This window comes from Adiantum capillus-veneris, chromosome 4 (genome assembly GCF_014529385.1).
Source record: "Adiantum capillus-veneris isolate H3 chromosome 4, ASM1452938v2, whole genome shotgun sequence".
NCBI classification, from domain to species: domain Eukaryota; kingdom Viridiplantae; phylum Streptophyta; class Polypodiopsida; order Polypodiales; family Pteridaceae; genus Adiantum; species Adiantum capillus-veneris.
The window spans coordinates 173,027,871-173,099,959 of record NC_140934.1 but is presented as its reverse complement, the minus strand read 5'-3'; positions in this window follow the sequence as shown (position 1 = coordinate 173,099,959).

The window sequence follows — 72,089 nt, the reverse complement described above, 5'->3', positions numbered from 1 at the left end:
TGTAGTACAAAAAAATGGCTCCAAAGCGTGCTCGAACCCAAGGCGCTAATGATCATGAAGCTGGTACAAGTAACGGTGGAACTCCTGCGGAACATGCTATGTCTCCACTAATCGGACCAATCAGAGCTATGGTACAGGTTAGTATTGCAGTTCAAGTTATGCATCATTGCATATGCGAGACCATAGGAATATATTATTGACCTTATGAAAAGAAAACACGGACCGAAACCACGGGGCTTAACCCCAAGAAACTCGATATATGTTTGACAAGTAGGAAAGATTGTCTGGTTAAACTGGTTGCTATAGGAAAGAATGTTTGTCCAAAACCTTCGGTAGGGTTTCTCTCAAGTCTCTCTACTTATTAGCGTTGGTATTATGTGGCAGTTGCCGAGGCGTGAGATGACGCCCAGGATGATACTACTGATGTTGTGGTGGAAGTACACCCAGATTAGCCCATCTGGATACTGCAGTTTTGTTTTGCTGTGGCGTGAGGATGACGCCTAGATTGGCACCGTTGTTGCTGTGGCGAGAGTACGTCTAGATTAACACAATGAGTACTTGTCGAGTGGTATGAGACGCTCATGAGGACAAGGGTTTTTATAAATAATGTATATACCGATCGGACATAATAGCGCCAATAGAGATTCTTGAGTGAACCTAATCCAAGGGTTGTTGGTTTAAAATTGGACGACTTCTTGTTTGACAATTGTTTGTAATACTGTTTGAAGGGCTGTTTTAACGAACCAATATCATAAATAAAGTAAAGGAACATGTATGTTTAAACAGTGTGGTAGTAATTAGATAACAAAAGAAGGGTGAGTGTGGTGTGGAAAATGGGAGAATGATACCCCGACGGTATCATTCTATGGACGGGTGGACCCGATGAGTCGGGTAACTTTCCAACGCTAGAATTTTTTTTTATTAGTCATAAATCTTAAAAGAGACAAACCTTGGCGGCTGTGCTTCTGAAACATGGGGAAAAAAGCGCACAGGTTGGCCACTTTAAGATTTATACTTTTAGGTATAGTTGATTATAGATAGTTTTTATATAGGGTGATGGTGGTCACTCTCTGCCATAGCGAGATAGGACCAATCCTTCACTAACGGTTCATGCTCGTGGCTACATAGTAGCTAAGGCAATGTCCGTTGGTTTTTCTTTTTCAGGATTGGAGACTTATCAAAGGTACTCCGCTCCTCTCAAAAAGGGCCAGGGACCTCACAGCGTAATACCTTATTTGTGACTTGCAAATGGAGATGGCTCGTTATGATGCTATGGTAGAGCTTGTACAAAACTAACTCAATGCTTAGTGAATGCTAAACATTGCCAACACACACACTCTGTCTTAGGGTCTGGGAGACCTCTCACCAGAATACCCTCTTACAATGGACACAAAATTGGCAATGAAAACACACGAAAAAACTTTCTAAACCAAGATCAAACGATAGAAACATCAAAATACACAAGTCACCTTAAATTCACCAAACCGTATCGCACAAGTGGAAGGACAAAGTTTTGAACGTCGAATCACGCCTTTGATGCACCAAACCTCAATTTATTGATAATGGAGGAACATATATAATAGTGGTTTTGAGATTTTGAACTCACGCTCTCTCACTTGCAATGTATAGCTTGAAAACTTCTCCGAGTCACACCAAAAGTGAAGCTCACAAGGTGGTTGCTACGCCTAAGTCTCTCCTCACGCTGTTAACCCTCACGCACATTCCTACCACCTACGACGGATGTTGTATTATTTACTTGGTAGAGTTAAGTACTGGGCTTGTCGGTCCAATAGGAAAAGGGTAAGAGTGATCGTCGATGAGAGGCGCACTCTAACTGGAACATTCAAGGGATTAGTTGGCTAAGCATGGGCGCCCAAGTGTGAATGGGGCGAGCTCATATAAAAGTCAACTAAACCTAAAATTCACTCATTCTCTCATTTGTGCAATTGAAGAGTGCTCTTGCTCCATCTCCATCTTCTTCTTCTTCATCTCCTTGTGTGTGTGTATATGCGAGCGAGAGAGAGAGAGAGAGAGAGAGAGAGAGAGAGAGAGAGAGAGAGAGAGAGAGAGAGAGAGAGAGAGAGAGAGAGAGAGAGAGAGAGAGTGCGCGATCGAGCATTGCAGCGGCACGATGACGGCGAGGTGGTTGAGCGCGGCGTAGCGGCGTCTCCCTCTTCTTCGCAGCGAGGAATCCTCCACGAAGCAAGCGTAGAGCGGTGAGTGACACACCATCGCCATCTTTGAGCTTACTAGTTTAAGCTTGTTGTGTGCTTGGAGCCATTTGTAGCTTGCACACAGTGTATTGGCAAGTTCCTTGCATTGACATGTGCGACATACGCGCACATTTTTGGCGCCGTCGCAGGGGAATGCCATACACTAAGCTTGAATGGCTGTTAGAAGCTGGACACACCCCACGGAGACTAACCACTCGGAGGATTATCATTTTTTTTATAATTATTCATTTATTGAGGAAACTTGATTTTTCACCTTGTAAATATTGGGACTTATAGAAGTTTCCAGATTGTATCCCAGTTTTGATAGATAGATGGAGTAGTTGGTTGATTTTGAAACTTTAGGGTTTGATAATTGTAAGGTATATATACCCCTTTTTGACCTTAATGAAAGACCTTTTGTCATTTTTAAAAACAAGTTTTGAAGTCTGTGAGTGAGCGTACTGTGTACGAGAGAGAGTGTGAGCTTCATCTTGACGCTACGTGTGCACCGGTGGTCGGAATCGAGTGCGAAGAAGTGTAGCGTGTTGCCCCCGACGAGAGCTACGCGCCGATACCTACATTGCGCGCGTACGGTCCGGTTTTGCAAACTCCTTCTACGAGCTTCATTTCGTGATTGGGTGAGCATACGTTGTCCGATTTTGCATTGCAACATATCCACGCAATCACATTCAGTAGAGCTACACATTAGGCACTTTAGATTTTGGAAACAAAGACCTGCAGATTTCGGCCAGACATCCTACGTGATTTTGCACCGGGTGTTTTGGGTTGGGATTTTGGTTCATAGACCTTAGGGAGAGCGACCTATTGGTGTTAGTAGGGTCTCCTTCAAGTTCTATGGTGTTTCAAGATTGTTTGATGGGTGTTTGGGTCTAGACAGCGTTGTAGGAAGTTTCCTCTTATGCATTCTTGAAGGCTATGACTTAGACAATTGGTAGAGACCTCTGTAGGAATTAGTTAGGAGTCGGTCGAGTGTAGGTTGACACCTTATGCTTTCTTCCACACGCCTGCGGGTTGAGCTTCGTCCTTAGATGACATTATATGTTAGGTGAGTTCTCGCTGTGCTAACGTCCGTCGCGGCGTATCCGTCCAACATTGGCACCGCTGTCGGGGACGAAAACCTTAGGTAGGTGACCGAAACTAATCCTTGAGGATAGGGATTTTTGACTTGCCAAAAGTCTTGTTTTACATTTAGATAGGATCAGAGGGTGGAGGACTCTCTAGGTCTTAGAGGGAGTCTAGGAAGAGTGTGTCTGTACTAGATCCTTCGCCTTAGGTAGATTTAGGTAGACTAAGATAGTTTTAGGTAGTAGTCGAGTTCTTAAGTAAGAATTGGAGTGGTAGAAGTAGTGAGAGGAAAGCTTGAGAGTCCGGAGAGGCCAGAAAGCAACCAAAATACCATTATCACCATTTCACATGCTGAGTAGGAGTAGAGTAAGTAGGACATCATGATTCAGGATCTAGAGCATTTCATGTATGTATACTTGCTTGGTAAAGTCATCACAAGTTTGTAAAAGATGCAAAAAGACGCAAAAGTGTGTTTGAAAGCCTAAGAGAAGTCCAAAAGTTACTGTGAGTGTTTCTGATAGAGCTACAGAGCATCAAGAGCATTTTTGTCAGGAAAAAAATTAATTTCAAGCCAGGAGACATCCTACGCGTAGGATGTCTACAGGCTAATCTTGTGGGAATTTTGGGATTTGAGTTGACCAGTGTGTTCAAAAGGTGGGGTTTACCCTAATTTCAACTGGAAAGTGGAAATTTGACCATATCTTGACAGGATAAGGCCAGATAGACTGAAATTGCCACACATCCTACCCAAATTGTGCCAAAAAATTATTTTGAGACCAAAACCATAAGATGGCTGCATGAGCATGTCTTGCATGATATATTGAGTGACTGAAAGGGGTTTCACCTCATTTGGGTGAGAAAATTGGGTTCAAAGCAGACTTTAGCACTTTTTGACTGGAAAAGACAAGAACAACTAAAATTGGGGACTTTTGAAATTCAAACCAAAATCTAAGCATACCACTGGGTTACTGACATCAAGGGGAAGCTGTGGGTCAAGTCTGGGGTCAAACAGGCCAAAAAGACATCCTACGCGTAGGATGTCTTCTGTGTGATTTTGGACTCCAAACCAAATTTTGAGTATACCAAAGTGATCAGCAACTTAAGGGGAGCCCGTGTTTTGAATTTGAAGCCATTCTAATGAAAAAGACATGCTACGTGTAGGATGTCTAAAGCAAGAAATTGAACAATAGTGGTTGAGATTAACTCTCCAATTATACCAATCATTACTAAGATAACCTCTAGCAGATAAATGCTTTGATTCGATTGCCGAAATTAAATGCTTGTGTACAGGTATATTCATCAACAAAGCAAGAAGTTGTGCGGAAACTGATCCTTTGCCAGGTGAGTGGTTGGATTTGTGATAAATTGCATTGATAAGTTTGATGAATTTAAGATCAGGAAGATACATTGTTAGAGACCAGAAGGTGGCAGGTGACCAAGGTAGCTTAGTGTCCACCGAAGAGAGTGTAGCTCAGGCAAGGCTAGATCCGCTAGCACCGATTATTGAGGAAGGTAGTGATACTGACACTTCGTCAGACAAATCTTTCTTCATGATGGGTAGTAAACAGCCAGGAGGTTTCACCTGTGACGGACCAATGCCAGGAGGAAGCACCTCCCTAAATCCTTTGAATGATTCCAAGCTCACTGTGATCTTCTTAGAGGGAACAAACTCGAGGGGAGCCCTAGTCTATTCTGACTATCGAGGACGCAAGTGCATTTGTATCGAAGAGAGGTCAGCTCAGAGATTGGAGATAATCCGAGTCTATGATGATGGAGATAGATTCCGAGACGAAAGGGGGAACCACTATCTGATAGTTAGTAACCCTGAAGATTACAACAGATATGGAGATAACGTGGCGAACGGGAAAATGGTTTCAGAAGCTCAAGAACCGCCACCAAACATTGATCGGCCCGGAGCTATTTTTATGTATGATAAGAAAACAACCAGGGTTCCAACTTATAACGAGAACATGGGAATCTACAAGCATGAGAGTGAGGGTATAGTCGCTTACTTTCGCAGCAAAGAACCATACGTAAACGAATTAAGCAAAGACAAAGTTCTTTACTTATTCTCTTATGAAACTGCTATGGGAAGGGTATAGTTTTTGTTGATAAATACAGGTGAGAATACGAACGTATTCTCCCAGAGGAGGTAGAAAGGGCAACATGTCCAGGAGCATCAGTATATGCCCTTGAGGAAGTGCTAAGAGCCACCTACACCCCAAGCAAGTCTACGAATCCTTTTTCAAAAGATTATGACGCTATCTCACATTCCACCCGACCGCAGGCATTCAACAACCAAAACCAACCAGGAAACCAGCCATCATTGCAGGCATGGCTTCGACAGAGTGCAACATTGGAACAAGACCGAAACCGAGATGGTTATCAAGCCGCACGAGGGCTAAGGGATTTGCAAGAACCACCACTCTATTCAAGGTATCAAGGAGAGAGTAAGCCAAAGACTCAAGGGTCAACAGAGCCTGGAGGGCCACCCTTAGAACAAGTTCGAAGAGATGAACCATCTCTTGCAAGAACTGTTAGAAATTATGGCTTAGGAGCACCATTGGGAGAGGAACCAACCTATTACAGAAGACCTGAGGAGGTATATCGATTAGGACATGGAGATCCAATGATGAGGTTTGTAGACCATCGGAGAATCAGACCTTCTCAAGTGCAAAAATGGGTAACCAAGAAATACACAGGAAGCAGAGACCCAAGAGATCATGTAGCAGCCTTTGTGCGTGTAATTAGAGCCGAAGAGGTGTTAGACTTCCCTACCCAATTTGCAGGGTTTGGACTGACCCTAGAGGATGATGCTGCCACTTGGTTTGACTCTGTAGAGTGTAGAGACTTTGAGTCTATGGAGGAAGTGTTTGATGAATTTATCGAGGAATTCTCACAAAGGGGGATAGCTCATAATATCGTTTCACAAATCCATAAATTCAAACAGAAAGATGGGGAATCTGTACGAAAGGCAGCCCTAAGACTAAAAAGATATGTTAAGTTCTGTCCTGTTGAAGAACTGTTAACTCAGTCTAGACTTATTCTTATATTCATCCAAGGACTAAGGAATGCGGATCTCCAGAAAGACTTACATATGAAGAGGAGCACGATGTTGAATGAGTTGACCAAGGAGCCTCTTTACCTTGTGGACAATTGTGCGGTCTACAAAGAGGGGGAGTTCAAGGACCTTGACGACGAATCATCTTCACAACACAGTGGAAGCAAGTCTTCTAAGACAACACCGAAAGGAGAAGTAACTGTAAATCAAGAGCTACTTGTAGATGAAGTGATAAAAAAGATTAACTTGTACGCCAAACCCCAAGCTAAGCAACCCAAGTGGTGCGCTATTGAACAAAAATGGACAAACCATGGGACCGAGGAATGTTATTATGACAAGGGATATGTGAGAGAGAGACCTTACGCTCCCCAAGCTCAGATAGCGTCGGGCCTCAAGTTCCACCGATGCCTAGGTATCAAGCAGGCAACCTACCAGGACCTGTAGGTGTAGAAAGACCACAACCGGTGTTGGGGCAACAACCACCCCTACCGGGATTACGACCAGTTGGTATAAGATACACACCAATCGTAACCGCCAACCGTAACCGAATCAGAAGATAAGGCTTTGGTGCCTATGCATTCATATTATGAAGATCCCAATGGATATGCGGAAAACTCTGTCTATTATTCACCGGAAGAACCCTCGACACCAGAACCATGGAGCATGATAGGAAGTACAAGACCACCAACAGCTGCACAGGCAGCAGGAGAAGGGAGATATAACTTAGATGAATGAACATTGTTGTTCATAGCCAACGGAGGCATGGAAGGAAATTTGGAGTTCAAGGAGCACCTCAACAACCCAAGGGACCCTGCTACAAGTGTGGTGGAGACCATTAGCTAAGAGACTGTCCTCATGGTGAAATCATTAGAGTCAACGCGTATTGCATTGAGTGTGGAGTTACTCATTTGATTCCTGATTTCCCTAAAAGCCCGAGCAAAGGAGAAAAAACCACCTTGAACATGCTAGAAACAGTACCTTTCAGTGGAGGGTCGGAAAATGAAACAATCATACATGTTCAGGCAATAACACGAGCCCAAGCTCCAAGAATGATGAACCAACCCATAGTTGAAGAGCCAAAAACCGATGCCCAAAGTTCAGAAACGAAAAATTAGAGAAGCACTTGGAAAGCTAGAAAGGCGCGTATGAAAGCCAGGAAGGAACGAGAGCAAACATCTCTATTCGAGGAGTTGAAACATACAAAGGATAGATTAGAGAGGTTAGAGGATCTAGCTAGCCTAAGCTCACACACAACGGCAACCATAGCACCCAAGGAAATAACAGAGCCCAAAAGTGCAGAATCAGGAGGATCTGTACTGGCAGACAAGGTAAATGAGCAGTTGGATGCGCTTCTAAAAGCTTATGAAGCTAGACTCAAAAAGAACCAAACCCAGGAGCAAAGGTGGATGACTTATCCATATGAAAAATTAGAAAAACAAAGGTTGAAAATGTGTAAAAGGATGATTGAAACAACTCAATCATTGATGGAAGACCCATTGGGTAAACCTGCAAATTGGCATGAGGCACCGACTCCAACCTGTATCCAACCAACTTTAGAGGAACATGTAGAAACAAAGGAAAGACTCACTAATGCCTATGAGTCCAGAGGAGAGCCTATCATAGTGTCAAATACCACAGATGAGGCAAGTGACGGGTTCCAACATAAAATATTGACAGAAATGGGTAAGGACTGTAACGGTCTAGACGATCTGTGGAAGCAAATCCATGAGGCGAACGAGGCTAATAGGATGAGTAACCACATGAATAGCACAAGAAAAGAAAAGAATGTAACCTTACCTCCTATTGAAGAATTTGAGGCAAGGTCACAAATGTGAACTTTGAGATACATTCACAAGGGGGAGACCAAGGATCAATTAGTTCGGGGCACAAGCAACCAGACTCGCTGAGAACTTTACCCTCTTACCTAGGAGAGTATGAAGCCAAGTCGGAAGTGAGAGCAATCCCATCTCAAAGACTTTCTTCTAACAAAGTGATGGATTCGCAAGGATTGATTGAGTTATTATCCACCCCGGTGGCATGCACAATCACATTAGCAGAACTCCTAAGGTTACGGCCAAACATGTGGACCACAGTAGGTAAATGCCTAGAAAAATTTGGAGTAAGAGACCCCACCATGAGGCTATAGGACGGGATCAGAGAGTTGGACAAACCTCAATTAAACACTAGGCCAGTACCATTAAACAAGGTTGGAGAGTATTGTGATGGAGAAGATGGAAACACCACCCTACCAGTAGAATTCCAAGGAGTAGTTTCCAAAGCTATTCTTGACAGTGGAGCGAGAGTTGCTATCGCCACCAAGGAAGTCTGGAAAAAATAGGGAAGAACAGCTTTAAGGGCTACCACAATGAAATTGCAATTGGCAGGTGGGTTCATGGAGAAGCCTCTAGGACTCTTAGAAAAAGCGATTGTCACTTCGTGCGGGATCGAGTATGAGCATACATTTGCAATAGTTGATTTCGACAAAAAGAACAATTATGAGATCATCTTGGGAAGACCATTCATGTGACAATTGAAGATGGTCCAAGATTGGGGTTACGACCACATATACCTCAGACATGGCGAGACAACAACTAAAATACACCTGAAAGACCATAGTTACAAAGATGTGAACCAAACACCTATGGAAGAGTTTGATTCAGCTACAATAGCAGGATCGAAACTCCAGCATGGTTAGGGCAACAAAAAGAGCTATGGATGTGCGGAGCTTCACATTGTGGAAGCTTAAGAAGAGAGGAATGCGTCTTAGAAAGAGCAATTGAGCACAAGGAGTATATTCCGGAACCTTTCCCTGAAGATGCCTTGGAACCTCTAGAATGGGAACACATACTAGAGTGAGCGTGGAAGGGAAACCAAGAATATCAAGTTTTATGATTTTGCTAATCAACACCCTAGACGCCAGGAACGCTATAGGAGAAAATGAGCAGGAAACAAAGTGAGAGAGAACCTGATGCCCAGGATAAAAGGTAAAACTCACTATTTGATGCTTGTAAAAGCAAAGGATTGTGTAAAAGATCAAATATCAGGAAGATTCTCAAAAGATCAAAGGGAAAGAACGTGAGAGGAAATAAAACAGGAACGAAAAGCTAAAATAGAAACAAAATCACAAAAATATCAAAAATAAAAAAAAGAAACAACAAAAGACCAAGAGTGGACCAAATTGGAGCATAAACAGAAATACCAAGAACTGAAACTGTCTTTACGTGAGATATGGACTACTGAAGAAGATAGTGATGGTAAAGGGGAGTCCGAAAAGGGAAACATGAATGTACCATCACACTATCAGAAATTTACCATCCAGGACAGAAAAATCATCATGACACCACCAATCAGGGAAAGAACCAACCAAGAATCTTACGAGGCCAGAAAATGCAAAAAGGATAGACCTTGCAGAACTAGGTGAAAAGCCTCAGCCGGTCTATATAGCAAACGATTTAGAGCCTGAAGAAGAAGAACAGCTAACACAACTTCTCAAGAAGTATAAAGATGTGTTTGCATGGTCCTATAAGGACCTCAAAGGAGTTGATCCATCGATATGCCAACATACAATTCCTTTGAAATCAGATGCAAAACCTAGCAAACAACGTCCTTATACTTATAATGACACATTTGCTAAACGAATCAAAGAAGAGATTGATAAGCTGATGGAAGTTGAATTCATCTATGAAATCGAACATACAGATTTGGTGTCACCCATTGTGGTAGTTCCCAAAAAGAATGGAAAACTGCGAGTGTGTGTAAACCTCAAAAAGGTAAATGCAGCCACCATAAGGGATAATTATCCCTTGCCAATCATAGAACATGTACTTGAGCGAGTAGCCGGGAAATGGGCTTATTCCTTTCTGGATGGTTTTTTAGGATACAACCAACTGGCAATCGCAAGGGAGGATCAACACAAAACAGCGTTGAGGCGGTCCGGGGCGGGCAACAAGAAGAGCAACCTCTAGACACCCTTCAAGGCTCCCGTGCTGCTCAATGGGGCTGGGGCACAACACAACACAAACCAAAACAACAAAACCACAGCCAAATCCCAACTACACAAGGGGCACCACCTAGTTTAAGAGCGAACTAGGACGCAAAAGAGGAGAATCGTTAGAGCAACCCACAAACAAGCAAGGAATTTACACTAACCCTAACACCAATGGAACACTCTCACACACTAAAACACGAGAGAGAGAGAGAGAGAGAGAGAGAGAGAGAGAGAGAGAGAGAGAGAGAGAGAGAGAGAGAGAGTGCTCGGGCTGCTTTGAAACGTATCGGCAATGATCAAGCAAACACAACTATATATTTAAGAAGGAGAGAGAAAGGGGGAGGGGGTGCTTGTTGCATTAATACCTTCTTACAAATATGTCATGACAAATCAAAGTGAGATTAGTATTTGTTCAACATAGCTTGCGTAAATTTCACCACAACACATCACAAGAAAAGCCACCCTAATCACTGTCTTAAGGCCAGGGGAGTCCTCTCCACCCTGTCGCCCTCTTACAGTATGTGGAATTTATGGCTAGATTGATGACAACACCAGAGACAAGCTATCAAGAACTTAACAAAAAACACCAAGACACTTACGCATCATTGTTGTCCATTACTTCACGTTGGAAGGGAGACAAAGTATCCAAGCTTAGTCCAAATCCACCCTCCTTGATTCAGCAAATGTTGGGCTTACACTAGTAGGAGAAATGATAGATTTCCTACTCTCAATTGAATGATCACTCTCTCTCTTACAATGGCATAGAGTTCCCTTGCTAATCCCCTATTACAACACATGCACATGCATAAGACAATGAGCTTCCACTCAAGAGCTCTTTCTAGAGAGGTTGAGCTTGGCTTCTCAAGCTATAGCATAGTGCTCTTGCTTATGGCTCCCCTTGTTGTGCTAGCTACACCCTCCTTTTATAGCAATTTTGAAGGCTAGGGTTACTCCTCTAACCATGGTTGGGTTAGATTTTCAGCAATTTATCTAATTTCTTTTGCTTGGAATTATCAAGAAGTTGGTGGGGAAAGAGAGAGGAGAGAAATGGAGGTGATAGGACTTTTCATAGTGGGTTAGTGTTAGTAGAGTTAGTATTAATTTACAAATGGAATTGGATATTTACAATGGGAGTATCCATGTAGGATACAAATAAGGAAGAAAAACTCTTAAGAGGTAAGAAAAGGTGGATTTCTTACAAGGTTGATGCTCCAAGTGTCTTGAGTAGGGCCAATTTTGACGCTTGTTGACGGTCCACTAGCTTTGACGGTACATTTTTTCTCCACTCTTGACCTTCCTTGAGAGACAAGGTAATTTAAGCTGAGTAATCAACCACCATGATGCTGTCTTTTAAGAGAAGAGGCTGAATTTTGTGGTTTTTTTGAAAGATATGGGTAATTTGGAGGAGGAAAAATGAGACTAGGTGGTCAATTTTGGAATGGAATTGTGTGTGGGAGGTATGAGTTCACCATGGTTTCTCTTATTCTTCAAGGTTGAGGAGAAGGTGAGTAGGGTGCAGAGAGGAGTGGTGAGAGAGGTGGGGATGATGAGTGGAGAAGTGTGTGTGAAAGAGGAAAATGATAAAGTGGAAGAGAGAGTGTGGCTGCATAGCATGGGAAAAATGGGGTCCACTAATAAAATCATAGCTCACAGCTCGTAGCTCAAAAAAATATGAAAAAATTTGAGGCAAAAGTTTAGCACATGAGCTACAACTTTTGTTTGTATCACCTTTTCAAATTCGGAGAGCAAGTGAACTTTAAAAATTCAGCAAAACCGACCGTTTTTTTCACTGCACAAGGTCCTTGTGGGGTCCTTCTTTGGATGATTCTTTTGAATACCTCCAAGAGTGAGCCCTCCATAGTGCATGTATGCATGCCACCTACCCTTGACCTTATTTGGTAGGTCTATAATTGAAGATATTGTTGAGATCATGATATAAGTGAATAGTACAACTAAGAAAATCAAATATTGAGGGATCTAAAAAATATGTACATGTCAAATATAAATAATATAAGTGGAAAAAATATAAAGGGGTCAAAAGAAATCTCTCTCATTATGAGGCTACCATAAAAAGATAAATATTTTTGGTGTTCTAATTTTTTAGAAAAAAAACAAAATAGATGTAGGAAGGGAAAAATCACAATAGTGAAAAATATACACATAAATAAAACTAGTTTTTTTGGATTTTTGTTGGGGTGGAGTTACACCAAATATAAGAGAAGCTTACATGAAAATATTTCTATATGGAATAAAGAGTATGAAAAATGGTAAGAAAAATTGTGGTAATGGTGAGGCAATGTACAGAGCATAAATAACACACACCTAGGTAGAAATATTTAAATAAATACCAAATAATTATGAAAAAATCTTTTATTTAGGCCCTATATACAAAGAAATATTTACATACGCATGGGCCATAATATACTTATATTTTTTTTATTTTTTATTTTTTTGGCTCAACTAGCCCAATGACTAGCTAATTGAGGGTTTTTTATTTCAGTAAGGAGATATGGGAAAAAGTCCCCTAACTCACACTCACCTATATACAGTGAAAGGGTGAGGGTAACCACAGTGTTTGAGTGATTTGATAGGGTGAGGTAGCTTACTATGGCAATTATGGAAAGCCAAAAAACGGCTATCAGCGTTTGCCACAGAATGGGGAATTTATGCGTATCGAGTTATGCCGTTTGGCTTAACTAATGCCCCAGCTACCTTCCAAAGGTTAATGACGCACACGTTCAAAGAGTACCTAAGAATATTCTTAGAAATTTACATGGATGATCTTTGTGTACACTCTCTGCTACGAGAGGAACATATTGACCATTTGCAAAAAGTCTTTGAAAAATGCAGGACATCGAATTTGTCTTAACCCGAAAAAGTGTATATTCATGGTTAAGCAAGGCCGCATCTTAGGACACATTGTCTCAAGAAATGGCATAACCACTGACCTAGACAAAGTCAAAGTCATAGTGGACCTACCCAGGCCTACTAATGCTAAACAAGTGCAATCCTTCATGGGACACTGTGGATATTATCGAAGATTCATATACATGTATGCGGTTATCGCACAACCTCTGTATCGTTTGCTAGTTAATTTTGATTGGACCGAGGAGTGTGAAGCTTCATTCCAAAAGCTGAAGGAAAACCTTATATCAGCACTTGTACTGAAGACACCAGATTGGGAAAAGATATTCCATGTTCACATTGATGCTTCTGCATATGCAATCGGGAGTATTCTGGCTCAACCTGGAGATGGAACAATGGATTTTCTAGTGTGTTATGCAGGCCGACAGTTAAATAGTGTGGAAAAGAACTACACAACCACTGAACGAGAAGGGTTAGGAATGATTTATGATGTAAAGAAATTTCAGCATTATTTGCTCGCAAACAAATTTGTGTTCTTCACAGATCATCAAGCTCTTTTGTATCTGGTAAATAAACCATGCAATACAGGGAGAATTGTACACTGGTTTATTATATTGCTAGATTTTAACTTCACAATGGTGGTCAAAAAGGGTAAAACTCATCTACGAGCGGATCATCTTTCAAGGATACACAACGGGGAAGCTCTTGAAGGAGTAGATGATGACATACCAGATGCTTATCTTTTCAATGTTGAAATGGTACCCAAATGGTCTTAGGAAGTTGTTAGCATTCTTTCCTTTGGAAGTCAATTTGATAATACGGAGTATAGATCCAAACAACAAACAATTTGACAAACAAAAAACTTCCAGTTGATAACAGGACGGTCGTATCATCTAGGACCAAATCCTACAATTATGTATAAATCCTGAAGAATTCGAGTGCTACCTTGAAGAAGCACATGTCCAGGATTGTGCAGTTCATTGTTCAACAGTGAAAACATATCAGAGTCTGAAACAGTTAGGGGTTTATTGGCCAACTATGTATGCGGACACACATTCTTATGTTACCAATTGTACTATATGTAGTGCCAAACGACCAATGGATCACGCAACATAGTTTCAGGTAAACATTGCACCTACATGGAGTCAATATATCATTGATTTCTTAACCACCAGGACATTTCCTGAGAACATAACAAGAGCAAGGAAAAAAGTGGAGGCCTGTGACTTTCAGTTAATAGGGAACCAACTCTATAAGCGAGGAAAGGACAATCAACTTAGAATCTGTGCAAGTGAAAGCAAATACCTGCTGATTCTAGAGCATGCACATAGCAGAATAAGTGGAGGCCATTTTTTCGGCGATAAGACGACAAAAATTGTCTTAACCGCAGGAATATGGTGGCCTACATTGCACATGGATGCGGAAGCGTTTGTAAAACATTGTGATACATGTCAGCGCACCAAGGTACCGATAAAGAGAGATGAGATGCCACTACGGCCAATGATGGGAGCAAGAGCATTTGCAAAATGGGGCATTGATTTTGTGGGACCTATCTCACCCCCTGCATATCGCACCCATACCCAATATATCATTGTGGCTACGGACTATTTCACAAAATTGGCGGAACCCAAGGCAACGCAAAAAGCAGATGCACACACCACTGCACAATTTTTGTATGAGAATGTTTTTGTACGATACGGGTTACCTATAGAAATTGTCAATGACCGTGGGACACATTTTCTTAATGAAGTCATTGAATATCTACTAGAGGAATTCATGGTCATACATAGGAAATCTGCTCCATACCATCCACAGGCAAATGGACAAGCTGAGGCCACAAATAAAACTCTATGCACGGTTCTCACTAAAATAGTGTCAAAGTCAAGAACAGATTGGGATCAACAGCTACACTCAACACTATGGGCATACAGGGTAGCTTACAAAACATCAATAGGAACAACACCGTACAACATGGTGTTTGTCCTAAATGCTATACTACCCATAGAGTTTTTAATTCCAACTCTACGAGTAGCGAAACGCTTAGAATGGACAGGGCATGAGCTCTTTTCAAGAATAGATGATCTTGAAAAGCTAGATGAACTCCGCTTGAGAGCTGTAGCTTCAATCTATGCTAAAAAGAGAAGACAAAAAGAGTTTTTTGACAAGCATGTGCGCACTAAAGAGTTCAAAACATGTGATTATGTACTTGTTTATACGTTGAAGCAACATGCCAAGAAAATTAAAAAGCGAGGGATGGGACCCTTTGTGATTAGTGATCTATCACAAAGTGGAGCTGTCAAGCTTGCTACATTAGCAGATGAAGAAATGCCGAAGTGGATTAGTGGATGTCGACTGAAGAAATATCATCTACCACTCACACAGGAGATGCTCCAACAAATTCATCAAGGAAAACAACGAATGAAGGAAAAACAGAGAGTACGAGAGGGAGCTCAAGCAGAAGCAAAGGAAAGCATTGCAAAAAGAAGACTTCTGCGACAACAACAACAAAGTGGAGCACCATAGCGAATCAATGCCATTTGACTGACGAAGTTGGATGAAGACATAGTGGAGCCAATAATTGCAGTCAAAGTGGGTAGCAATCAAGTTGAATCGACGGCATTGCTTGATTCTGGAGCTCAAGCAAATTTGATCTCTTACGGATTATGCCAACAGCTCAAATCCACAGGTCAACTTCATCCTACTCCTCAAGTGCTGGAAAGTAGTACATCACAACCGTTGAAAATATTGGGATGGACTATATTGCATGTACAACTACATCAATATATTTACCCACACAAATTCTATGTGGTGGAGGTTGAAAACACACAACACCCAATGATGTTGGGACAACCTTGGCAAAAAGAGTACAATGTGCAGATAAATTGGGATGCAAAGGCAGTCAAAATTCAGCATGCACATGAGCAACAGGTGATAGCCTTTGCTCAGCAATACCGGAATAATCAGCTGCAAGCCATGCAATCATAGGAAAAAGAGAGAAAAGCAAGAATGCCACCAAAGAACAACATGATACCCAAAGCCAACAAACAGGTAACGGCAAACCATGCTGACTACATATATACGAAGTCACCAACCGCAGTGCAAAGATCTAGGCTACCAAAACAATAGAAACAAGTATGGATGCGGAAGGATAGAAATGACATGGCAGACAAACAAAAATGCAACGAAAGAATTCAACCGAAGCAGATAGTTCAACCAAAAACCAAGGGCATAAAATAGATATGGATCCCAAAGAAAATTCTCAGAACTAACTCAAATGTCACTCGCATTTGGATACCCAAACAAAAGAAAAAGGAACTCCCTTCAGTACAAGCACCAACGAAAGGCAGACAGCTGCATTTGAAAAAAGGAAACCGACTTATGTGGATGCCAATCAGCAACAAAACAGTGGAAACAAAAGAAGTAGAAAAACATCTACAAAAACCGACAAAAACAAAATACCAATGGAAAGCAAAGGCAATACAGTCCACGACCATTCCGGCCAAGCCAATCCTCTCCATAGAAACAGCTACAACTATATCAACAGTAGCGGCAAAGCAATTGCCTGTGACAAAAAAAACAATTAAACAAAGAGCAGTAGAGTTACATATGTTACTTGCAAAGAAAACAGGAAACCTCGACGACGAATGCCAATAAGCACCTTGCTTATTCCCTTCTCTTGCACAGCATTACTTTTTTCCATGCATTGACCGAGTATGCATAAAATAGGGCCACATTCATCGGCCAAGCATTAGCACAAATTTTTCAATCTATGCACGGCACATACTCCGAGGCGAGACCTTGTCGTCCAGGAGGACTCCGGCTAGGAGGGGGAGAGGCATTCTCAAATGCGGAATCAATAGCAGAAAGAGCAAAAAAGGGCATGATTTTCTACTATTTTAAGGGTTGTTGTTTGAATGCGAAATTTTCTGGACTAACCCAAGAACATATGCCCTTATACAGCATGTATCTATAGGTATATGGGGCCAAACGCCAAATCAAGCCCCTAGGTGTGTGTATTAAGTAAAAATAGCCATTTTTCGGACAAAATATTGGTTAAATGGAGAAATCCGGCCATAAAAATTGCATGTGAGTGTATATAATGTTTTGCGGTGATGTTTGTGATTTATTATGATTTTTGGGAATTTTCTGGGTTTGATTTGCTATTTTCCTTTTAATTTTGCTAATTTTTGGCAGAAAAACTTCAAAAATACAATAAGCAGGTGAAAAACGGTCGTAATGAAAAACAAAAAATATGGGGATGATCAGTGACAATAGGACAACCTATGGTACAGTGGGGGTGCAATTATGAGACTAGAGCGGAAAGCGTGTTTTGGCCAGGTTTTGACCGAAATGCCAAATTTCTCGTAAACAGAGCAAATGGAGTCCAAATCAAGAAATTTTTGAGCCTAAACCGCATCTCGCAAGAAGATAGGAGCACATGTAAAATTTCATGAAAAGTGGTTCGGGGACCTCCATTATAAGAAAATTTCACCTCATTTTTAGCTCATTTTCACTATTGACTTTGTGGAGAGAGCTTCTGCCACCTAGAGTGGACGGACCTTCCAGCAGCTTCTACGACGCGCATGACTACCCGACGAGCTTCAGACATGAGAGGTAGGCTCACCACCTTGAGCTTTTCGCGCATGTTTGTCATTATGTCGCGAAAACTAGCGTAGGGATCACACACAAAGCGAGCGGTAGAGACCTACAAGTAGAGACGGAGACCTAATGGCTAACCCAAAAGCAACAAGACTTCATCGACAGCTTACCCTAACATAGGATACCAGTCCTGGATGTCCAAAGGCAGTAGAAAACCATCGGGAAAAACCCTAATTCCTAGAATCCCGCAAGAGGCCACCAAATGGAAAATCGGCGAAAAGGCGACCAAATGCTACCAAAATTCATGGGTAGGAGCATCTCGACATGCTTGACAAGTCTATGTGACCCGCATGACCAAAAAGTGACCCGAAGCGGCACTAAACTTCAGAAACGACATCAGACACACAAAGCGTCAAATTGCTCTCACGGCAACCGCATGCCCACCATTTGCCACCAAACTTCACGAGCGGCTGTCCTAGACCATCAACAACCAAGTCCTATGGTGGTAGACCACCACTAATCATCGAAGATATGTAAACGCAACCACGGGTGATTCTAGAGCGACAAATTGCCAAATGAAGCTCTGGTGAAGCCAAAGTCGACAAAAACCATACGGCAAGGATCCCCAGGGGATCGGGAAGCTATGGAGACCAACATCAAAAAATTTCATCGCCAAAAAGCACTCCAAAAGTCAGAAAACGGCTCGGAGGCTCTGAAGTCCACACAGGGAGTTATTCTCTATCCATTGACTTTTTTGTTGAAATTAGGCTTAAAAGGGACTCAAGGGGACCAAGGGCAGCCACTAGGGGCACAATCCATGAAAAAATCATCAGGAGACATCCTACGCGTAGGATGTCTCAAGGGCATTTTTGGGCACAGATCCCAACATTTTTCATCATACACATTTTTTGAATGACTTTTACATGCTATCCACCAAGTCTCATCACATTTGGACCAAAATTGACCTCATATGCATGAAAAAAATGCAAAGTTAGGGCATAGAGGCAATAATGGGCCATAGACCTACCAATCCTTGTCCAAATCACATGAAACTTGCACAACACATTCACCAACACATCAACAACCAATCTGTGTGGTCAGAAGCAAAAATTGGTGAAGTAGAAATCCTACGCGTAGGATGTCTATTTGACTTTTTGGACCTGCAGAGGATGTTTGTTCATTACAGATCCAATCACCTCATCATCAAGAGCTCATATATCAATTTTGAAGCCATTCTAATCATTTTTGACCCCCAACACCTTCAAGATACACTTTTTGAGCCCAAAAACACTACACAGGCTCTTACAAGCATCAATCCTTGTCCAAATCCAAATCCAAGAGCATATCCATGTTCCATAGGCCAAGGAGTACCCACAAAACAAATCTCATGTCAGTTTGATGAAAAAGACATCCTACACGTAGGATGTCTCCAACATAATTTGGACCTTCTGTGCAAAGAGTGACATCATGGGAGCCAATACCATGGTGCAAAGAGCCCATATACCAATTTTCAACCCAGTTGGACATCAATTGCTACATGTTATGGACTTTCTACCCAATTGGTGACCTAAAGCCTGAATCAGCCAAAAATCCACTTTTTGATGCCCAAATCCATATCCAAGCATATAGCCATGTTCCATAAGCCATACACTACCAGCATGTCAAGTATCAACTAATTCTGATGAAAAAGACATCCTACGCGTAGGATGTCTAAATGGAAATTTTGGCCAGAATTGCACTGTGAGCACATGCACAGCTTCACAAGTTCCTTTTAAGCTTTATTTTCAATTTTCAAGTCATTTGGATAGTTAAAACTCAGTTTCTCAGCTTAATATGGAAAAAAAAACGCTAACTTCGGACTACTGAGTGCAATAGGATCTATGGCAGCCGCGAAGTCATCGGCAAAGAAGAAAAGAATGACCATCAAGGATTACCTAGAAGAAGTGGAGCCCTTCGTCATACCAGATGGAACACTAAAGCCCACCAGCACATGGATCCAAGAAGATCTGTTAGAGTCTAACGACCTAAAGATCTACCAAGGAGTTCTCAAAGACACTGAAGGGAATGTGATCAAGTTACCAATGCTGCCGTGAGAACTCAATGAGTTCGTAAGAAGCAAGATGGCTGGGTACTTGGAGAAGATTGATCTCCACAACTACTTTGAAGCAGTACCGGCAGGGGTGGACATAAGGAGAGTCTGGGAGTTTGTGACAACCATCAAAGAAGATGGAGTGGCCAAAGTAACAGGCCAGAAATAGAAATAATCATCACTGAGCAGGTTGTAGCAGATGCACTAGACCTCTCCAACAAGGGGGATAGTGTCACTAAAAGAAGGGATGATGTCAAGGTGTACAATGAGAAGAAAGGAAACTACACCTTTGAAGATATTTCCAACCCAAGAGTGGCAATCATGAGCTGGTTGTACAACCAATACTTCCATATGTGCACGAAGCGACCGCAAAAGTACATAATGCCGCCAGGTGCAATTGCCACGACATTCACTTGGGCAATGACAAAAGGCACCCCAAAGATAATCAATTATGTAGCGTATATACATGACAACCTATTAAAGATGGGTAACAAGAAGCCAACAAATATTGTGCCAGGAGAACTAATCACTAAGGTGATTTATGGGACATTGCACGCAAAAGGAAGACGGCATGACCTCCCGTCTCAGAACGACTGGCTGAGGCTAAAAGAAGACAAAGAAGACGAGCCCCAAAGAGCACCAAGGGTTGCCACAAGACTGAAAAGACGGCTAGAGCCTGTTCAAAAAGAGCAGCTAGAGAAAAAGAAAGGAAAGAAGGAATTTTCCCAAGTGCCTACAAAAGAAACAAGGTCACAAAAAGCGGTTAGACTAGAGCGGCTGATGGAGAGCTTCAGAGCAAAGAGAGCCCTTAAAGGTGATTTGAGTGAACTCTAGAAGCCATCTCTAGAGTCAATGTCGGGATCATCCCGAAGAGTGCAAAGGGATAGATTCGAGGATTATATCAAAAATTTTGAGATTCTTGATGCCGCATCAGAAAGTATCCCGCATGTACCTTTCACAGAGGAGGAAGTGGAGCAAATACGGCAGATACTGCTAGATGAGCAAGAGAGCCAAGAGAGAGAAAGAAAAACTAAGGCAAACAGAGATTTAAAGAAAAAGCCTACATTTCTATCGGCCAACCCTAAACCCAGCCCACCGCCCTCACCACCTCCTCACAGCCCTCCACAAGAAGATAAAGAGGCTGAAGACAAACCAGAAGAACGGGAAAAGGCCAAGCAAGAGCAGAGCCAGGAGCCGAAGCCAAAGGAAGAGGCTAAGCCTCGAAGTGAGCAACAAGAGTCAGATGATTCATATCACACATTTTTGGACCTGCTAGCTGCAGGATACAAAAAAGAAGAGGCTGCCACAGTCGCATTTGACTTGGCAAGCACAGGGCCTAAGCAACAAATGCAAAGCATCATGCTAGTAGAACTAAAAGAAATGGTCACAGATACAGTGGATCTGCACCCACCCTCCAGCGACTGGGATGTGGTGATGACGAAGCTAACCGGGTTGAGAGCACAGTCCATGGCTTCAGAAAGTGAGATGGTAGCTCTCAAGGCCATTGAAGTGAAGACAAAGATGGTAGTAGACACTTTGCAAGGACAAAGTCAAAGGCAGAAAGAGAGAGAAGCTCAGCTATAGACTAGCCTAGCAAGGGTATTGCAAAGATGCTAGGCAATGGAGGAAGAAAATCAAACAACAGCACAAAGAATGCAAGGAGTTGAAGAAGAATGTCAGCAACTCAGCAAATCACTGATAGATGCCGAGAGGGAAAGGGATAACCTGAACCTACAGCTGGCTGAGGAATCTAAAGAACTTAAGGCCATGAGAAACGCCAAAGAAAAGGAGGAGGTAGATCAAGAAGCCAGCCAGGATGAGGTCCTTGAGCTCAAGGACCATCTCAAAGTGAAAGATCAGACCATCCAGAGGCTGCGGGCATCCCCTGCCAGAGTCAGAGCTACTAGCTCGACTCACATCACTACGAAAAGTCAACTCTATGAAGAACAGATGCAAGAACTTCAGAAGGAGATGACTCTAGAGAAAAAGCAAAGATTGATGATGGCAGAAGGGTCTATTGTCATGCAAACAAGAATGGAAGAAGACCAAAAAGCCCTGCAAGAGGAAGTAGAAAGTATAAAAAGAAAGCTGGAGGAGGCAGAGAGGATAAACGCCGAATTAAATGACCTCCTCGTGAATATGGGCGAAGAAGCTGAATCAGAAAAACAGAAACTCCTAAAGCAGATTGAGGAGCTAAGGGGACAGCAAGCTGGAGAGCAGGAGGGCACATGGCTACGGCCAATGAAGGCATTGATTTATAAAATGTGGCAGATCCGGTGGACACACCTATGCAAGAGGAAATCCTAGAAGGATCCTTTCAAGAGCCACAGGATCTAACACAAGAAGAGGAAGAAAAGTTGCGTAAAGCAATAGAGGTGGAGATCAGAGAGACAACAAAGGAAGCCTTGGAGTGGGAGCAGAGGGTTTTCAAGTCCATGACCATCCAGAAGATCGACGCCAGCAACCTCAGGCGCGAATGGCTTCAACCCTCTCTCCCATATCCATTGCTGAAATATGAAGCAGCCACCATCAATAAGCGGATAAGACCGACCGTACCACTCTACAACGCAGATACCTCCCAACCAGAAGGGGTCAGGCTAATTGTTGACTCTCAGCCAAAATGGAGGAAGGATTGGATCACAAAGTACCCACAATACCTAATCCACTTGGTAGAGGAACCAAAAAACATCAGAGACAACCTCAGCTTTTGTCCTCTACCAAGGATCAGGACGTGGAAAGCTGTTAACCCTCACGGCTCACGGACACCCTATCACCTACGAGATGGACGTTGTAACCTACGGTGGACATTGTATTATTTATTTGGTAGAGTCAGGTACCGGGCTTGTCGGTCCAATAGGAAAAGGGTAAGAGTGATCGCCGATGAGAGGCGCCTCTAACTGGGACATTCAAGGGATTAGTTGGCTAAGCATGGGCGCCCAAGTGTGAATGGGGTGAGGTCATATAAAAGCCAACTAAACCTAAAATTCACTCATTCTCTCATTTGTGCAATAGAAGAGTGCTCTTGCTCCATCTCCATCTCCATCTTCTTCTTCTTCACCTCCTTGTGTGTGTGTGTGTGTGTGTGTGTGTGTATGTGAGTGAGCGAGAGAGAGAGAGAGAGAGAGAGAGAGAGAGAGAGAGAGAGAGAGAGAGAGAGAGAGAGAGAGAGAGAGAGCGATCGAGCATTGTGGCGGCACGACGGCGGTGAAGCGGTTGAGCGCGACGTAGTGGCGTCTCCTTCTTCTTCGCGGCGAGGAATCCTCCACGGCAGGAGCATAGAGCGGTGAGTGACACACCATTGCCCTCTTTTGAGCTTACTAGTTAAGCTAGTTGTGTGCTTGGAGTCGTCAATGGCTCGCACACAGTGTTAGGCAAGGCCCTTGCTTTGACAGTGCGGCAAGGAGCGCACATTTTTTGGCGCCGCTGCCGGGGAATCGCCCTGCACTAAGCCCAAGAGGCCCTTTGTGCTTCTCCTATGAGTTTTTTGTAGTAGGAAAGAAGAGGAAGAGGAAGAGGAATGAGTTATTTTTTTGCAAGTTGTTAATTTCTATATTGTCAGCAAGTTCTGTGATTTCTGCATAATGTTGTGTTTTCTGTTTGCACACAGTCTTTGCACGATTAGTAGTCGTTAGCTTGTTCGCAGTGAATGAATAAGTAGGAAGGCAGTTAGCAATTTCTGTTTGCACACAGTCTGTACACAGTTTTCAGTCAAGGTTTGCCTGCACACAGTCTTTGCACAATAAGGTAGTGAGAGAGGAAGTAGGTGGACAGTCAACCCACTGTCAGTAAGTAGTTAGCAGAGTGGTTAATAGATTAGTTAGTAGATTAATTAGTGGTTAGCAGCACTGTTAGTAAGTAGATAAGGTAGTGAGTTGTCTGTGAGCTGTTGACAGAGAGGTTAGGTAGGTGTTGATAGTGTGTGTGGCCAAGAAAGGGTCACCTAAACCGCGCGCGGTCATCCCCTCAAAAAAAAAAAATTGTAAAAAAAAAAAAAACCGAAAATATTTAAGCGTGAGTGACTGGGGGGCTACACTAAAATTTTGATCGGGATCGGGATCATTTGCCCAGGCCCAGGCCCAGGCCAAGGCCTCAGTCCACAGTCTAATAATATATACTAGACTCACTCTTATATATATACCCTACCCCCTCAAGAGTGAATGAGAGCATGTGGGGCATGTCCTCCACTCTCCTCCCTTCTCTTCCCACTTGCACCCTTAGACTTTCTAATTTGGGCCTAGTTCCCTACTAGAAATTGACGGTTTTAGGGATTTCTAGGGCATAAAGTGACCAAATAGAGGACTATAAAGCACGGCACGTCCCTCTGATCGAGACGCTCGTTTTGAGCTATCATACGTTCTATTCTATAGCTGGGTCAAAAAAAAAGGACCAAAAAATCAAAAAATAAATAAATAAGAAAAGACTAGGATTGCAAAACACCCAAAATTACTAGGTGAGCAGCCTTCACAGGCACTCACTGACACTTCTAGGGGATCCAAGTCATATGAACCTACGCTCTCGACGAGTGTTAGAGCACGAGCATATTGGTAGTGCCTCCATTTACGCGGGCATCCATTATTCCTCCACCCTAGGTTCTGGACCTTCGGCCGGGACTCAAGGTAGCACGACCCAAGATCCTTATATCGCGTCTAGTGATTCTTCCTCTGACTATGAAGTCATGTAGGGGTATCCTACACCAAACCCTGATAGTTCAAGTCAAGACATGCATGCCATGGGGCCACGGCCCGGGTCCAGCGTATTTAGCCGCTTAAAAGAGACCCTTAGTAGAGCTACTCGCTCCGAACATGCGGTTAATGAAATAAATGAAGGGAGTGGGGAAGTAAATTCATCATTGATGCCTAAAATAGACCCTATGATTCTTGAGAGTGTGCATGTGAATGTTCCATCCACTGCACCTCTTGATCCTTTAGGACTATCTCCCTCTGAGGTTTTACTACCCGATGGTAGGAGTCTTGCCGAAGTACAAGAGATCGAACGCTATATGCAAGCAACAAGGGAGAGGGAAATTGAGAACCTACTAAGACTAGAAAAAAGTCGAGCCCTAAAAGCAAAGGCTCCTATGACAACAATCATGCCAGCCGAGCAACCGAGTGCTCCCAAGGTAGCAATCACGGAGGGGCAAGCGATGGGGAGCAATAATGCTTCCACTTTGAGGGAAACCTCCAGCACGCCAGGCCTAGATGGGATATTCCTAAACAAAAATTGGGAGTATGACCTACAAGCCGAAGCTTTAACTGATCGGTACACATGACACACCTATCATGTGGGTTGGATAGATGTTCTACAATCCACATCGGGTGCTACTAGCATAGATGAGCAACAACACAAAGTTTGTGATGTCCTCCATAGGATTGTCGAGTTAGAAAGATAGAACAGAGGGATCAACATGCCTTCAACAGGCCTAATGAGATTCTTGGATACGGGAAAGGCCAACCAACCAACCCTATCACAAATGGAGACTCCCTCAGTGAGCCCCATTGATCCTCCATATGTTGTTTCGCCAGGAGCCTCAGTACAAACTGAGCCCACAAGTGGCAGCTTTACCTTCCCAGATCTAGCTCATCTTTCTCTTAATGACACTACGGATACCATGCATATCCCAGTGGTGAGCATGACAAGAAGTACACCATGGAGCTCATTTTTTAACACTGCGCCGATGCCTAGTAGCACAGTGCCCCCAACTATACCTACATGTATGTATCAATCATGTGCACCGGTCGTACCTCGGCCTCATGTAGCTCCTACACCTCCGATTATTCCAAGAGCTTACAATCCACAATGGAATTATCCAAGCTCTTATACAAGTGGAGCCATGCCATTTAATAATAACATGCCATATCAGGCCCCTATGCCTAGGGCCACACCTGTAAACTTTGGACCACCGTCTGGTACACCACCATACGAAATATGGGACCCAAGAGCCGCGCGTATGCCAAGGCCAAGGCCAACTCCCATCTCACATGTGGTTCCAGGAGCACATACACCCATTATACCTACTCAAATAGGAGATTTGGCAGCATTTGCTCAAACTATCGGTCGCTCTATTGGGGAAAACATGCGTAGTGCACCTGATAGAGAGCCTAGGAGCAAGGCAATTCAAGTAGCTAAGCTCACATAGAAATTCAGTGGAGAAGGAGATGCTAGAAAGCATATGGAAGTCTTTGAACATGTGTGCGATTCCTTGGAAGAGCGCAATGAGCTACATAAGTGTAAGGCTTTGAGTTTGACCCTAAGTGGAAAGGCTGGAGATTGGTATAGAACCTTAAGAGTAGAAGAGAAAACGATCTACTCTACTCTTAGGAGACTGTTCTTAAAAGAATACATATGAGAGGGAGTACTTTGGGATGTAGCCTCTCAGCTCCAGAAAGCCCAACGAGAAGAAGGTGAATCCGTGAGAGACTTCATTAGTCGCCTAAAGAATTTGAATTCTCGATGCAATCCAAACGAGTGATTCAACAACAACCAATTGCTCGATAGATTCATTAGGGGACTACGACATGAAAGTATTTATAATGGCCTAGTCATTAGAGGTATCACTACTTGGGAAGCAATCACCATGAATGCAATCCAATTGGAGGATAATTTAATGATTGCAGGAGAAAGAGTGTCTGCCGAGCCGAAGTCTAGTAGCTCGCAAGCATCAGGGCATGAGCTAATGAAGATAAACCCAATCGTGAAAGAGCAAACGATATCTGAGATGACTTTGGCAGATCTCACCAAGGCCATCCAAGAAAGCCTTAGGGGTAATCGTGCTCCACAAAACACTCATATGTATCCAAGAAGGGAGCAACAATGGTGCTCAATCTGCTTGGGCCCACATACTACGAGTGAATGCCCTACTTTCAGAGTAAAGTTTAACGGGACTTGTAACGCGTGTGGTAGGTATAGCCATCAAGCGAAGGATTTCCTAAACGCATCATGGAAAATAGACCGCCTATAGCTTGGGCAGACTCACCTCGAGTTCCTGCATTGATGCCTACCCCACCCATGGAGCAACAGTTGCCATTACAGCACATGGTCCCTAGAACCCAAAATGTGGTCCAAACCACACCGTTGCCACCTCCAGTGCTAGGACCACAACCCCCTCATCCAAGAGTTACACCTATGAACCAAATAGGTTGCGAGTCATCTAGTACTTATGTAGATTGCGAAGAGGACATAGACTCTAGTATCACCTATGGAGTCGACATGCTTGAGGAGTGTCCCATGTACTATATGGAAGACCATTGGGGACAAATCAAACCGGTATATCAAGCTACTGCGCTAGCAGCAAGAGGCCAAAACATTAATAGTTTCACCAGGAGACCACCTCTTCAGTGCTACGAATGTGGTGGACCACATCGAGTAGCTGAGTGCCCCATTAGAATGCAAAAGAATGCTGCACTAATGCAAACAAGTCAAGGGAGTGCATTGGCAATGCCAATACTCACTTGTAATCGTTGTGGCATAGATCATTTGATCGCACAGTGTCCTAACAATCCAAACGCACCGAAAATCACACCATTGAACATAATATAGATTGTTGATGGGACACCACCAACTATAAACATAGCACCAGTGAATGCACTCACACGATCGATGCTCCAAAAGCAAAATTACATCCTCGAAGAGAGAGATGCTGCATCCATTGGCCGAGCGAGAAAGAAGAAAACACGAAGAAAGAAATCCCTTAATGCTTCTAGCTCAAAACCTAGTTCAAAGACTAACATAGGGACAGGAGAGGATCCCGTGTATATGAATGACCCTGAGGATGACTCAGATTCGATAGAGACCACGGAGACCAAAACTATTACTACAAAGGAAAAAGCCAGCGAGGAGGATCACGAGAGGGAATTACGACGAACACCAAAAGAGTATTCAAAGTTAAACCACCCAGTTGCAAACCCCCAAGATAAGCCACGAGAGACAAAAAATGAGGATTGCAAGAGAAAGATTGGAACCTATCCAAACCCAACAGTGGAAATTGAACGAGTCCAACAACTGAGGGGCTTGGTGGAAGAAACTCAACGAACATTAGAACCTGAACCCAAACATATCCAGATGTCGGACACAGTGTTTCCCACACAAGTTCAACCTCACAAGAACTACAGGCCGTTAGCTATACCCAGTATCATTCGGGAAGAGAGTGAGGGTAGGACATCTGAAAGTGGACACACACCTTTCCTACTAGAGAGAATGTTTGGTGAGGGAATGCCCGAACCCCTTGAGAAAGTGGAGATTCCATCTTCACCATTCTCTTGTCAGGGTCCTACGTCCCACAAGATGCCATTAAATGTTGCCAAATTGATGGATTTCATGTCTTCAAAAGTCAGAACCACCATCATGTCCAAACTATATAAAGACCCCGAGCTAGTCTCAGCTCTTCGAGCCTTCCTCAATGGAGAATTACAGGCCGGATTACCACAGTTTGCACATATGAACAAACCTGACTCGGTAATGAATGATGAGGAACATTTAGCACCACCATCTGACCTAGCGGGACATGAATCTGTAATTAAAGTACCCGTTAACAAGTTGGGGCAATACTTTGAAGGTGATGAATCTAATGCTACTCTACCAATCACTACTAAAGGATTAACTGTAAAGGGGGTCCTTGACGGTGGTGCGGGAGTCAGCATGGTGACAAAGAGTTGTTGCGAGTCTATGGGGCGACCTCACCTTGAAGCCACAAGCGTAGTGGTAAAAATGGCTAATGGATCTATTGTTACGCCTATTGGAATGCTAAAGGATCTCAGAATCAAGGTCTTGGGACACAAGGTAGGGCAGACTTTCATTGTTATGGATTTTTCCAAGCATCCTATGTCATTTGAGATGATCTTAGGGCGTCCATTCATGAGGGAAGCAAAAATGGTGCATGACTGGTCCAAAAACCACGTCTACTTATAGTTCCAAGACTCTGTCATTCGAGTTGATCTTTTAAGTGGTCGAACGCATCCTCTAGGAAATAAATTCATCATTGATAATCGATCAGACACAACAATTCACTCAGCTCCATTACAGTATTGTTACACGTGTAACGAAGACACGGATATTGGAGAGAACTCTCCTTATATGGATATCCTACCCGGAATGACTGAGTCAGACAATGTCGATTAGGTACACCTAGCGGCAACTATAGACACATGGGGAGCTAGAGGAACAACCTGGGTAACACCAGATGGGGAAGAGATACCACACATTGCACCAGTAAACATGTTAGGTGTAGCGCATGTAACATCCGATGATAAGAAAGAGGCACGCCTACCTGAGAGTGAAACCGATGATTCCTCAAAGGCTTCAGGCCAATACACATCAGAAACGGAATCTCAGGGAGAAATGGATTCAGAACTTGAAGAAACATCGAGTGAACCAAGTATAGAAACTCAACACTCAAGGCCTAGTACGACCATCTATGGTAATTTATATGAGAGTGAAGAAGATACAAGCGAAGACCTATCAGGCGAGTCGAGTTCAAACATTTACCAAAATCAAAACCTTAACAAGAAACAAAGGTCATATAAGAGACGACGATATCGAGAAAATGTGAGAGCTAGGATAAACAAGGAAAGATCTACTGCAGAATGGCTTAGCTATCTAGAGGCATGTGATGCTCATCGAAAGCTAGTAGACAATTGGGGTGAACATCTCCAGAGTGTCATGTGGTGCAGCCCGCGACCCATTGACCTCGCTCAATTGGAGGTTACAGAGACGAAATTGAGTCGAACTATAAGAAGACGTCAAAACCGAGAGTTAGCACAACAACAAAAGGAGGCAGAACTAAAAGAAAGGTCTCCGTCAGGACAAGAGCCTGCTGACTTACATACGGCTCTTGAACATTTTAAATCTTATACCACGGGGGAGCGAAAGGTTGTGTATGCCAAAGCCCAACGAATACCTACCAATGGAAGCAGTGGAGTCTATGATGGTCCAGCGGTAGTTAAAGAGATAGAATTAGCAGAACCAGGTGAGGAGTCTAAACCAGTCTTTATTGCTCAAGACCTTACCGAAACTAAAGAGGCTGTACTTAAAGAGCTCCTCAAGGAATACAAGGATATCTTTGCTTGGACATATCATGACATGAAGGGTGTTCCACCTTCTGTGGTGCAACATATAATTCCCATGATCAACACTGCTAAACCCGTCCAGCAACGACCATATCCAATGAATCCTAAGTACGCCAAAATTGTACAAGAGGAGATTGAAAAACTTATCCAATGTGGATTCATATACCCTATTGAGCACTCCGAATGGGTTTCTCCAATAGTCATTGTGCCAAAAAGGAATGGGAAACTAAGAGTGTGCGTGGACCTCAAGAAAGTTAATGCAGCCACTAGGAGAGATCATTATCCCTTGCCATATTCAGAACATGTGCTTGAAAGAGTTGCGGGCAAGGAAGCTTATAGCTTTTTAGATGGGTACTCTGGTTACAATCAAATCACAATTGCATTAGAGGACCAAGCTAAAACTGCTTTTATCACAGAGTTTGGAGTGTTTGCATTTCGTGTTATGGCTTTTGGCTTAACAAATGCCCCTGCTACATTCCAACGATTAATAAACACTGCGTTTAAAGAATTTCTAAGGGAGTTTTGTGAAGCTTTCCTAGACGACCTTTGTGTTTATTCTTCTTGGGAGAAGCATTTGTTATATCTACGAAAAATATTTGAAAGGTGCAGTTTTTATCGCATCTCATTGAACCCTTTCAAATGCCAATTTTGGGTTAAGCATGGAGTCATTCTAGGGCATATAGTGTCCAAGAACGGGATATCCACAGATGAGAGTAAGATTAAAGCCATTGCCGATTTGCCACCACCTACTAACTATAAAGGAGTTCAAAGATTTATGGGCCATGTTGGTTATTATCGAAGGTTTATTTTAAACTTTGCCGAGATAGCGCGTCCATTGTACAAGCTTCTTATCGAGTTTCACTGGACGGAAGAATGTCATCAATCTTATGAGTTATTAAAGAAGGCCCTAACAAGTGCTCCAATCCTGCGAACACCTGATTGGAATGTACCTTTTCATGTGCATATTGATGCATCAAATTTTGCTATTGCTTGTGTTCTAACTCAACCAGGAGAACATAAATTGGACTACCCTATTAGCTTTGCAAGTTGCCAATTAAATGATGCCGAGATGAACTACACTACTACAGAGCGCGAAGGTCTAGCTATGATTTACGCAGTAAAGAAATTTCTCTATTACCTTCTTGCTACCAAGTTTGTGTTTTATGTTGATCATCAAGCATTGCTATATTTGGTAAACAAGCCATGTTCCACAGGTCGAATTACACGATGGTTGCTAATTCTTCTTGAGTTTGACTTCACCGTTGTTGTGAGGCCTGGGAGGAAACATGTCATGGCGGATCATTTATCTCGTATCCCTAATGGCGAAGCTCCTACGGGGGTTGATGATGAATTGCCTGATACTCCTTTGTTCATTGTTGAGACAATGCCTGAATGGAGTGAAAAGATTGTTAACTTCTTATTTAATGGTTTTCCACCCGAAGAACTGCGAAAAGATATAGCTCAAAAATTAATCAAGGAATGCGAACCCTATTGCTTACTGGCTGGAACTCTCTATAAGAGAGGAAAAGATGATGTTCTTAGACGCTGTGCCTGCGAGGATGAGTATTTATATATTCTACAAGAGGCACACATGGGCGTAGCTGGTGGTCAATTTTCAGGAAGGTTGACTGCCCGAAAGATCTTACAGTCAGGCTATTGGTGGCCCACTCTGTTTAAGGATGCGTCACTTTTTGCAAAGGGATGTGATGAATGCCAATGCTTCAAGAAGCCACAAAGAAGTGATAGGATGCCTCTACATCCCATCAAGGTAACCCAACCATTTGAAAAGTGGGGCTTAGACTTTGTAGGACCGATTAGTCCGGCTGCACGTAACACGCAATCACGATATATCATTGTGGCTACCGACTATGTAACCAAATGGGCTGAAGCAAAAGCAACACGAAAGGCGGATGCAAAAACAACAGCTAAGTTCCTCTTTGAGAACATTATCACACGTTTTGGATGCCCCTTTGAACTTGTGAGTGACAATGGAACTCATTTTATAAATGAAGTAATAAAATAACTCACATCAAACTTCATGATATCTCACCACAAGTCTACACCCTATTATCCCCAAGCAAATGGCCAAGCTGAGAGTACCAACAAAACTCTCATCTCCATTTTGACAAAGACAGTTGAGGCTCATCGCACTGATTGGGACCTAAAGCTTACATCAGCTTTATGGGCTTATCGTATTGCGTATAAAGTTGCTATTAATTGCACACCGTTTAAGATGGTGTATGGCCAAGAAGCAGTTATGCCATGGGAGTTTGTCATTCCTAGTCTTCGAGTAGCTTCTCAAGAAGGTTGGGATGGTAACCCCTTAGTGGAGCGATTATATATCCTGGAAAGGCTAGATGAAGAGAGGCAATTAGCTGTGCGAAATGCTCTAGTGGAGAAGAATAGGAGAAAGAAGTGGTTTGATAGACATTTAAAGGATAAAGACATCAAGGTTGGTGATAAAGTTCTTATGTACGGGGTACGTAATGAAAAGAAGAAATTGAAATACGCTGGTAAGGGACCATATCGAGTGTGTGAAATTACCCCGCAAGGTACCATTCGTGTGGAGACTCTAGATGGAGTTGAAACCATTGGATTCCTAAATGGGAGTAAATTCAAAAGATATTATGATCTTCTAAGCCAGGAAGAGTTGCAAGCCATCCATCAAAAGAAGGCTGCCAAGGAACAAGCAGAGCTTAAAAAAATCCAAGCAAGAGTTGAGGCTCAAGAACGACAACAACGTCTTAGACGCCAACGAGAGGCTAATCTGGGAATCACGCAAGCATTTTTCGAGGACACAGATGACGACTCATTAGAATCTGAGCCACCCCTACGATACTCAATTGAGCTAAATAGCCCCTATGGGAAAGTACTATACAATGCCTTATTAGATACGAGAGCTAAACACAATTTGTTATCCTATGGATTTTGGTGTCAATTAGGGAAACCGACCCTATCCCTGAGTACGATGCAAGTCAAGGGCATTAATAAAAAGAAAATTGCTATTCTTAGAATCCCTCAGACCCCTGTTGTCTATGACAATGGAAGCATAGTGCAGAGGTTTCTAGTCATGCCCGTGGGAGCTATGGAAGGCAACGTAAACCTGGGATGCACGTGGATGTTGGCAACCAAATGCACTATTGATTGGGATACTGGTAGTGTCACGATGCGACCACCGACTCTTACCCCTATCATTCAAGCAAAGTCACCTACGTTGCAAACTCTAGCAAAGTTGAAGGATAGCCAACATTCACAAGACAAGGTGGTTCACTCGTCTTTGCCGGCTACCCATGAACCTAGCACTTCAACACTTGTAGTTGCAGCAAGCAGTAATATTGCAAGTACTCAACCTGCACAACCGAAGAGTACATATCAATGGGTCCCCAAGGCCTTACTTCCAACTACCTCAACCCTCCCATCCATTCCAAGAAAAAATTTCCCCGAAAAACCAAGAGCGCGCCCTAGGAGAGTCAAGACCAAATCACGATGGATTCCAAAACAACTATTAGAAGCCCAAGGCTACTATGATGGAAATGAGCAAATTTGGGTACCTAAACGTAAAATGTGTCCTTCCCTATCAACAACAAACCCTCACGGCTCACGGCTCACGGACACCCTATCCAGTCACGGCTCACGGACACCCTATCACCTACGAGATGGACGTTGTAACCTACGGTGGACATTGTATTATTTATTTGGTAGAGTCAGGTACCGGGCTTGTCGGTCCAATAGGAAAAGGGTAAGAGTGATCGCCGATGAGAGGCGCACTCTAACTGGGACATTCAAGGGATTAGTTGGCTAAGCATGGGCGCCCAAGTGTGAATGGGGTGAGCTCATATAAAAGCCAACTAAACCTAAAATTCACTCATTCTCTCATTTGTGCAATAGAAGAGTGCTCTTGCTCCATCTCCATCTCCATCTTCTTCTTCTTCACCTCCTTGTGTGTGTGTGTATGTGTGTGTGTGTGTGTGTGTGTGTGTGTGTGTGTGTGTGTGTGTGTGTGTGTGTGTGTGTGTGTGTGTGTGTGTGTGTGTGTGTGTGTGTGTGAGAGAGCGATCGAGAATTGCGGCGGCGCGACGGCGGTGAAGTGGTTGAGCGCGACGTAGTGGCGTCTCCTTCTTCTTCGCGGCGAGGAATCCTCCACGGCAGGAGCATAGAGCGGTGAGTGACACACCATTGCCCTCTTTTGAGCTTACTAGTTAAGCTAGTTGTGTGCTTGGAGCCGTCAATGGCTCGTACACAGTGTTAGGCAAGGCCCTTGCTTTGACAGTGCGGCAAGGAGCGCACAAAAGCCCAGGAGATATTACAAAGAAGCCAACCCACTTGGATGAATTACCCTAAGCTGCCGGGCTTGAAGGCAGGTGAGAGAATAAGTGTCCAATACATGGTGAAAACCCTAACGGGCGCCATCAAATTGTTCACTGGCTCACCTGACCTTACGTGCATCATGATGAAGAAAATCTGCCAAACCCTCTTAGCAGTATTTGAGACATTCAAGCCAGGCCAGGTGACAGACAATATCTTCTTCTTCCAAGATACTTACAGATGTGCTTATGATCTGTTTGGTCAGCCTTCCAAGGAGGTGATACATGCGCTGTATCAAAGGATAATGTTTCTACCATCCTATCACCTCGAGGCCTTTGAAGAAGCGTTCTACACAGGCTTCTTCACCATAAACACTGATATTTTCAGCCCAACAATGATGAACCTGCATGCAAGATACGAATCACTAATCAAGATGCGTGAAACCATACGATGAAGAAGCGAATCAACGGACATGTCGGGGACAACATGAGCAAGGAGGGGGGGAGTGTTAGAAGCTGGACACACCCCACGGAGACTAGCTACTCACAGGATTATCATTTTTTTGTAATTATTCATTTATTAAGGAAACCTGATTTTTCACCTTGTAAATATTGGGACTTACAGAAGTTTCCAGATTGTATCCTAGTTTTGATAGATAGATGGAGTAGTTGGTTGATTTGTGAACTTTAGGGTTTGAGAATTTTAAGGTATATATACCACTTTTTGACCTTAATGAAAGACCTTTTCTCATTTTTAAAAACAAGTTTTGAAGTCTGTGAGTGAGCATACTGTGTACGAGAGAGAGTGTGAGCTTCATCTTGACGCTACGTGTGCACCGGTGGTCGGAAACGAGTGCGAAGAAGTGCAACGTGTTGCCCCCGATGAGAGCTACGCGTCGATACCTACATTGCACGCGTACAGTCTGGTTTTGCAAACTCCTTCTACGAGCTTCATCTGGTGATTGGGTGAGCATACGCGCCGATACCTACATTGCACGCGTACGGTCCGGTTTTGCAAACTCCTTCTACGAGCTTCATCTGGTGATTGGGTGAGCATACGTTGTCCGATTTTGCATTGCATCATATCCACGTGATCGCATTGAGTAGAGCTACACATTAGGCACTTTAGATTTCGGAAACGAAAAGCTGCAGATTTCGGCCAGACATCCTACGTGATTTTTCACCGGGCGTTTTGGGTTGGGATTTTGGTTCATAGACCTTAGGGAGAGCGACCTATTGGTGTTAGTAGGGTCTCCTTCAAGTTATTTGGTGTTTTGAGATTGTTTGATGGGTGTTCGGGTCTAGACAGCATTGTAGGAAGTTTCCTCGTATGCATTCTTGAAGGCTGTGACTTAGAAAATTGGTAGAGACCTCTGTAGGAATTAGTTAGAGAGTGTAGGTTGACACCTTATGCTTGCTTCCACGCGCCTGCGGGTCGAGCTTTGTCCTTAGCTGACATTATATGTTAGGTGAGTTCTCGCTGTGCTGACGTCCGTCGCGGCGTATCCGTCCAACAATGACACTCTGTGCTTCTTTTGTGGTGCAATTTCAATTGTAGGAAGGGTAGGGAAGGAGGGTGTGTGTGTTGAGAAGAAGGATTTTGTGTTGCTACTGTGTATTTCTTTGTTAATGGAGTTTTCAAAGGTACTGTGTTTTTTTCTCTGTGTAAGGTGTTAGTATTAAGGTTGTTAGTTTTGTGTAATGTAATGTATAGTAAGTAGGAAGTAGATCTATGAGAGCTAATAGAGTGTGTTAGTGTGCAACAGTAGGTATATTAGTTGTAAGTAGGTAGGTAGAGTGTGTGTGTGTGTGTTCTCGAGCAGGCCGCGGTGATCTTATCCTTATAAAAAAATAAAATAAAATAAAAAATAAAAAATATTTAAAGGTAGGAGCGGGATCGGGAATATCTCCCAGACCCAAGCCCAAGCTCACGCTCAGGCTTAGGCATCTATCGCCCTTTAAAATTACGAATTTTAACTTCACACGTAGCTAAAAATCGACCTTTTTTGAGGACCAACAGAGCTTCAGGTGACCGAACGTTGTGCTGTAAAGCAGACCGCGACCCTCTAAGTGATATGCTCATTTTGAGCTATCACACACTTTAATAAAAAAAAATCGATCATTAAAAAAACATTAAAAACGTAAAAAACACGAGTGAAAATGGACGCTTAAAAAAGTAAGCGGTTAACCTTTGAGGTTATTCGTCGACGCTTGTAGGGTGCCAAAGACACATGCATCTGCGCTTTGGTCGTGTGCTAGAGACAGAGCAAAAGAGAGAATTTTGACTTACGTGAGTTCTCAATATCCACCTACTTTAGGTTCCGAGCCCTCGGTGGGGACCCAAGGTAGTACAAACCAAGACCCGAACATAGCGGCTAGTGACTCTTCCTCTGACTACGATGTCATGGAGGGTTTCCCAATGCCTAATCCCGATACCTCAAGCCAAGACATGCATGCCATGGGCCCGCGGTCCGGGTCGAGCGTGCTTAGCCGCCTGAAGGAAACCTTTAGTAGAGCCACTCACTCCGAACATGGAGCTAATGATGTAAATGAGGGGGGTGGGGAAGTAAATTCTCCATTCGTGACCAACGTAGACCCTATACTCTTAGAGAATGTGCACGTGAATACTTCATTCACTGCACCTCCTGACTCTTCAAAGTTATTTCCCTCCGAGGTCATATTACCCGATGGTGGAAGCCTTGCCAAAGTGCAAGAGGTTGAGCGATATATCCTTGCAGCAAGGGAAAGGGAAATCGAGAGCTTACGCAAGGTGGAGCAATGAAGAGAGTTAAAAGCGAAATCCCCTATGTCAATATCTTTGCTAAGAGAGCAATCGAGTGCTCCTGACTTAGCAACCGCTAAAGGCCAACCCCTAGAAAGCAACATTGCATCTAGATCAAAGGACACCCCTAGCACCTCAATCCTAGATGGAGCGTTCTTAAATGAGAACTGGGAGTATGACCTACAAACAAAAACTCTAACAGACCTATACACAGGTCACACCTATTAGGTGGGTTGGTTAGATGTCCTACAATCCACAATGGGTGCTACTAGTGTGGAGGATCAACAACAAAGAGTTTGTGAGGTCATCCATAGGGTCATTGAGTTAGAGAGATAGAACAAGGGGATCAACATGCCTTCAACGGGTCTCATGAGATTCTTAGATACAAGAAAGGCTAAACAACCGACCTTATCGCAAATGGAGACTCCCTCGGTAAGTCCGATGGATCCTCCATATGTTGTTTCTCCAGGGGTCTCAGTGCAATCTGAGCCCACAAGTGATAGCTTTATCTTTCCAAGTCTAGCTTATCTTTCCCTTGAAAACACCACTACCATGCCTACCCCAATAATGGGCATGCCGAGAAACACGCCATGGACCTCATTTGTTAGTAAAGCACCATGTCTACTTGCAGTTCCAATATTTTGTCATTCGAGTGGATCTTGTGACTCGTCGAGCACATCCTCTAGGAAACATGTTTATAATTGATCATAGATCTGACACCACAGTTCACTCGGCCCCATTGCAGTATTGTTACACGTGTAAAGCGGACACTAATGTTGGGGAAGATTCTCCTTATATGGATGTACTACCTGGGATGACTGAGTCGGACAATGTGGATTGGGTCCGCCTAGCAGCAACCATAGACACTTGGGGAAATAGGGGAACGACCTGGGTAACACCTGAGGGGGATGAAATACCACCACTTGTACCCTTAAATATGCTAGAAGCAATGCATATAGCTTCTGATGATCTACAAGATGAAAGTTTGACTAGCATTGGAACCAGTAGCGCCTCACAAGACTATAGCCCACACAATTTGGGGTCAGAATCATTAGTCAAAATTGACTCTAAGGACGAATAATCTGAGTTAAATCTTAGTGCAAATGTGGGGACAAACCATTCAGAGCCCAATGGTACCCTAGATGACAATCTATCCAAAGGAGCATAAGACACAAGAAGGGATTCATCTAGTGACTCTTCACTAGAGATCGATCGTAATTGAGAATTAAACAAGAAGATTAAGAGATATAAGAGGCGACGATATCGAGCAAATGTGCATGCTAGAATAAATGAAAAGAAATCTACCGCAGAATGGCTTAATTATATAGGGGCATGTGATGCTCATCGGAAGTTGGTAGATAACTGGGGTGAATACCTTCAAAGCGTTATGTGGTGTAGTCCACAACCCATTGACATCACACAATTAGAGGCTACATAGAAGCCAAAGTTGAGCCGTACCGTAAGGAGATGACAAAATTGAGAGTTAGATCAACAACAAAAGGAATCGGAAGTGACATCACAGTCCACAGAACAACAGGACCCCACAAACTTACACCCTGCACGTGAACATTTCAAATCCTATACCACAGAGGAACGTAAGGTTGTGTATACAAAGGCTCAAAGAAAGCCTATCGATGGGAGCAATGGAGTCTATGACGGTCCAACAATAGTTAATGAAATAGAGTTAGCAGACCCAAGAGAAGAATCCAAACCTATTTTCATTGCTCAAGATCTGATAGAGACTAAGGAGTGTGTACTTAAAGAACTTCTCAAGGAATTCAGGGATATCATGATATGAAAGGTGTTCCACCTTCTGTGGTGCAACACACAATCCCCATGAATAGCATGGCTAAACCAGTTCAGCAAATGACCCTATTTAATGAATCCTAAATATGCAAAAATCGTTCAAGAAGAGATTGAAAATCTTGTGGAATGCGGATTCATATACCCTATTGAGCACTCAGAATGGGTGTTCCAATAGTGATTGTGCCAAAAAAGAATGGGAAACTTAGAGTGTGCGTGGATCTCAAGAAGGTCAATGCCACCACTAGGAGGGACCATTACCCCTTGCCATATTCAGAACATGTGCTTGAAAGAGTTGCAGGGAAGGAAGCTTATAGCTTTTTAGATGGGTACTCTGGCTACAATCAAATCACAATTGCGTTGGAGGACCAAGCTAAAACAACCTTTATAACCGAATTTGGAGTGTTCGCATTTCATGTTATGGCTTTTGGTTTAACCAATGCCCTTGCTACCTTTCAAAGATTAATAAACATTGCTTTTAGAGAATATTTGAGGGAGTTTTGTGAAGCTTTCTTAGATGACCTTTGTGTTTATTCCTCTTGGAAAGAACATCTATCATGCTTAAGAAAAGTGTTTGAGAAGTGTAGATTGTATCGCATCTCCTTAAACCATTTCAAATGCCAATTTTGGGTTAAACATGGAGTCATTTTAGGGCATATAGTGTCCAAAAATGGGATTTCCATAGATGAGAGCAAAATTAAAGCCATTGCTGAATAGCCACCACCTACAAACTATAAAGGAGTTTAAAGGTTCATGGGCCATGTTGGTTATTACCGACGGTTTATTTTAAACTTTGCCGAGATAGCTCGTCCTTTGTACAAGCTTCTTATTGAGTTCCAATGGAAGGCGTAGTGTGACCATGCTTATGAGTCATTGAAAAAGACCTTGACTATCGCTCCTATTCTACGAGTGCCCGATTGGAATGTAATTTTCCATGTGCATATTGATGCATCAAACTTTGCTATTGGGTGTGTTCTAGCTCAACCAGTAGAACATAGACTGGACTACCCCATTAGCTTTGCAAGTCGTCAATTGAATGATGCCGAAAGAAACTACACCACTACATAGCGAGAAGGTTTAGGTATGATTTATGCAGTGAAGAAATTTCACTATTACCTTCTCGCCAACAAGTTTGTGTTCTATGTTGATCATCAAGCCTTGTTGCATCTAGTAAATAAACCTTGTTCCACGGGAAGAATTACACAATGGTTGTTAATTCTCCTTGAGTTTGATTTTACCGTTGTGGTGAAACCTGGTAAAAGACAAGTCATGGCATATCATTTGTCTCACATACCCAATGGTGAATCCCCTACTGGAGTCGATGATGAGTTGCCCGATACTTATCTATTCCTAGTTGAAACCATACCTGAATGGAGTGAGAAGATTGTGAACTTTCTAGTTAATGGTTTTCCACCCAAAGAGCTTTGTAAAGACATAGCTCGAAAACTGTTAAAAGAATGCGAACCTTACTCTCTCATTGCAGGAACTCTCTACAGGCTAGGGAAGGATGATATTCTTAGACGTTGCGCCCTTGAGGATGAGTATTTATACATACTGCAAGAAACCCACATGGGTATAGCCAGATGACATTTCTCAGGAGAACTAACAGCTAGAAAGGTGTCGCAATCAGGTTATTGGTGGCCAACCTTATTTAAGGATGCATCACTTTTTGCAAAAGGATGTGATGAATGCCAACGTTACAAGATCACACAACGGAAGGATAGGATGCCCTTACATCCTATTAAAGTGACTCAACCATTTGAAAAATGGGGTTTGGACTTTGTAGGCCCAATTAGTCTGGCATCTCGTAGCACTCAATCTCGATATATTATCGTTGCTACTGACTATGTGACAAAGTGGGCGGAAGCCAGGGCGACACGTAAGGCTAATGCAAGGTCAACTACTGCCAAGTTTATCTTTGAGAACATTATTACAAGATTTGGTTGTCCCTTTGAGATTGTTAGTGACAATGGTACTCATTTTATAAATGGAGTAATAAAAGAACTCACTACCAACTTTATGATAGCTCACCATAAGTCCACACCTTATTATCCACAAGAAAATGGCCAAGCTGAGAGCACCAACAAGACCTTAATCTCTATCTTGACCAAAACGGTGGAAGCTCATCGCACAGATTGGGATTTAAAGCTTACATCAGCTCTATGGGCTTATCGTATTGCGTACAAAGTTGCCATTAACTGCACACCGTTTAAGATGGTGTATGGCCAAGAAGCAGTTATGCCATGGGAGTTTGTCGTTCCTAGTCTTCGAGTAGCTTCTCAAGAAGGTTGGGATGGTAACCCCTTAGTGGAGCGATTATATATCCTGGAAAGGCTAGATGAAGAGAGGCAATTAGCTGTGCGAAATGCTCTAGTGGAGAAAGATAGGAGGAAGAAATGGTTTGACTGTCATCTAAAGAACAAAGATATCAATGTTGCTGATAAAGTCCTTATGTATGGAGTGCGTAACGAAAAGAAAAAGTTGAAATATGCGGAAAAAGGACCATATAGAGTATGTGAGATCACCCCACAAGGAACCATTCGTGTGGAGACTCTTGATGGAGTTGAAACCATTGGATTCCTCAATGGGAGCAAATTTAAAAGATACTATGATCCTTTAAGCCAAGAGGAGCTATGTGCCATCCATACAAAAAAGATAGCCAAGGCACAAACAAAATTGAAGAAGATACAAGCTCAAGTTGAGGCTAAGGAGCGACAACAACGCATAAGACAAAAACGAGAGGCTAACCTTGGAGTCACACATGCATTCCACATTGAAACCGATGAGGATTGGTTGGACTCTGACACACCTCTACGATACCCTATTGAGCTAAACAGCACCTATGGAAAAGTGCTATATAACGCCTTATTGGACACGGGTGCTAAATATAATCTGCTATCATATGGGGTGTGGTGTCAATTAGGGAATCCACCTCTATCTGAGAGTATTATCCAAGTCAAGGGTGTCAACAAGAAAAAAACTTGAGTTTTTGGAATCTGACACACTTATGTCAGTTATGACAATGGGGTTGTAGCTCAAGACTTTTTGGTCATGCCTGTTGGAACTATGGAGGGTAATATAAATCTAGGACGTACATGGATGATAGCCACCAAATGCACTATTGATTGGGGGACAAGGGGTGTCACAACACAGAAACCAACTCTTAGACTTGCCACTCAAGCCATAGTCCCTGATATATTCCTCTTAAGGAAATAAAACCCAAAACATTGCATGACCAAGAGGTTGAACCATATGTCCCCATAGCCCAACTCTCTAGAGCTTCAACTGATGTAGCTAAAATAAACATTGAGACACACAAGACCCATCCCAATATAACAAAGAAAACATACAAGTGGGTCCCTAAAGCTTCTTTAGCAACCATAGCCAGTGCTAAAAGACAGGAGCTTGGTAAGAGACGTCCCATTCGCCCGAAGAAATGTAAATAAATGTTGCGTTGGATTCCTAAAAAACTATTGGAAGCCCAAGGATACTATGAAGGAAATGATCAAATCTGGGTGCCAAAACGTAAATTGTGCTCTTACTTGTCACCAGGCCCATGTGAGATCAATCCTGTGGCTCCAAAACAAATTAAAGATTGCGGAAAGGAAAAAATCACACTCCAGAGCTAGTTTGGGTACCAAAGAAAGAACGATTTGTTCCACCTAGCTCAGGAATAGGGAAATCCAATGAAGCTTCTTGCTCTTCAATTAGTTCCTATACGGAAATAGAAGCTTCAACACAACCTCCACCTACCATTGTACATATCCATACAAACAAGAAAGAGTTTGCACCTCCCGTTGTAAGTTCACCAACTACAACAAGGTTGCAAATAAAATCATGGGAGAGTACCTTACCCCCCTTGCAACTAGATGAAACGCATAGGGTGGTCGAAAACTATTGGTTAAAGCCTTCACCTATAACAACTTGGAACAACTGGCTTCAAAGGGTGACGACATCATTCCAAAAAGTATGATCTACCCAAGGAAGGGGAGAGTGTTTGCTGACATCCATCATTCACTTGCTTTCCTCTCAACCTTCCTCCCTGACCTCTTAATCTCCAATCTTAGGGAATGTATATATAAATTCTTATACTCACAAAAACAAGATAAAAAAGTAAAAGAGCAAGATCCATAGCACAAAATCATAAAAACAAATTATGCACAAGAACACGACCCTTGTAATATTTTCACTTTAACCATCATCTATTTGCATGTACAGATATGGCTAGTACGCTAGAGTCATCCACTCCTGCCTTGGGTGAGAGGTACCCTCGTTACTTTTCATAAATGTTTCACATGGTCTTTCTGGTGCTTACTTGTGAATGGGATTTGGTAGGTACGCTAGCATGTGAGAGGAGTTTCGAGGAGTTAGAATGGCTGATATGTCTCTTGACCACGATTGATCCATACTTAGTAGAGAGTGTATCTCCCATTGCACAAGCCTACCCTTTTGACCAAGATGACTATAGGCGTCTAGTGAACTTCTTAGTAAACATGGGTACCTATGATGAAGAAGAAGATTTACATGAATACACAGATGGCACATATGGTCTCATGGATGATGACTTTGTTTATCTCGATGACGAGGATAGAGATTTAGCCTTAGGGTTTTCCCCCAATCTCTACAATATCGTATTCCCTTAACTCTCTAGCGGTAGTGCAAATAATTAGGTTAGGGTTCCTTATGTTTTCTTGTTGTGTTCAATAGTTTTGGTACCTTTTCCCATTGATGTGCCTCCTAGAGGTATTCTTTGTGTTTCCTAGTGTGTACAGGAGCGTGTTGTTGTTGTTAGGATCTGGACCTTATGGAATCTTTATCTCGACTCACTCTTCAAATCAAGTGCAATTATCAACGCAAACAGGTGTTTCTTGTTCATTAGCATGGCCCCTTATCTTTTTTGCATCTATCTTTGTCTGATTTAATTGTGATTGGTAGCATAATATTCAACACATTTGCTTAGTATCAAACATTTAATTCAATGTAGTTTTTGTCATAATCACTTGTCTAGGCTTAAAAATTAAGCAGTCTGACTAAGCTAGTTTGACCAAGCTAGGCGTTAAAGATCTTCTCTTAATACCATGGGGAATACCTTCCTAATAATTAATGGTTACTTAGGTTCTTAATCCGATTTAGGCAGCATTGTGTGAAATGTACTAGGGCTTAGTCCCTATTGACCTTTAGCTTAAGTATTATAAAGGGAGTTTACTAGTGTGATGAGCCTGGGGAGGGTAACAATGTTAAATGACCCCCCAAAGTTACAAAATTAAAATGCTGAAAACGAACAAACAAAAAATCAAAGTGCCACAATGCAAAATCTTAAGTTGGAAGAGACATCTTAGCTTGACTTGGTACTTCACTCACATGTATCGGCTATGGTACTAGAGCCCTAGAGGTTCCCAGTGTGGGCGCTTTTCCTTGAAAAGCAAAAAACCCAAGCCATACAAGATAAGCACACACATCAAAATTGAATCACTGTGAAAAGACTTTGGGGGGTCAAAGAAAAGGTAATCAATCAGGCGATGATTTCATGAGAAATTATTTTTATCGTAGCTTAACTAAAAGGTCTTCTAGGTATAGCCTCTAGTCAGCCCTCGAACATGAAATACTTGGCTCTCGAGATTAAACAACTTAATTGACCAGAGAAAATTAAGAAGCTTACCCATGGTATTAATAGTCGATCTTTAGTGCCTTTCGACCGTTAAATTAGCGACCTCAGACTTGTTTAATTTTTTATCTTTACAACTGTTTATGCGTTTTAGTATATTGCAATTTAATGTTTTATTGTTGCTGACAAAAGGTTTAAAATTCTATTGCCAATCAAATTGTCTGCCTACAACTGCATATGCTTTTTAATTGCTTATGAGAATTCAATTACTGTGCCAATGTTGTTTGATTTTGCAGTTGACTGAACGAGGCTAAGGACATTCATCTCAGATGCTCTTCCACCTCGATGAACGAGGTTCAACTCAATAGCTTCCGAGGATGGAATCTATAGTGGAAAGGGGGGCATGTTAACCCTCACACACATTCCTATCACCTACGACGGACGTTGTATTATTTACTTGGTAGAGTCAGGTATCGGGCTTGTCAGTCCAATAGGAAAAGGGTAAGAGTGTTAACCCTCACACACATTCCTATCACCTACGCGATAGACATTGTATTATTTACTTGGTAGAGTCAGGTACCGGGCTTGTCTATCCAATAGGAAAAGGGTAAGAGTGATCGTCGATGAGAGGCGTACTCTAACTGGAGCATTCAAGGGATTAGTTGGCTAAGCATGGGCGTCCAAGTGTGAATGGGGTGAGCTTATATAAAAGTCAACTAAACCTAAAATTCACTCATTCTCTCATTTGTGCAATTGAAGAGTGCTCTTGCTCCATCTCCATCTTCTTCTTCTTCATCTCCTTGTGTGTGTGTATATGCGTGAGAGAGAGAGAGTGTGTGTGTGATCGAGCATTGCAGCTGCATGATGGCGGCGAGGTGGCTAAGCGCAGCGTAGCGGCGTCTCCCTCTTCTTCGCAACGAGGAATGCTCCACTAAGCAAGCGTAGAGACACACCATCGCCATCTTGAGATTACTAGTTTAGGCTTGTTGTGTGCTTGGAGCCATTTGTAGCTCGCACACAGTGTATCGGCAAGTTTCTTGCATTGACACGTGCGACATTTTTTTCTCAAAAATCATACCCGCATTTTTGGTACTCTTGTGGTACCCATCAGCTTAACCACTTTGTCATTATCATCAAAAGATAAGGCCACACAGTCTCCCCTCATTAAGAATAGTCAAGACTAGCCTCTCCTTTTCATGTGACAGTGTGTCCCACTTTGTCCCCTCCTATGTGAGTCCAGGTGAGTCCATGTGCCTTCATTTGTCATCCCTGTGTATTCTTTTGTCTTTATAATTATTTTATTTATTTCCTTAATGATAATTTACTTTACATTTTTTAATTAAACTTTACAGTCTTATATTAACTTTACAACAGTAAAAGAAAATTCTACAATCAGTAAATAAGTCTTGCAATAAGTTAGTTAGTGATTCATATAGCTAAACATGTCAGAATTTTGTAGCGTAAATTTTAAATTCTAGGTTTTCTCAACCTACGATTCATAATTTGAACTCGAATATCTTAAATAATGAGTGATGGTTAAAAAAATTCAAATGCGTAATAGAACTTGTGTGAAATTCGAAAGTAGAGACCTTACATACGCAAGATCCATTCCTTTGTCTCTTCCCCTTGCTCTAGAGCTCTCTGGTCCATTTTGTGTGTGTCTTGGTGTGAGGTTGCTTGTATGTGTTTTGTGGCGCATCTTCTTGGTTGTGAAAAAATCTCTTTTGCATCCTAGTTCGCATACCATAACTAGGTGGTGCCCCTTTCTTGTTTGGGTTTGGCTGTGGGTTTGTTGTTGTGTTTGTGCTTGTGGTTGCCCCAGCCCCAATTGAGCAGCACAGGAGCCTTGAGGGGTGTTTAGAGGTTGCCTCTCTTGTTGCCCGTCCCGGACGGCCTCAGTTAGATACAACAACCTTTCACATATGCAAGGAAATTTGAGCCATTGATGGAAGAGTAATGCTCCACAACACCTGTATAGCAAAATTGTATATTGGTTAATCACCAATCTACTAAATATATAGATGTAAGAATGCACCCAATGATGGAGAAGATGAAGGTCAAGCTCAAGAGAATACAACATAGGAAGTAGTATTATTGTGTGTTATAATACAAGATAACTAGTGGGGGTAAAATCCTCTTAATGACAGGAAAAAGTGTTCAAACATTCCTAAGTGTGCTTCCACAAATCACTAGCATAATATCGTAACAAAGCCCCCTTAAGAGGAATGGAGTGAATATGAGGGATTACTCACACATAGGGAAGTGCCAGACCCTAAGTGACCAAATCCATAAAGGGTTATAAGCCCAAATATTTGTGAAAAGCTTCAAACTTCTTAGAAGGCAAAGCCTTTCTAAAGACATCAACATGAGTGTCTTGCATATGCACAAAAGCAAAGCTGATTTCTCCTATAGAGAGCCTCCCCTTGACATAGTGATAATGCACCTCAATGTGCATTTTGCAGGCATGTAACACTGGGATCCTCACAATTCTTGTAAGACTTGGGTTATGTCATACAACTCTTCACTCATCCAACACCTATATAGCCCTTGCTATCATATGTCCCCTTGCCATGCCATGTGGGCTCATAACCCCTTTCTAGAGCCCTCTTTAGGACCCTTTTCCTCTAGTTTCCCCTTGGAGAAGAGTTTTTGTCCTCTCCTTGTCTAGGCCTTGCCTTGTCCTCACACAAGTATTCCCTTGGAGAGGAGATTTTGTCCCGAAAAACAATAGCAAAAAATCATTTCGACGAGGACTTCACCCTACTGCTCTCTGGTGTTGTTGGTTTTGAAGAAAGATGGATCTTGGAGAATGTGCATTGATTATAGAGCTCTCAATAAAATCACCATCCAGAACAGATTTCCGATTCCGAGGATCGATGATATTCTTGACAGATTACAAGGATCCTCTTGTTTCAGTAAGATCGATTTGAAAGCGGATATCATCAGATCCAAATCGCGCTGGGAGATGTCTACAAGATAGCTTTTCGGACGAGCTTCGGTCTTCAGTTTATATGAATTCTCGATGATGCCTTTTGGCCTTACCAATGCTCTAGCGACTTTAACCGAATGATGAATATGATTTTCAGAGAGTACAGATCTTTTGTTGGCACTTTCTTTGATGCCATTATAGTCTTCTCCAGGGATGAGGTAGAACCTTTACTTTTTGTTTTTATTTAAGTATAAGGCTATGTATATACAGTCCTACAATCGGAGAGTTGAGAGGCCAAGGAGGAAGGTTAAAAGGGAAGCGAGCAAATGATGGATGTCAGTAAACACCCCCCCCTTTCTTGGGTAGATCATACTATTTGGAAGGTTGTCGTCACCTTTTGAAACCAATTGTTCCAAGTTGTAATGGGTAAAGACTTTGACCAATAGTTTTCCACCCTCCTAGGCACTTCATCAAGTTTCAAGGGTGGTAAGGTACTCTCCCATGATCTTACTTGCAACGTTGCTTTAGGTGGTAAACTTACAATGGGAGGTGCTAACTCTTTCTTGTTTTTCTGGATATTTACAGCGGTAGGGGGTACCCAGCTGTAAAAAAACAAAATATGTCTCATTAGTGAAAAAATGGCAGTATTAATTTGAGAATGAAAAAAGAAGGGTTCATAGTAGAAGGAAAAGGGAGTAGGCCACGTGGAGCAGGGACTTTGTTTCTTTTTTCATCTGTGTGTGTTTGTGTGTAATGGAAATGGGCTATGAACTTTGAGAGTAGTGGAATTAGGAAATTAGGTGAAGCACTTTTGAGAGATTACTTTGTGAGCATAGCGGGTGAACTTAATTGATGGTAGCAACATAAACATGGTACTTAGTTAACTTGGCATGAACAATACTTTTGCAAGAGAGAGAGTTTAGAGAACATGACAATAGTTGAGGACCGGAATTATACAGAGCCGGTCCCCCCTCCAATAGGCATTTGTATTATAGTTTCTCCCATCAAGAGAGACTTGGTGTAATACAATCTTTGTGTTCCTTGTGACCTAGGTGATGCAATGAAGATGGAAAGCTTCATGCATCACAAGCATAACATAAACTTTGTAGAAATCATTAACTATCCCAAGCCTCAATCCCAAGGCCTCAAACACCTTCGAAGGTGGAGAGAGCTAGCGGAGAATGAGGATAGGGGATAGGAAGAAGAAACATTTTATAGGAGAAAGAAATAGTTCCTCACTTATCATCACTCTTCTTGCTAGCATACATAGTAGCATAGTAATGAAGATGGAGAAGATGGTAAGCTTAAGCATTGAAGCATGGCTCTTGGTTGGATTTGCATTCCATAGCCAAGAGTGTTGATGTAGGCTCCACTTCTCACAAGCTTGGAGAAGGAGGTGGTGTTTCTCAACTTTCACCAAGTGAGAATGAATCCATAAAATGAGTGTGTGTGTGTGTGGTGTATATCCCCCCAACACCCTTCTTGCTTGCTTGGGGCGAGTTGCAACTTTTCCCCATGCTGCAAGCTCATTGAACCCCTCCTCCCCTAGCCAATCACATGCAGCATGCAGTCAAGTACATGGGTAGTCTTTTGACAAGTGTCCTCCTTACCCCTTAGAGAGAGAGAGAGAGAGAGAGAGAGAGAGAGAGAGAGAGAGAGAGAGAGAGAGAGAGAGAGAGAGAGAGAGCTTGAAAATATCTAGATATTTGTTGGATGGAACTAGAAGCTCATTGGACCCCTCTTTAGCCCAACCAATAGCATTCAAGCACACCATGTGGTTAAGCTTAGTGAGAGTCTGATATGTGTTCCATGTGCCCTTTTAGAAAAGGGGTTGCTCTTGGGTGAGTGGAAGGTTAGGTCAAAGATTCCCCTAACTTTGGGACTTTTATGCATAGGAAACTTCTCAAGCAACTTCGTCATTAAGTGTGTAGGGTCTCTTTTTGACTCAAGCATCTTACCCCCCATGCATAGGAAGCTTCTCAAGCAACTTCCTCATTAAGTGTGACAAGTAACTCAAGTATCATAGTCATCAAGCATGACAAGCACCTTAGGTGGAGTTCCCACCTCAAGCTCAGCCCTAGCTTGCTTAAGGTCAAAGGCAAGTTTAGGTCGGGTTCCCACCTCAAGCACAGCCCTAGCTTGCTTAAGGTCAAAGACAAGTTTAGGTCGGGTTCCCACCTCAAGCTCAGCCCTAGCTTGCTTAAGGTCAAAGGACTTTTAACACTAACCATTAAAGGTCTTTAATGAAGCTAACCCTAAGGTCTTTTAAGCTCCATTAGTTAACCTTGCTCTTTGATAGACCATCTCTCATTTGGGCCCCTTTGCCATTGGCGCTGTGTTGAGATAGATCCATAAGCACATGTCTATATTCTAACCCTTGTTCTCGTTTATTATCCCACATTAAATGATTATTTTAATATGAGAAAATCATTTGGGTTGGTTAGATATAAGATATTTAATGACATTACCTCTATCTTGAAATCATAGTCATCCTTGACTATGAGGTAAAAGAGATAAAGTCATAGTCATTAGTCAATTTTTCTTAGCAAGTAGAGGATCCCCTTTTTACCCTACGACATCATTCCAAGATGGATGACTAATCCATTTGGTGCTTGGGAGACAGCCGCATGCATGTCTTCTCTTTAGTCCATATCATACTTCCAAAGTAGAGTGACAAGTTCTACTTGGTGTTTGGCAGACGTGGTCACCACAAACATGATTCTAAGCATACATGCTTCTTAAATTTGTGCACAATAAAAAGAGAACTAGTCTTAAGAGACAAAAATATCATTAAAAATGCATTTTCATATGCTTACTCTAGTGCAGCATTGTTAGCATTGACAAGGTTCATAATATTCTTAAGCTAGGTTCCTTGCATCCATTTATCATCCATTTATCATCTTTAAAAGGATAATTCTTTAACTTAATAAGATAACGTCAGATAATCTTACCATTTCTTAATACCTTGTCTTTAGGTCATAGAATGGACTCAGATTGAAGTACTTCTTCTTGATCTTTGATTTTTGGAGGGTCTACAACTATTGCTTCTTTCGGTGGCACTCCTTTGTAAGGCTTATGTAGGTTCTCATGGAAAACAATGTGCATGAGCCAATGGTTGGGCAACTTCAATTGATGAGCCATCTCATTGACTGGCTTAAGAATTTTAAGAACCATAGTATCTTTTTTCTAGTTTAGCATCATACTCTTGGTGGTCCGTAGGACTCTTGCCCGTAGTATGCCTCAGATGAGCCTTGAGAAATGTTAGCAAGACCCAATCATTTTCCTTAAAGGCTAAGGCTCTTCTGTGGAGAGGAACTTCACATGTGTCCTTGCTACTTCTTTAGACAAGGCTTGCCTTGTGTGAGGGTGTGTGTGTTCTCTCTCATGCCCCTACAATAAGGGCTTGCCCCCCCATGAGTACGGATGTTGGTTGACTTTTGGAACACCTTAAGCCCCTCAAGCACCTTAGTCATGGAGCACCTTAAGCACCTTAGTCATAAAGCACATCAAGCACCTCAAACACCTTAGTCAGCAAGCACGACAAGCACCTCAAGCACCTTAGTCAGCAAGCATGACAAGCACCTCAAACTTGGGCCGGGTTCCCACCTTAAGCACAGCCCTAGCTTGCCTAAGGTCTAAGGACTTTTACAGTAACCATTGGAGGTCTTTAATGAAGCTAACCCTAAGGTCTTTCAAGCTCTATCAGCTAGCATTTCTCTTTGACAGACCATCTCTCATTTGGACCCATTAACTTTGACCTCGTGTCGAGATAGATCCATAAGCACATGTCTATATTATAACTCTTGTTCCCATTCATTCCCCCACATTAAATGATCAGTTTATTATGAGAAAATCATTTGGGTTAGTTAGATATTAGATTTTATGACATTGCCTCTCTCTTGAAATCATAGTCATCCTCGACTATGAAGTAGAAGAGATAAAGCCTTAGTCATTATACGATGTTTCTTAGCAGGTAGAGGATCCTTTTTTAACCCTACGACATCATTCCAAGATGGATGACTAATCCATTGGGCTTGGGAGACTTAGCTGCCGCAAGCATGTCTGGCCTTTAGTCCATATCATAGTTTCAAAGTAGAATGACAATTTCTACTTGGACTTAATAAGATACCGTCATATAATCTTACCATGTTGTATTACCTTGACATGCCGAAGGATAGATTCGGGTTGTAGCACCTCTTTTTGGTCTTCAATTTTTGGGGAGTCTTCAATAATTGGTTCTGTTGGTGGCTCTCCTTTGTAGGGCTTAAGTAGGCTCACATGAAAAGCATTGTGTATGAGCCAATGGTTGGGCAACTTGAGTTGATAAGCCATGTCATTGATTGGCTTCAAGATTTTAAAAGGACCATAGTATCTTTTTGGTAGTTTTTTGATGGCCTGTAGGATTTTTTCCCGTTGTTTGCCTCAATTGAGCCTTGGGAAACTTAAGTAAGACCCAATCATTTTCTTTGAACGTTAAGGCCCTTCTGTGCTTGTCAGCAACAACTTTTTGCCTTTGTTGAGAGATGGATATAGCCTCAATATTTTGGAAAGATTCTTGTAGGTCATGACTATACTCATTGGCAACGAAGATCTTCCCATGTACTTTTAAGTAGCAACGGACTTTTAGGTCTTCCCTCTATGATCTCAAATGGTGCCTTTCCAGCAGTAGTATGGACATTATTATTGTACGCATACTCTACAAGGGGTAAGTACTCCTCCCATTGTGAGCGTTGATCTACTTCTGTAACATAAGTCTTTAGTAGATCGAGAATTGTAAGATTGGCTATCTCACTTTGACCATCCACGTGAAGGTGATAGGCCGAAGAGAAATTTAATCTTGTACCTATATTTTCAAAGAGACCTTTTCAGAAATTACTGGTCATTCTAAGATCTCTATCTGAGATGATGGATGTTGGTAGACCATGGTGTTTGAAAATCTTGGATATGAAGAGGGTTGCCATTTGGTGTGCCTTAATAGTCTTTTTGACAGGAATAAAGTGTGCTTGCTTGCTAAACTTGTCAACTATTGTCCATATTCCCGTATTCCCATGGATAGAATTAGGTAATCCAAAGATAAAATCCATGGATATACTCTCCCGTGGTGAATTAGGGATTGGCAAGGGCTGGAGTAACCCAGGTTGCTTCCCTCTATCATGCTTGGTCTTTTGGCATACCACACATTTTGAAACATACTCTTGTATCTACTTTCATGGTAGGCCAATAGAAGTACGTCTCTACTCCTCGAAGAGTAGGTTGAATGCCTCTATGCCCCGCATAGGGAGGAGCATGGAATTCATACACGACTTTCTCACGAAGGGAGTGAGTAACACATAGCCTAATGCCATGGATAAGATAACCATCCTGCAAGGTGAATTGTTGTTCTTTCTTCCCCAATGCAAGGCTGGCATTATGTCTTTAAAGTCAGGGTCTGTAGCATACTCATCTATCATAGAAGATAGATCATTATGAGTTGCTATAGATACCGCATTGACTCTTGGTCATCGTGAAAGTACATCAGCCACTTGATTGTGCTTACCAACAATGTGAGCAATATGAAAATAAAATTGTGAAAGAAAATTTTCCCACCTCATTTGTTTGTCATAGAGCTTGGTTTGCGTCATGATGTACTTGAGACTTTGGTGGTCTGTTCGCAAAATAAATGGAGTCCCCAAAAGATAGTGCTTCCATGTCTCTAGGGCATGTAGGATAGCTAAAAGCTCTTTTTCTTATATGCCCAAGACTCGCTCATCGACATTGAGCCTTCGGCTCTCATATGCTATGGCATGCCCTTCTTGAAGCAATACTGCTCAAAGGCAATCACCACAAGCATCACATTGGACCTCAAATGGATTTGAGAGATTTGGAAGCATAAGCACTGGTTGGGAGGTAAGATTCTCTTTGAGCTTTTCAAAAGCATTTTGCAGTCCATGAGTACTTAACGTTGTTCTTTGTTAAGTCATGTAATGGTCCTGCTATTTGAGAGAATTTTGCTATGAAGCATCTATAGTATGCACACATACCAATAAATGCTTTGTAGCTCATGTAGAATCCTTGGATTAGGCCATGCCTGTATTACCTCTAACTTACCTCAAGCTTCAATTTGATTGGACCCCTACAAGCTTAGCCAATCACATGCATAGTGCGCATCAAACAACCATGCTAGCCTTAGGACAAGTTTCCCCCTTTCCCCTTTTAGAGAGAGGACTTGATAAATGCATAAAAAATTAATTTAATTAGCTAAATTATCATTGGTCCCCTTGAGAGGCCAACCAATAGGCTTTAGGCACCTTATGAGGGCAACATGGAGAGGAACTTGACATGTGTCTTTGTTTCTTCTTTAGACAAGGCTTGCCTTGTGTGAGGGTGTGTGTGTTCTCTTTTATGCCCCTACAATTAGGGCTCGCCCCCCATGAGTAGGGATGTTGGTTGACTTTTGGAACACATTAAGCCCCTCAAGAACCTTAGTCATGGAGCACCTTAAGCACCTTAGTCATAAAGCACCTCAAGCACCTTAGCCAGCAAGCACGACAAGCATCTCAAGCTTGGGACGGGTTCCCACCTCAAGCACATCCCTAGATTGCTTAAGGTCTAAGGACTTTTACACTAACCATTGGAGGTCTTTAATGAAGCTAACCCTAGCGTCTTTCAAGCTCCATTAGCTAGCATTGCTCTTATAGAATATCTCTCATTTGGACCCATTAACTTTGGCCCCGTGTTGAGATAGATCCATAAGTACATGTCTATATTCTAAGTCTTGTTCCCATTCATTCTCTCACATTAAATGATCAGTTTAATATGAGAAAATCATTTGGGTTAGTTTGATATTAGATTTTATGACATCCATCCTTTTTGTTTTTGATTGTTTCCTATAGAGAATGTGGTCATGGTTCTTCCACCTTAGGAATTGGTGGCATCTCAAACAATTTAGCCTCATCCATGGTGCTCGCTGCAACCTTCACATTGAATGGTCCTTCTTCTTCTGTTAGTTCTGGTTTGATCATATTTTTTGGATTTTTAACAGAGTGTTTGAGTAGGTGTTCCCATCCACAATCATCATAGAAACCATGGACTTTGACTAGTCCTTCTGCATTGTTTCCTCGAGCGCGCTTGTTTTCATCTTTTCAAGCACATGCTTTATTTGCTCCAGACAAGGTTTTTGGCAGTGTTAGAGGTTGGTCACTCTCTATGAGCTTCTTGCACATGTCCATTTGTTTGGTTTCAATTTCAAGATGTGGATAAATCAACAATCTTTGTTCCAAAGTTTGGTTGTTCTTCAATCTAGCCTTGTAGGATTGCACCATAGCATCTAAATGCTTGTTTACCTTGTCTACTAAGACTGATCCACTTGATACAGTCTTTGACTCTTTCGACCCCCTTGATTTCCTTTGGCTCTCCTGTTACGTTTAAGTTATTCCTTGGTTTGGTTTAACTCCATTTCCAAGGCCATCTTTGCCCTTAGCCTCTTTGCTTTCATTTTGTCTTTTTTGGCTTTCAAAGACTTTTGCTGAGTCCTTATTGACCCATTTTCAAATTTAGTTTTTTCTAGAAGTTTCAACTCGTCAGCCACGGGTTGATTTTTGGCATCTTCTTGAGCTTGAACTGTAGTCACCACTTTGACTGGACCTGTTGGTTTGGACTCAGATCCGCTTGAGCACTATAACATTCCAATGATATTGATGGTTGATTTCCCCAATGCTGTCAAGATTCTTAGCACAATGTTGAAGTAAGTGATTTTTCCCGCACCCCACATAGAATCCTTTTTTTTTTTTGTTGACCTTTGTGTGGACAACCCCCTGTGCCCAATGGTTACCTCCACATTCAAAGCATTGGGCCTTGTAGCTGGGTAGCTGGTGGTGCCTCCACTGGCTATTCTGTTTGAGGTGGATATCCTCTAGGCTTATAGTTCTAGTTTGCTATGAACATAAGTGTATGTTCATCCATCGTGAATTGATTTCTAGTGGTTTGAGCCACATAAGGAGGTTCAATAGCTTTGTAAGTGCTAGCCCAAAATGGACTATCCTCAGTAGCATAAGCTACTGAGGATAGCATAAGCTACGCCCTTAGTTTCTCTCACATAGGTTTCTATAGGTTCCACATAGTAAGCTGTTGGTGACAACATTGACTGACTTATGAGTGACTCGATTGGCTATGCATACTGCACAATGGCCTTGTTGACATGAGGAAAAGGTGGCTGTTGTCCCAACACAGGTTGTAATTTGTCTCCTCCTTGTCCTACATTATTGGGTCCAATTTGGTACCTCAGAGGTGGTGGCAATTGTTGGACCACTAGAGGTCCATAAGGCCTTTCCCTCACATAATTTCGGTTATAAAGTTACTCATTAGTAGCATGATTGGTGTATTTCTTCTGAATGGCACACACTTCAATAGTCATGGAGCATTGACTGTTTGTGGCTGTTGCAACCTCAGATTGGGATTATGTCGGTATGTTTGATTCATTCTGCAAATCACCTCTTTGATGACTTGAGAGTTTTGTTTCTTAGGCACTCTAAAAATAGAACCAATAAGCGATCGTCCTATGGTAACTCTCATCATTCTAGGTTCTCCTACCATTACATCTCTCGTCTCATATCATTGATAGGTGCTCTTGATGGAGTTCAATCAGTTATCCTCTCCTTTGTCGTGCTTCTCTACCCCCAGTTCTAATATCAGGCACTCGTGTTGAAAATCGTGTCTTGAATATCACTACCTCAGTGTGTGGACATAGGAACCCTTGGACTTAAGGATCCCATCGGTGGGCTCAGAAAGATGTGGTAGGCTAAAAGAATCTTCTACTCGTGTTCTTAGAGGACTCACTGTCGTTGTTTTTGTTCGTGTTGTTTCTCAGACAGTAGGTCTATTCATGCTAAGGGTGACATAGTACTAATGGAGTGGTCCCCCAAAGTGTGTATTTTCCTCAAGCTCATTACGACTCACTGCCAAATATCTTGGACCATACTTGTCTAACATGACTATCTACCCATCTCTCTTCACTTCATACATAAATACATACAAGCATTTCTACTCCATTAACTCCTTCACATTGGGCTCCTCACACCTATAATAGAGTAGTTTCTCTTTGTTATTATACCTATACAAACCCACATGCGTATTGTCGGTGTTGATATGAGTAACCACATTTACTCGTTAAGCTTCTCCTCAGGCTTTACATCAACCTTTTCCTTCGTGACCGTTAATCCCCAGTCATCCAAAATAAAGGGATTATGCACAACTACATACAACATGTTTCCTTCCTCATCAAGGTATCGATCACCACTGTAATCTACAAGAACCATGAGCTTGAGCTCACTAAGTCTCTCTTCTATTTTATCGCAATAACAATCCATACCATCTTTGGCACACTGTCCATTTTCAAACTCATACTGTAAGTGCAAAAGTTTCATGGTTGGTAATGAATGTGATGGTCCTGCTCCCATTTTGGTTTCCTCCTTAAAACTCACATTTTTGGATCCCTCAGCCATATATGTATAAGATCTCTCCGAAGAAGTATCAGAAAGACTTTCCTCCAAATCCGGCTCTAAGGAGGTATGGTTACTTGATTGACACTTTACTCTATAGAAATATGGCTTGATTGGTCTCTAGCAGTGGAATTTTTGCTCTAATAAAACTTGCCTGATCGCAAATACATCAAGAAAGTTAAGCTTGCAAAACCCTAACCTGCTATTTTTTATGGTGCATTCAACCCTCCGATCGATAACAAATAGTGCTGCAAACTTTGATTCCCACAACTTGTATAAGAATCACTTGGTGGTTATAACTTTATAACCGTTTGGTTAGTCCAAAATCAGCTCGAATTAGAATTTTATCGCAATTTCAACACAAAATCCTATTTTGCTTGTAATATACACAAATCAACTCCAAATTGAATTTTGAAAACACCAATATGCTCCCTGACAGTCATCATTCACTCACTCCCCTCTCACCTTCCTCCCTGACCTCTCCATCTCCAAATCTTAGGGAATGTATATATAAAGCCTTATACTAAAAAAAAACAAAAATAATAAAGAGCAAGAGCAATTAGCAAATGAGTATGCACAATAAAAGTCAAAACATTGACCCAGACCTAGGGACTGGTGCTAACTCTGGTACCAATATGAGTGTACTTTGTGACAGGGGGTGATGGATCCCGATCCATGTACCCTAGTGTCAGAATCTTCTGAAACTTGGCACAAAGGTCTCCCATAGTCTCTTGATCCATATTATGTGAATTTTATGTGGTTTAATCCCTTTTGATCATCCCAAAAATCATTTTCTAGATCTGTTTATGATTTTTGGCCTTGAATGACTCTTGTCCTATTTGACCCACTACTTGAAGGTTTTTGGTACCCTTGCTTTTGTATGAGTTGTTTGTGTTGGTTTCTGCCACCACAAGGTTGTAATGTCTCTATCTTGTGGTTTTTTTGACTTACAATTCATATTCTGGGGATTGGGCAGCTTTTTGTGGTTTTTTGCTATGTCCCCTTCACAAAAGTTACCCCAAATGTTATCAGTTACTCACTACTTCAATCTCAGCTTCAGATGTCTCAGGGGGTCATGGATCGTGATCCATGCTCCACCACATTTGAACATGAAATTTGGTCAGTTGTATGCGTGTACCCAATGTAAGTTAGATCTTCACTTCATTTTTGAATTTGGACTCCAAAAAGTAAAAAAAACCCAATTTTTGTCTACTTCCAAGGTTTTTGTGCTTTTTGCCAATTTCTTGATTTGGATGAGTTTTATGTGTCACTTTTCCACCAAAAGGGTATATCTAGTGTCCTGACACCTCATAGGACCCTTTGGTACCAATTTCTACCCAAATTGCCTCAGGGGGTCATGGATCACGACGATCCCTGCTCCAATACCTATTGGCTTGAAACTTTCCAAATCAACACTCCCTTGCTTAATTTACCCCCTTTTTGCACTTATTTTTGGGTTTGCCTCTACCTTTGAGCTCTAACCATCAAATTCCCAAATTTCAGAGTTTATGGTCTCGGCTATCAAAATATGGTTTTGACAGTTTTTTCCCTGATCCTTTTTGTTCAATTTGATGGTTGTAAATGTTATCTAACCTACTCCTAAGTATTGAAATGAATCTATGACTAAAAATCAACAAACAATGCAAACCTGGAAGAAAAACGGAGTATGGAAAAATACTTTCGAAGCATTAAAAAATATGGAGAATGAAATGCTATCTTATCTCACTCACAACTCCCAATACCTCTCAAGAATAGACCTAGCAAGCCCTTGACTTCTAGCCTCTCACCAAGCACTAAACCCCGTGTCTAGCCGCCTCATTGTCAAAGTGTAAATGGAATGGAATCAAAGTCAAAGGTCTTTAAGTAAAAAACTATAAATACGTCACTCACCACCTAAGGATCGCTATCCATGGTAGTGGCACCAATGTTAGTAGGTCGCCACGACGGATGTCTGAAGCATAGTTATCTGGCACTAACATAATGTCAATACTCAAGGGAAGCGACTTGGATAGGGCACATAGACTCTTTAAGGGTGTCAATTTCAAGAAGTGAACTTACAAAAAGACATCATCTAACACACGGAGACTCTTTGAGGTGTCAACCTCAAGAAGTGAACTTACAGAACGACATCATCTAACGCATTACTAGCAAACTATCACTCCCAAACCTGGCAAACTGCCTATGTCCTATGTCACCGCACTAGGTCATCACGCCATTTTGGCACTCAAACAAAGTCCAAATTCTACGAAACTTTAGGAGGAGGTCTAAGACACCTAAGGCACAATCCTACCAAGTTTGGTTGCAATCTGATGAGGTACCAAAATCATGATCCATTATGATCAAGGTCCTAAAAATTACAACTGAACACATCAAAAAGGTCGTCTTATGGCCCCAAAACACTCTCCTATGGTTGAAACATAAAAACAACCACTAACACACTCAAATCGTCGATTTAGCTTGCTAACACATTGTCGCAAACCACAACAAAATTGACAATGATTACACTTAAGTGAAAGAGCAGTAGACAAGGAACATTTTCTAAGTTTTGAAATCGAAATGTGATTACCAAAGCTCAAGATATGATGATTACAAAGCATGTGAGAGTAGCTGCTCTTAGTCATATGCTCAAAACTCAATTCTTCAACAACAATATTGTGTCTTTTACACTTACAAAAAATAAACTTTATACCTACGGCTTTTTGGCCGATGGCCGGCTTTACAAGGTTCATACCGAATGTCAGACTTTCCAACTCAGTTTTGCATAGACAGACTCATCAAATATGTGATTAAGATCAAAGGCTTCCTCCTAATTACAAGGCTTCTCGACAAAATAATGATAAATTTTCAAAATTTTAGAGCTCATGAAGAAGGGGTTGATTAGGAGGGTACCCGTCTGGTTCGACTGCCAGAAGTGGCCCAACTATTATACATAATTTTTATATGAATTGTATATAGTAGGAGCACATGCGTATAAAGCTTCTTAGCTCATGTAAGTTCTTTGGTTGTGGCCACTTGTTTAGTACTCTAAGTTTGTCGAGATCCATATAGATTCCTTCTGTAGAGATAATATGACTCAAGTATCATATTCCATTGAGAAAGAATTCACTTTTCTTTCCATTTAGCACATTGTCCTTCAAAAATCTCCCTTAAGTGTTGTTTCTTTTCTCTCAAAGTCTTGGAGTAGATGATTATATTATCAAAGAATACTATCCTATATGCTTTATGCTTTCAAAATATTCTTTCCATCAACCTATTAAAGGTTACAAGAGCATTGGTAAGGCCAAAAGGCATTATGAGGTATTCATACAACCCAAATTGCATATGAAATGCAATATTGTATATGTCGCTAAGTTCAACCATTATCTGATGGTAGCCACTTTTAAGCTCAATTCTACTGAAGTAGGAAGAACCTTGTCGCTTATCAAATATATCCTTTATGCGAGAAATTGAAAATTGATTCTTTATTTTGCTCTTATCTATTGCACCATAGTCCCATCCTTCTTTTGTACTAAAAGCACATGTGAGCACTTTTCCTTTTCTATCAGCTCATTAACTTGGGAGAGAATCTCCTCTTGTTGTGCATGAGAAACACAATAAGGATGTCTATTAGGAGGAGTAGTTCTAGGCATTAGCTCAATCTTATGGTCATCCTCTCTTGAGGCAGGTAATTCACTTGGGATAGAGTAAGAAGCAATTACTATGCGATTGAAGGAAATACACCTGATTCATTTTATCATTAGAACATGAGTTGCTATTAGATTCAACAATGGTGGAAAAGGAATATTTGACAAAAATCGTATACAAGAACATAGAAGACTTTATTAATTTTTGTATAGATACATGTGACAAAAATGGAATTTAACACCCCTTCCCCTTAGTACTAAGACTTAGAGCTCCACCTTTATGATAATTTATGACTTTGTTTGAATACTTACGTTGATCACCCATGAAATGAAAACATGGTGCTCCTAGATTTACATCCTCATGGAGCAAAGAAGATACAAAGAATTCTTGTTGGTCTATGTAGGCCTACACATGGAGTCTTAGCTTTCCAATTAATGGTATAACTAGAATATTTTTTTGTTTAAAAGCTCCAAAAGCATCAAGCGACGATCCCAATTCTTCAGTTCTCATGGCAGTTCTCATGGCCAACTTTTGAACTAACTCAATTGAAATCAAGTTTTGAGTAGAGGTGGTGTCAAAGAGAATGCACTTTGATCCCTAACCCTGCCCCACGCATAACATAGTTGAGCAGCTTCTTGATTGACCTCTATGGAACAAGAGACATGCGTAGCATAAGGAGAGTCCTTGTCATTCTTTGTGGAACATGCACAATGGATATGCCCTTGATCTCCAAAAAAAACCAAATCTTCTTCTTATATTTATCAAGCTCTTTGGGTGAGAATTTGTGTGAGACCCAGGGACTACCACGAGGATTCACCTCCCTACAACCCTCTATATAGGCCCTTGGTCATCAATTTTAGAATCCCCTGTCCACACTTAGTAGTTGACCCTTGGCTTGGATCCGTGACCCCCTTAGGTTTGCCCTTGGAGTTACATTACTCCCCCCTTGGAGAAGCGTTTTGTCCTTGACAATACAAGTGGTGATAGCATCATAAAAGAAAACATCAATGTCTTCGACAGTGGCATCCGACATGGATCCAGCTGTCCCTATAAACAGAATACAATTCAGTAGGAGGTTCAATGAAATAAAGACAAGCGTCTTGATTTTTCACATTGTTGTCCCGTCATATAGACTCCATTAAAAACTTGCTTGAGTATGTTAAACGAATTTTCACAACTAAGATGCACCCTAAAGAGTACCTCTTTGCACTTTCCATGAAATTAATTGGCTAACGTAACTCATCACTAAAGTACACGTCCTTGACTTAATATCATTCTTCATCAGTAAACAACCCCACCATAACCGATGTTCAAGGTTGAGAACCTCTGATTTAAACCTCTGATTTAAACTTAGTCGCAACCTGCTTTGTCGCATGGTAAGAAACCTCCAAGTAGAGAGAAAATATTTCTAATTTGGTTGCTTTTTGCTAACCTACAAACTTAGCATATCATTTAGCACATGATTAACACTTGTCAACTGACTATCCACCTTTGAAAGAGTGGTAGTATTGTAGTGAGTTGTTATCTACAAGCACCCATATCGAGCCATCAACTCGTATGGTGGTTGGTAGATCCACAATAAATATCATAGAGATACTGCACTTGTGGTGCAAAATTCTTTGTAAGCATGAACTTGCATGCTGCTCCAAGTAAGCCTTTGCTAAACACTAGGGCCCATAACACCTAGTGTGCATGCCTTTAGCAAAAACATACTTGACCCTGCATTTTCATGATTTTAATTGCAAATGTGTATGGTGAATGTCCTTATAGCATTCCGATAACATGAGGAAAAACAATGGGTAATTAGCCCATTGTGATCTCTTGAAAGCCTTGCTAAATCGTTGGACCATAATAGACTGTGGAAATAATCACATCTAGGTACCAACCATGAAAAAATTTCATTAACAGAGAATAGCCTTGCTATAAGTGTAAACAATCCTTTGTCAATGTTATTTACAATACTTGTAACCTCAACAAGTCTGTACTTAGTACCCGACAATTTTTGGCCACTAAAATTGTTCCTGATAATGTGTGCTCAAAATGGTCAAATAAACGGATCTAACCAGAATCGAGGCACTCTATCACAACATATCATTAGGAAACATGCACCAGTGTCAGCCCTAGAGACTCATATTCTCCACGTGCAAAATATGTCTTATAAAATGATGTAAAAAAAAGGACATCTAGCAAGTACAATATGTACTTGTGTGTGGAGGTAACTGCAAACACTCACCGACATGAGCGAGAGGGACCCTCATATACTTTGCTCCACATGGGCTAAAGCAAACTCCATGAGTTCCTAGACCATGTTGCACATTGTGTGACTAACAACAGGTGCCAAGCAAACCCTACCATGTAGGTCTATAACAATTGCAATAGCAAACATAACCGTGACAATATCCTAATGAGCATGAAGAGAGAAAGTGACAAGTTCCCAAAGTGGTTCTTGAAACACTAGTTTCCCAAATTGCAATGCTCTTACATGACCTTGTCATGTGGTTGAGGAGAAAATTGGATGAAATCCTTTTAGCTTTTGGCATCCCTCTTGCAAAGTGTTGTCATGCCGCTCTGCTCCCATGACAAGAAAATGAGCAAAGGAATGCCGATCAAGAGTATTTGAATCTTGCATGGTTAATCAACAGTTATAAGGGCTTGCTAACAAGCCAATTTATAAGCTAAAGGTGTGCTAGATGTGGCTCTAAGGGCCAAAAGATGTCTTGGTAATGCTAAACAGTCAGTATGCTTGAAGTGGTCATAGCTAGGATTTTATTAATCAAAGATGTAGTGCTTGAAGTGCTCTACTGGCTTGTCTTTACGGCTCTCGATTGGAGCTACGATGAAGAAGTTATGGCAGTTTAAAGTTCAAAACGATTGTAGATCCGTACCAGATTGAGCAACTGCACAACTGAGGTGACAAAGATGAAATGAATGGACGGGCCTAAAGTGCTCACTTTGTGGAGCACATCGGTCTTTTCAGATCAAGGATCGAAATTACGGTTGCCAAGTTATGGGCTGTTAAAGATTCTCCGGGGACCAGTTCCGTGCCAGTCTAGTCGGCTCTCGGCCGGAGTGCCATCTGGGAATTTTTGAGTTTTATTTGGGTTTTGATATGCGAGAGCCAATGATTGCGGGGAGTGCTCAACACGGACGCGGTAAGAAGCTTCCTGCTATTTTCAGCGAGTATGAAGGTGGTGCTCTTAGGACAAAGCAATCACCTATGCTTGCATCTTGAAGGCGTACGGCACTAAGAAGCTGATATGAGCATTGAAATTCACGAAGATATTGTTAATCAAGGACTGTTGGGGAAAAATGAGGTGCCAGAGGCATTTCCTTGGTCCGCATGTATGCCAAATGTGGTGCCCTTACAAAGGCTACGGCCGCCCAAATTGATAAAAGTTTACTGGTGGGCATTGCATTGGTGGCATGTATGTGCAATGTGGTGCCCACTATGAAGTTTAAGGGCCGCCCGATGAGGAAACACGACCGCCCAAGGCAAGTGGGTAAATGACCGACCAAGGTTTAATTAGGGAAGAGCTTTAGTGTGCAAGCAAGAAAAGAAAAGCAAAGGCATGGCGGGCAGAATGCAGGCAGCGAAGGAGAAGAGAAAAAAAGCTCGCACCCACCTGTGTGGTGCTCCAATGATGACACGGAAGAAGCGTGAAATGACGAGCAAGGCAAGGCGATTGTATTTGGGCCTGAGTTTTCCGCAAACGGTGCTGTCCAAGATTCACCCTACCACATCATCAAGAGGCTAATCCCATTAGCGATATCAGTAATGGGATGGCCGAGAATAGAAAGTTTTTTTTGCCATGCAACTTATATAAAGACTTGTCGTGTGATTTTGTGGGGGATCATCTCATTGAACTCTCTCTCTGGGAGAAGAGTCCAAAGCACCTAAGCTCGCATTAAAAACTCCTCCTCATTTTGTTTAATCTCTCTATCCGGAAGCAAGAGAGAGAGAGAGCTCTGTGCACGTATGTCGCACGTGTCAATGCAAGGAACTTGCCGATACACCGTGTGCGAGCTACAAATGGCTCCAAGCACACAACAAGCCTAAACTAGGAAGCTCAAAGATGACGTTGGTGTGTCACTCACCGCTCTACGCTTCGTGTCGTGGAGGATTCATCGCCGCAAAGAAGAGATAGATGTCGCTACGCCGTGCTCAACCGCTTCGAAGTGTCATGCCGCCGCAATGCTCGATCGCACACACTCTCACACACACTCTCTCTCTCTCTCTCTCACACATACACACACACAAATTGATGAAGAAGAAGAAGATGGAGATGGAGCAAGAGCATCTTCAATTACACAAATGAGAGAATAAGTGAATTTAGGTCTAGTTGACTTTTATATGAGCTTGCCCCATTCACACTTGGGCGCCCATGCTTAGCCAAATAATTCCTTGAATGTTCCACCTAAAGTGCGCCTCTCATCGGCAATCACTCTTACCCTTTCCCTATTGGACCGACAAGCCCGATACCTGACTCTACCAAGTAAATAATACAACGTCCATCGTAGGTGATAGGGTGTCCGTGAGTCGTGAGGGTTAACATGCCCCCCTTCTTGATGTAGATTCCGTCCTCGGAAGCTATTGAGTTGAAGTTCGTTCGTCGAGGTGTAAGAGCTTTTGAGATGAATGTCCTTAGCCTCCTTCAATCATTGCAAAATCAAACAACATTGGCACAATAATTGCATTCTCATAAACAATTAAAAAGCATATGCAATTTTAGGCAGACAAATTGATTGGTAGCATAACTCTAAACCATTTGTCAGCAACAATAAACATTAAATTGCAATATAATCAAACGCATAAACAGTTGTAAAGGTAAAAAATCAAACAAGTATGGGGTCGCTAATTTAACGATCGAAAGGCACTAAAGATCGACTATTAATACCATGGGAAAGCTTCTCAATTTTCTCTGGTCAATTAAGTTGTTTAATCGCGAGAGCCAAGTATTTCATGTTCGAGGGCTGACTAGATGCTATACCTAGAAAACCTTGTAGTTAAGCTACGATAAAAGGAATTTCTCATGAAATCATCACCTGACTAATTACCTTTTCTTTGACCCCCCAAAGTCTTTTCACAGTGATTCAATTTTGATGTGTGTGCTTATTTTGTATGCCTTGGGCTTTTTGCTTTTCAAGGAAAAGCGCCCACACTGGGAACCTCTAGGGCTCTAGTACCATAGGCGATACATGTGAGTGAAGTACCACATCAAGCTGAGATTTCTCTCCCAGCTTAAGATTTTACATTGTGGCACTTTGATTTTTTTTTTTGTTTGTTTGTTTTTAGCATTTTAATTTTGTAACTTTGGGGGTCATATAACACTATTACAGCTCCCTAGGCTCATCACACTAGTAAACTCCCATTATAATACTTAAGCTAAAGGTCAATGGGGACTAAGCCCACCAGAAAGCCCTAGTACATTTCAAACAATGCTGCCTAAATCGGATTAAGAACCTAAGTAACCATTGATTATTAGGAAGGCATTCCCTATGGTATTAAGAGAAGATCTGTAACACCTAACTTGGTCAAACTAGCTTAGTCGGACTGCTTGATTTTTAAATCTAGACAAGTAATTATGACAAAAAATTACACTGAATTTAATGTTTGATACTAAACAAATGTGTTGAATATTTTGCTACCAATTATAATTAAAGCAGACAAACATGGATGCAAAAAGATAAGGAGCAATGCTAATGGACAAGAAACACCTGTTTGTGTTGATGATTGCGCTTGATTTGAAAAGTGGATGAGAGAAAGATTCCATGAAGGGACAAATCCTAACCATAGCAACACATTCCTGTACACACGAGGAAACACAAAGAATACTTCTAGGAGGCACATCAGTGGGAAGAAAGAACTTTGCTAATCACTAAACTCTAAAACAGAAACACTCCTATTGTACTAATCCTACCTACCCTCCATCACTTGAGTGATAAGGATCAAAGGTGTTTTATGACATAGGTTTCTGTTTCAGTGTACTGAATGTGAATGTGTAGGTCTGGGTCAATGTTTTGACTTTTATTGTGCATATTCGTTTACTAATTGCTCTTGCTCTTTATTATTTTTGTTTTTTGTGAGTATAAGGCTTTATATATACATTCCCTAAGATTGGAGATTGAGAGGTCAAGGAGGAACGTTGAGAGGGGAGTGAGTGAATGATGACTGTCAGCAAACACTCCCCCCTTCCTTGGGTAGATCATACCGTTTGAAATGTGCTCGTCACACAATGAAACCAATTGTTCCAGTTGGTAATAGGTGAGGATTTTTTCCAGTAGTTTTCTATTACCTTAGGTGCCTCATTGAGTTGCAAGGGTGGTAAGGTACTCTCCCAGGATTGAACTTGAAGTGGTTCATCATGTGATTCTTGAACACTGGGAGGTGTGGATTTCTTTGTAGCTTTATGGAGGTCCACTATTGTAGGTGGAGGCTGTGGAGAAGCTTTTACCTCTATGGATGCGTTACATGAGGAGCTAGAAGCTTCATGGGACTCCCCCCTTCCTGAGCTAGGTGGAACAAATCGTTCTCTTCTTCAGTACCCAAACTAGCTCTGGAGCGTTGGGTGTGTAGCATTCTATGATTTTTTTCTTTCCGTGATCATTGATTTGTTTTGGAGCTACGGGATTGGGCTCACATGGTCAGGTGACAAGTAAGAGCACAATTTACGTTTTGGCACCCAGATTTGATCATTTCCTTGATAGTAGCCTTGGGCTTGCAATAGTCGTTTAGGAATCCACCACCACGTTTCCTTACATTTCTTGGAGCGATAGACGTTTACAAGGCATATGTTTTTTGGCACTAGCTATGGTCTCTAAAGAAGTTTTAGGGACCCACTTGTATGTTTTCTTCGTTACATTAGGATGATCATGTCTTGTCAGAAGCTATATGCATTGCTTATAGCATATTTAAGGGTACGAGTGGTGGCATTTCATCCCCCTCAAGTGTTACCCAGGTCGTCCCCCTATTTCCCCAAGTGTCTATGGTTGCTGCTAGGTGGAACCAATCCACATTCTCTGACTCATTCATCCCAGGTAGTACATCCATATAAGGAGAATCTTCCCCAACATCAGTGTCCGCTTTACACGTGTAACAATACTGCAATGGGGCCGCGTGAACTGCGGTGTCACATCTATGATCAATTATAACCTATTTCCTAGAGCATGTGCTCGACCAGTTACAAGATCCACTCTAATGACAGAATCTTCGAACTACAAGTAGACATGGTTTTTAGACCAGTCATGCACCATTTTTGCTTCCCTTATGAAAGGACGTCCTAAGATCATCTCCGATGCCATAGTGTGCTTGGAGAAATCCATAACAATGAAGGTAACTCTTATTTTATGTCCAAAGACCTTGATCTTGAGATCTTCTAGCATCCCAATAGGTTTAACAATAGACCCATTGGCCATCTTCACTACTATGGTTGTGGTCGCAAGATGAGGTCTTCCCATATTTTCCCAACAATTTTTAGTCACAATGCTAACCCCAGCGCCACCATCAAGGATTCCCTTGACAGTTAATCCCTTAGTAGTGATTGGTATGGTCGCATTGGATTCATCACCCTCAAAGTATTGTCCCAACTTGCTAACAGGTATTTCTATAACAAGGTTCTCATTTAGGTTGGGTTGTGGATCTAAGTGTTCCTCCTCTATTGGAATCTCCCCAGCTCCATCCATCTGTGCAAATTGTGGTAGCCCAAACTTCTGTTCTCCATTGAGGAAGGCTCGAAGAGCTAAGACTAGCTCAGGGTCTTTATATAGTTTGGACATGATGGTGGTTCTAACTTCTGAAGACATGAAATCCATAAATTTGGAAATGTTTAACGGCACCTTTTGGGTTTCAGTCCCTTGACGTGGGGAAGATGGGATCTCCATTTCTTCGATAGGATCATGTAGTCCCTCTGTAAACATTATTTCCATCAAGAAGTGAGTACACCCACTTTCCCATGACTTTAAGTCACTTTCTTCTTGGATGACACTAGGTATGGCTAAGGGTCTACGGACTTGGTGAGGTTGTTGTTGTGTAGGGAACACTGTGTCTGTAATCTGGATCTGCCTAGGTGCTGGTTCTAGATCCCTTTGGGTATCTTCTACCAAACTCCTTAATTGCTTGAGTCGCTTGATCTCCTTTGTAGGGTTTGGATAAGTTCCTATCTTCTTCTTGGATCCTAGCCATTGTGGCTCATGAAGATCTTCCTTGTTGGTTTCTATCTTAGTGGTTGTTTTGATCTCCATGGTTTCACCTGAATCAGAATCTTCTTCTGCGTCGTTCATATACACGGGGTCGTCACCAGTCCTTATGTTGGTCTTTGAATTGGGGTCTGACTTAGTTGCTTTTTGCGATCTCTTTCTTCGTGTTTTCTTCTTTTTCTGAGATTGGTCAATTGATGCCGTGTCTCTTTCCTCAAGGATATAATTTTGTTTTTAAAGCATGGATCGTGTGAGTACGTTTACTGGTACCACAGATGTACTTTCTGATGGCTCCTTGGTAACTTCAATCAAGTTTAATGGTGTGATCTTTGGTGCATTTGGATTATTTGGACATTGGGCAATCAAATGATCTATGCCACATCGATTACACATGAGTATCGGCATTGTAGACGTGCTCGCTTGACTGGTTTGCATTAGTGTGGCGTTCTTTTGTAGCGTAATAGGACACTCGGCTACACGATGTGGACCTCCACACTCATAGCATTGAAGAGGTGGTTTCTTAGTAGTGTAATGGATATTTTGGCCTCTTGTCGCAAGAGCAGACTATATACATGTTTGGCTTGTCCCCAATAGTCCTCCATGTAGTATTGTGGACTTTCTTCAAGCACATCTAGCCCATAGGAAATATTAGGATGTATATCTTCCTCACAGCCTTCCAAACAAGCAATAGATGACTCACAACCCACTTGATTCACAGAAGTGATTCTCGGATGTGGTGGTTGCGGTCCTAGCACTGGAGGTGGTAAGGGTGTTGTTTGAACAACATTTTGGGCCCTAGGGACCATGTGTTGTGCTGTTTGTTCAAGAGGTGGGGTCGGCATCAATGCAGGCACTCGAGGTGTGTCTGTCCATGCTAAGGTTGGTCTATTGGCCATCCCGCGCTTGAATACTATGCAATCCTTAGCTTGATGACCATACCTCCTATAGGCATTGCAGTTCCCATTGAATTTTACTCTAAAAGTAGGGCATTCACTGGTACTATGAGGTCCATAGCATACTGAGCACTATTGTTGCTCCCTTCTTGGATACATATGATTGTTTTGTGGAGCACGATTGTCTCCAAGACTCTCTTGAATAGCCTTGGTGAGATTTGCTAAAGTAATCTCAGATATCTTTGGCTCCTTAGCAATAGGCTTTAAGGTCATTGGCTGATGCCCCGATGCTTGCGAGGTAATAGATTTAGACTCAACAGACACTCTTTCTCCTTGAATCATTAAATTATCCTCCAATTGGATCGCATTGGTGGAGACTGCTTCCCAAGTGGTGATACCTCTAATGACTAGGCCATTGTAGATATCCTTAACCCCCTAATAAATCTATCGAGCAATTGGTTATTGTTGAAGCGTTCATTTGGATTAAAACGAGAATTCAAATGCTTCAAGCGACTAATAAAGTCTCTCACCGACTCTCCTTCCTCTCGTTGGTCATTCTGGAGCTGAGAGGCTACACCCCGAAGCACTCCCTCTCGTATGTATTCTTTCAAGAACAGTCTCCTAAGAGTAGGGTAAATCTTTTTTTCTTCCACCCTTAGGGTTCTATACCAATCCCCTGCCTTCCCACTTAAGGTTAGGCTTAAAGCATTACTCTTATGCAGGTCATTGTGTTCTCTCAGAGAATCGCATATTTGTTCAAACACTTCGATATGCTTTCTCACATCCCCGTCTCCACTAAATTCTTGTGTGAGCTTGGCTATTTGTACTGCCTTACTTCTAGGCTCTGTATCAGGCGTGTTACACATATTCTCAACAATAGATCGACCAATAGCTTGAGCAAATGTTGCCAAGTCACCTAAGTGAGCAGGCACAGTGGGTGAAGGCGCTCCAGAGACTACATGTGGAGTAGGTATTGGCATTGGGTTTGGTGCATAGGAAGCCCTTGGGTTCCACGTTTGGTATGATGGTGTGCCATGTGGTGGCCCAAAGTTCATATGTGTAGCCCTAGGCATAGCAGACGTCGGATGTGACATGCTAATGCTAGCCGGTATAGTCCCATGGAAATAAGAGCTTGGGTGTTGTGGTTGTGGAGCATAGGTAGTTGAGACAATGGGAGGGGTAGGGACTACATGAGTGCGATGACCCATAGGTGCATACGATTGGTACACACTTGTAGGTACTGTTGCAGACATTGAGCTACCATGTAGCAATGCTTTACTAACAAGTGAGGTCCATGGCGTGTTTCTTGGCATGCCTATCATTGGGTAGGCATGGTAGCCATGGTGTCATCAAGGGAAAGATAAGCTAGACTTGGAAAGTTGAAGCCCCGGGGGATTCACCATGGAAAACTTACCGCACCACGTAAGTGCAAGGGAGGGGGGTTCTTTTACAAGTTATATAAGCGTATAAGTTAGGGGTAGGCCCTCAATAACTTATCTCCCAAGCTTAAAAATAAGGGAGGGGGTATCATATTTATTGGGCGAGGGGGGGTGTGAGAAAAGGGAAAAATAAGAGAAAGTTTTTGTGTTTCAAAATGATTCCCAAAGGAGTTTTACCTTGAACTTGCTAGCCAATAGTTGCAAAGATACATGCAAGAACTAACACTAACACTGCTTTGTATCAATTTCTTGTTTTATGATTATAGTTCATTTGTTAAGGGATGAAAGCTATAAAGAGTTTGTATAGATGCAAATTCACATGGAGAACCTAACACAACTTTATAACCATGTTTTTTGAGTAATTTAGATGGGTCAAAATTAGACGAGTAGCTAGAGTGCAGGCTGAAGGGGCACATAGTTTGAAAGTCAAATTAAAACACATTGAGGGTACATCTAGTTATCAATAGAAATGGTTCCTTAGTACGTGTCCAATCACTATGTTGTATGCTCTTTGACTAGTTTTACTCAGTTAGATCATGTGAGATCTAAATTTTATATGTAAGATAGGGGTATGATAGTTTTCTACATTGATTGTCGTATAAGCATAGAAAAGGGGGTCATATTTCCTAATATGAGTCGTATATAGGGGTTTTATCAAAGTTGTCCGCTCACAGGTGGCGTCCTGTTTTGTATATAGAGTGAATCCCCTGGGGGTGAAGCTATCACTTGTGGGCTCAGATTGCACTGAGACCCCTGGCGAAACAACATATGGGGGATCCATCGGACTTACTGAAGGAGTCTCCATTTGCGATAAGGTCAGTTGTTTAGCCTTTCTTGTATCCAAGAATCTCATGAGACCCATTGAAGGCATGTTGATCCCCTTGTTCTATTTCTCTAACTCAATGACCCTATGGATGACCTCACAAACTCTTTGTTGTTGATCCTCCACACTAGTAGCACCCATTGTGGATTGTAGGACATCTAACCAACCCACGTGATAGGTGTGACCTATGTATAGGTCGGTCAGAGTTTCTGTTTGTAGTTCGTACTCCCAGTTCTCATTTAGGAACACTCCATCT